Below are 72,089 nucleotides of genomic sequence, written 5' to 3' on the forward strand. Positions count from 1 at the left end.
ATAATTAAATAAATAAAAAGTCCAAAAATCTATCCCCTAGTTTGTAAACGCTATAACTTTTGCGCAAACCAATTAAAATACACTTTTTGGGATTTTTTTTACCAAAAACAGGTAGCAGAATACAAATTGGCCTAAACTGATAAAAAACTAATTTAATTAAAAAAAAAAAAATATTGGGAATGTTTTATAGCAGAAAGTAAAAAAATATGGCGTTTTTTTCAAAATTGTCGTTCTTTTTTTGTTTATAGCGCAAAATCTAAAAACCACACAGGTGATCAAATACCACCAAAAGAAAGTTCTATTTGTGAGAAAAAAGGACAACAATTGTATTTGGGTACAGCGTTGCACGACCATGCAATTTTCGAATGCCGAATCGCAAAAAATGGCATGGTCATTAAGGGGGCAAATCCTTCCAGTCCAGAAGTGGTTAAATAGGTGAAGATGCAATTTCTAAAATAACCTTATATTGGCTCCTTTACACTACGCCGATGGGTTACCGTGTGAACTTTGGCCTCTTAGAGATCAAGATTCTATTGGTATCTTAACCGTTTCCCTAATGTACTAAATATAAGCGTATTAATAAAAAACTAAAATAAAAAAAAACATTTCATAGCCTAATGAATAAAATGCAAGTGCAAACAATAAACCAGCGAAAGTGTAAGATAATTACAATGTTCAAAAAACAAAAGAAAGTCCACTTAAAATTGTGCTCTGGTAATGATTCTTCTCATTAATTGTACAAAACTAAAGACTCGATTCAAAAAGGTGCTTCACAGATAAACACATGGAGTTACGCCTCTTCACAGCCTGTGCTTAATTTACCAGGTGAAGTGCATGCTCACTTTCATCCTAGACCCACAAAGGGTCAATAGTGCATAGAGAGAGGTCAATATCATGAACCAGATAATGATGCTCAGGTCCCTTTAAGAGTGATATGGTTCCCTCTACGCGTTACTCCACTAACACATGTGGCTTTTCTCCAGATGAAGCCACGTGCATTAGTGGTGTAATGCGTAGAGGTTGAGCCTGGCGGCGGGAGTCTTTTATTGGAACACGTGAGACCTTGCTGGATTTTTTACATGCCTACATTTTACTAAATAAATCTGAGTGCATTTTATGAAGCTGGATTTGTACAGCTTGTTTGGTTTGATTAACCCGGGTACTGCACTATTGGAAGCTGTTTTCTGTTTATATGTTGCCTATTATTTGCTTATGCACCGTATGGAGCCACTCTAGAAGGGGAACCATCTTGCTCTTAAAGGGACCTGAACATCATTATCTGGTTCATGTAAGGAAAAAATTGGGAAGTGATATGTGTGCTGTCATGTGGGTATCCAAGTGGGAGGATAACCTCTAATATACAGTAATGTTGCTTGATCAAATCCTCTCCCCCATGCAGCCAACTCTAGTATTTATCATTAAAATACCAATACCAATATTAATTTCACGATGAGTAGGCGTGAGTGGGAAAAATCTCAGAAAGGGGCTCAGACTGAGTTACCAATAAATACCAAAGGAGGCTCCTAGGATGAGATGTAGCTGGAATAATCATACAATATATACTGCTGGTGAAATAAGGCAAGTAAATACTCAATCAAAAAATAGAAGGTATATGAAGATCAGCAGACTTATGCCCTGTACACACCATCAGATTATCTGAAGACTTTTGTCTTCAGATTTACCTTTTCTATGTAGTGCAAGGGCCTGCCGGATTGCATACAAATTGAAAGTGTTTAGGTTTGACCTCATATTATATGGTTTTGGTAAGTCTGCAGACAAAAGTCTTCAGATAATCTGATAGTGTGTACAGGGCATTAAACACAAAATCGTATAGAATCCTAAAAAACAATCCGATTCCTAAAACAATATGCAAAACTGTCTTCAATATATATATATTGCAATAATGGGTCCAATGTATCTAACTAGTAGCAACTCCACCTACATGACCAATAAAAATTATATGCCGACTATGGCAGGAATCGTATATGGTGCGAATCCTAAAATTTGGACAAATTCCTAACACCAATTTATATATAAATCTTCAATATATGTTCTAAAATAACTGTTCCAGGTAAGTATTCAAAATAGGTCTCTGACCGAAGTCCACTGTAAAATCACAGAAATGGCTAAATAGTCTCACCAAGCGACTAAAATCGCAAGGAAAAATAAATAAACAATGGATGAGCTAATAGACCAATATTCACAGTTGTCTAAAATAGAGCAATAATAGCAGATATGATGATCCTTAAAAACTAATAAAAGGTGGTGTAAATAAATCGGTCAGTGCATGTATTTCTTAAATATCCATAAAAAGGTGACAGGATATTAAAGGTGAAATAAAATCAATAAATATTCCATATGCATTCTAAATAACCAACATGTAGAAAAATAGTATAAGTGAATAAATACATAAATATTTCGTAAGCATGAATAATAGCAATCAAGTGCGGTGATCAATTATTAATTAACTTAAAAGTATGAGCAGCACCATTAGGCAAGAACAGCCAATCTATGCACATTTAAATGTATGCATAACCAAATGAATACATTCTACAGCCATGTAGGTAAGTATGACATTCTACACTGCAATGTCCTACCTCAAATATAAATTGCATAACTGTTCAGTAAATGGAGTCTTTGTTCACAGGAGAAGTTGTCTGTGCCATTTACTGGGGAAGAGGAGATCAATGTGTTCAATCATGTGTAGTAATGGTGTATCACAAATACCTGGGAGCTGGGATTAAAGCTACATTTACCTTCTGGGCTATGAAGGAGAGTGAATTAGACAGTAACAAGTGTAAACTAGTCAAATTTTAAGATTATGTACTAATGTGGGTGTAAAGAATACAAGAAGGAGAAGTAGCCACCTGAAGGAAGAATGGTGACGTGGCAGGTAACAGAGATTTGCGATAGTGAGGGAACAGTTAGCGCTTAATGTTCCCCACTTAGCAGCAGGGTCTCCATATTTGAGCCAGCTGTGGTACAGGACCTGCCCAAGGACCGAGCCTGAGATCATGATGTGCAAGGCCTTGCAAAGGCGTGGCTTGCGTGGCTTTCTCTTTGCCCAAGGATGAAGTAGCAGAGTGAAGTTGTGAGACAAGCTGATGGAGTTAGGTACTTGCTTATCGATACTTTCTTGAAATGCTTTAGAGTCAGATGTCAGGACAGTAAGAACAGTCACCGACTGGGAGAAGGAAGAAGAAGACACGGTCCTTCAGTAAGGGTGTGATGATGTAAGTGCATTGTGGCCTTTGTCCGTAAAGTGTTAATGTCACCTGAAGTATGTCGGATGCGAGTTAACATGGTTTGAAGTTCTCCTGAGGTGCCCCTAGGGGGTGACATAACAAACAAAACACCCCTCCCAACATATGTATAGTGTGTAAGATAAGAGTCCATGTGGAATATGTGTAGGTAAAGCTCACCTTCTGATAGAGTGTTGGAAAGGTTTTAAGGAGATGTGTGTAAGTATGTCCCACCCTTTATATAGTGTGTTGGTAATCCCTACATCAATAGAGTGTTGGTAAGGTCCACCTCACCAGATATAAGGGGATTTGTGTAGGTAACTCCCCCTTCAGATAATGTGTTTGCAATGATAACCCCACAGGATATGTGTAGGTAAGCCCTCACTTCAATAATGTGTTGGTAAGGCCCCTTGTAGATATGTGGGAATGTGTGTAGGTATTTTGTTGGGTAGTGTGTAGGTAAAACCCCCCTTCAGATAATGTGTGTATGTAAGATCCATGGGATATATAAGGATATGTGCAGGTAAGTTCACCATATGGATAGTATGTAAGTAAGAACCTATTGGGGACATGTTTACATAATGATATCTAGATGTGAGTCCAGGGGCACACCTCCATTTCTAAAGCAGGTAATCATTCAATGGACAATTACATGCTAACAGCTGCAGAAAGTTACAGACAGTGTCAGCCCGTCATTGATTTGCACAATGTGCGTGGCTTACTAGAAAGACCTTGTTGTACCCGCCGCAGAAACATGTTGACCTGTGTGGTGTATAGTCAGTGCTGTATTTTGGCCTAGGCCAACAAGGCCCAGGCCTAGGGCGGCACTTTGCAGGGGGGCAGCAAAAGAGTCGCCCCCCTCCACCTGAGACTCTTTTGGCCACTGGTTGCTAGAGCCGCCTCTCCCACCTCTCTCTCTCCTTCACCCCTCCCCTCTCCTCTCTCTCCCTCTCTCTCCCCTCCTCTCTCTCTCTCGCCCCTCATTTCTCTCTCACCCCTCCGTTCTCCCACCTCTCTCACACCCCTCTCTCTCTCACACCCCCCTCTCTCTCTCACCCCCCTCTCTCTCTCACCCCCCTCACCCCCTCTCTTTCTCTCTCTCTCTCCCCCCTCTCATCCTCCTTCTCTCTCCCTCCCTCACGCAAACCCCCCTCTCTCTCTCATCCTCCCCATCTCTCTCCCTCCCTCACCCACCCCCCCCCCTCTCTCTCTCTCTCCCACCCTCTCTTACCCCCCCCCCCCCCCCCTCTTGTGAGATCTCAGGGGTTCATGCTGGGACTTGGAGTCCTTCAATTTTGGAGGGAGTCACATCCGTTAAAAAAGGAATGAGTGGGGCAAAATTACATAGGAGTCGGAAGGGGGGGCGTCCAATTTTAGTCTTGCCTAGGGCAGCACAAAACCAAAATACACCACTGTGTATAGTCCTAGTCAGCTGTGGACATGAACCCTTCATTTTAATTGTTAATTGTGTTATGTTATACATGGTAACATGCGTTACTTTGTGCTTTTACTGTGTTTTGCATTAAGGAAGCTTATTCAATTTAAGTGCCCTGCTAATGCACCTTAAGGCAGTCAAACCTGACTCTTTTTTAGGAGCACACTACATGGTAGTAAACTGGTGTGTTGCATTGTCAAGTCCTTGTTTTTGTTCTTCAATAAACTTTATTGCACAATTAACAATATAGAAAAAACCCCATTTGCCAGACCAAACTCTCCCTTCTCTAATGCATTTCACCCCAGGAGGGGCTTAATCAGGGAGGTGCATTGCTTTAATGTCTTGGGGTGGCATTCAAAATGTACACCGTTGCAACATGATAAATTTAAAATATTCAGGTGTAGCTGTAATGTGACTTTAAATTGTGATGTGACAACATAAATCAGCCTTTGGGGGAAACTTCATTTTTTTTTTTGAATAATGGAAATATTATACACATGGAATGAAGAGAACATCAGAGAGATCTAGAAGTCAGATACAACAAACTAAGATGTATAACCACTGGCTTGTTTGAAATATCTGTGGCCATTCCATGAATATTTCCCACATTTGAGCTGACAAAGGCATCAGAACTTGTATAATGTACATCAGATTTGCTGCACAGTTACATATGTAACAAGATTTAATCAGTATATCCGCAGGAAGTGGTCTCGAGAACCATAAGCAGAGTGTAGGTCACAGCTTGGGGAATCTATGGATTGTCTGACTCAGCAAGTTCAACCATGGCTTTGAATATCTCAGCTATGTCTATAACAGCTAAAGAAAAAGTCAGGAGAAGAGAACTGACTCAGCAGATCTGAATAGTGAAAAGTGCACAGACCTTATTTCTTTGTGTTAGGAGTTCACAATGATTATTTTGTGGTTTCGTAAAAATTATTAACATATGACTCATATTAACTTATTAGTTTAAAAGTGAACTGATGGGGATAAATTAATGGGAGAAGCCAAATGCTATCCTGTTTTTAAAGGATAAGACTTATCTTTAACTTTCACCACCTAATCCAACTCCAGCTGTAGAAATATAGTCATTTTACAGAATTGACTTATATACTTTTGTGTGGTCTGTAGGTAGCAGTGCACTGTAGCTTGCCAAGCTGTTACTCTTCTGTAAAGGGGACCTAAGCACAGGGTGTCGTTGCATCTATTAGTTGCTGTTAAGAATGCTTCATCAATCTGTGCTGAAGGAGTTACCAGTCTGTGCAATGAATGTTTAACAACCCAGCCAACCACTAGGAGTCTGGGCTTTAATGAACATGTGATTGTACATATGTGTCGATAGGTGGCAAAGCTTTCTTTGCTGAGAGCATGCTCACTGCACACTCCCATTACAGTGACTGATCTGTCAAAGACTATTAGTCCATACTAATGTTAGGGAGTCAGCGGGACTGGTTCCTGATGATGCGACCACTGTGAGCGTCAATAACAGTGGTCATATGATTGGCCGATCCCTTCCCGGACCCCCCCCCCCCCCATCTTCCTTGGCGTACAGACCTTTTTAAAGGGACAATAGGGATGGGAGGGAAAGGGTTAAAGGATATGTCCAGGCAAAATCGGACCTATCGGACCTACGCTGGACCTGCTCTGTGCCATATTCTAACCCTAATCTATCTAACCCTGTAAAGCAAAAATTGTTGTACTTACCTTACTGACAGCTCAGCGTAAGACCGGACCGGATCAGCTGCAGAATAGATAAGTACAGTGATTTTTGCTTGACAGGGTTGGATAGATTAAGAAATCAAGTAGTTGCTCCCTGGTAGTAAAAGTATATGGTGGTTGCTATCACCAAATGTGTTCCCACATCCACAACAAAATAAAAAATGATAAATATGTGATAGCGCTGCCTAAATTAATTCAATAATGTACGAAATATAAAAAAGCGTATCAATAATTAACTAAAATAAAAACACATTTCATAGCATAATGGATAAAGTGCAAGTGCAAACAATAAAAGTTTTGCAAGATAATTAAATTGTGCAGAAAACAAACTGAAGTCCAGTTAAAAATGTGCTCTGGTAGTGATTCTTCTTATAAATTGTGCAAAACTAAAGTCTCTATTCCAGAGGTGTAACTAGATTTCTCAGGGCCCCGGTGCAAGAAATCATGAAGGCCCCCCCCCGGTGATGGTGGGGAGGGGGCTGGGATCAGTGGCGGCAATGGTGGGGAGGGGGGTGGGATCAGTGGCGGCAATGGTGGGGAGGGGGGTGGGATCAGTGGCCGCGGTGGTGGGGAGGGGGGTGTGATCAGAGGTGGTGATGGTGGTGAAGGGGGTGAGATTAGTGGCGGCGATGGTGAGGGGGGTGGGATCAGAGGCGGTGGTGAGGGGGGGTGGACGGTGGGGTGGGATCAATGGCGGTGGTGAGGGGGGGGTGATGGTTGGGAGGGGGGTGGGATCAATGGTGGTGGTGAGGGGGGGGTGATGGTTGGGAGGGGGGTGGGATCAATGGTGGTGGTGAAGGGGTGGGGATGGTTGGGAGGGGGGTGGGATCAATGGCGGAGGTGAAGGGGCGATGGTGGAGAGGGATCAGTGGGGGCGATAGTGGGGAGGGGGGGTGGAGGAGGGGTGGGATGTGGTGTCATCCTCCCCCACCACCACCTCTGTCTTACTGATCCCATCCCCCCACCACCGCAGATCTCATCCCTACACCCCCCAACACCTCTGTTGTAGATAGGGATGAGATCTGTTCTGTGCCAGGCATGGGATCATTAAGAGGCAGAAAGCCAGCAAGGGTGGAGTTTGGGATCAAATTTCTTCAAGGAAAGTTTACTTACATAGCAGTGGAGTCGGTCAGAGTCAGACGATTCTCCCTCACTCAGCAACTCCACTCCAGCCAGGCATGCACGCTTCTAGCAGGAAGTGTGTGGTTTCTTCGCAGAGGGGAAAACTCCTCCTCCCCTGCACTCTATTGGTGTCAGCTGGTCAGCTGACTTTCTTTCAGTGTCCACCCCTGCCTCACTGCATCAGCCTCCTGAGTGTTTATTGGAGGATCGGCAGGGCTGAGGGCGTTGCAGGCTGCAGAAGATTGCTTTACAGAAAACTGCCCAGCCAGCCTCCACGACCTCTTAGCAACCGGCGGACGCTGTAGACACCCCCCCCCCGAGCACAACGATCGTGGAGGGCGGACTCGTACGTAGTAGCCACTAGCCAGCCCAGAACACTCAGGCGGATAGATGGGCCCCCTCACGCCGCGGCCGCGGTAAGAGAACGGGGGCTGGCGGGCCCCCCCTCAGGTGGCGGAACTCCAGGGCCCGGTCGCAAGCGCGACCGCTGCGACCCTGATAGTTCCGCTACTGCTCAATTCCATAAGGTGCTCCAAAAATAAACACACAGTGTTACACCACTTCACAGCCTGTGCTCCATTAACCATGGAAGTTCTTGCCCATCTTCATCTTATATCCACAAAGGGTCAATAATGCATAGAGAGAGGTCAATCTCATGAACCAGATAATATTAATTTCACAATGAGTCGGCGCGAGTGGGAAAAATCTCAGAAAGGGACTCAGACTGAGCTACCAATAAATACCAAAGGAGGCTCCTAAGATGGAATGTAGCGGGAATAATCATACAATATATACCGCTAATGAAATAAATAAATACTCAATAAATACTCAATCAAAAAATAGAAGGTATATCAAGATCAGCAGACTGAAACACAAAATCTTATAGAATCCTAAAAAACAATCCGATTCCTAAAACAATATGTAAAACTGTCTTCAATATATATATATTGCAATAATGGGTCCAATGTATCTAACTAGTAGCAACTCCACCTACAAGACCAATAAAAAATATATGCCGACTATGGCAGGAATCGTATATGGTGCAAATCTTAAAATTCGGACAAATTCCTAACCCCAATTTATATATAAATCTTCAATATATGTTCTAAAATAACTGTTCCAGGTAAGTATTTAAAATAGGTCTCTGACCGAAGTCCACTGTAAAATCACACAGAGAAATGGCTAAATAGTCGCACCAAGCGACTAAAATCGCAAGGAAAAATAAATAAACAATGGATGAGCTAATAGACCAATATTCACAGTTGTCTAAAATAGAGTAATAATAGCAGATATGATGATCCTTAAAAACTAATAAAAGGTGGTGTAAATAAATCGGTCAGTGCATGTTTTTCTTAACCACCTTAGCGGTAACCCTGAGCGTGACTCGGGGTGGATTTTTTTATGCTAGGATCGGTATCCCCGAGTCACGCTCAAAGGTGGATGTGCAGAGCGCGCAGCGCTGTCTCTTACCTTTTCCTGGCGATCCAGCAATGATCTCCCATTGCTGTGATCGCCAGCCATCTGAGATCCCCACCGCTCGTCCTTCCTCCGTCGGTGTGATGACTTCCTAGTTCCTAGCAATGCTGCATGGGAGCGGAACTAGGGAGGGAAATTCAAACGTTGAACGTTGCACAAAACACAAACACACACATAACATTTATATATATATATATATATTTGTATGTATGTATATATATATATATATATATATATATATATATATATATATATATATATATATACACACACACACACACACATATATATATATATATATATATATACACACACACGTATATATATATATATATATATATATATATATATATATATATATATATAATATAATGCATGAATTATAATCTAATCAATAATATAATTTTATTATATAATATTATATATATATATATATATATATATATATATATATATATATATATATATATATATATATATTATTATAGATTATATAATAAAATTATATTATTGATTAGATTATAATTCATGCGTTTGTGTTTCAAATTTATCACATCTGGGATGTCTACTAGAGTCTTGTTTTGGTCAGGTTTAAGTCAGTAATTTCTCAATTTTCACAAATTGCTCGTCATTGTCGCTTCACATCCCTTATAGGTCGGTTGTGGCCTGTATTGCCATTATTGGTGTTTTTTATGCCTTCCAATGCTTATTGGATTTGGAGAAGAATGCGATTTACTTTCTTATCTTATATTTTTTAATTATACTCACAATTATTTGTAATTACCAATCAATTTATGTATGTAATGTATACTACTCATTTGTATATTATTCATTTTATGCCTACATTAGCCTAAATTCACAATTAGGATCTAGTTTAATGTGTTCTTATTTTTGTTTCCTATGATGCTATGAGAATTACACAATAGAATCCATTACCGGAACTTCTCATATTTAGCGGATCCTATATTTAGGCTAACTATTTTATTGCCTCATTTATTTTATTCTTCTCATTGTGGTTTTGCACATTGACCATAAGGGCTGTGATCCCGGCCCATTTGGTTTTGTGGTCTGACTGTACGATATGTGTTTACATATTGTGGTAGCTAGTGCAAATTCAGGGTTAATCCCCCTATGGGATTTACCATGGCTACTGTTATTGTTTTTCTTTACATCCTCTTCCGGTCCATGCCGAATGTTCCGGTTCCGGGTTACCATAGTTAAGATGGCGGCAAGGGAACTTCCGGTCATCGATTGTGTTGCTATTTAAAGGTGGCGTCAGCACGCCGCCCGTACCTTTGAGAATATCATCTCTGATGAAACGCGTCAGGACGCGGCGTGCTGATGTCATCCCCACGTATCTACCTACGAAGGACGGGCGAGCGGAGCCGTCCGGCCGGCGGCTTGTACATCCCTCTCCATTCATGCACATATCTTCTGACGTTTTGTAAGTGTTCTTCTTTTTTGTACAATAAATTTATTTGGGGTTTTACGCTATGGCTCTCTCCTCTGTGTTCCCCGGTTAACCTTTGATCTACAACTTGAGCCCTTTGGAGAAGTCCTGAGTGGAGGTTTCAGCTATTGGATTCCCTACCTATCTATTTGTTGAGCTGGTTGAGTCCCCATTGGAAGCTCTAGCTGAGTCAGTTGCACCCCTGCCCTTTTATACATACCATCGTTCACCCGGTCTGCATGTTCGGTGTCTCCTTCCCTTTTCTACGCTCTATTCCATATCCATCTGGTAAGCAGCCATCTTCACTGGATAGTTATCCTGCACACTTTTTTGCCTGCCTTTCTTCATACAGCATTTGGTAAGGGGTACCTACGGAGTCTGCCTGGTGGTTGGTGTCTCACTCATTTATCTGCATTGACTCTCCTCCTTATGAGACCTGCTGTGTGCACATCACTTGGGTGTTGTTTGCTTTTGTCATTTTTTGTTTTGTGGTTTTACGCTATGGCGTTTGCCTTGTTTTATCTTCTATAATCCAACCTACATGCTGCTGGAGATCCACACCGTTACCACGAGGTCCCCTGATCCCCAACTTCTGAGGCGGGTCCGGAGTTACCCTTTATTGTCTGGCCATTTTTTTGTTGGAACTCTGGTAAGCGGTACCTGAACAAGGCTCGATTCAATATATCTGGTGTTATTCCCATTTAATTTTTGGATTTACACTATGGTTTCTGTTTTTCTTTTATTTTTAATGTCCTATTGATGAGATGCACATTGGTATTGGGAGAAACATTGTGTCACAACCGTGAGGACAAGTGGAAATATTCATCATTAGTCTTCCCTTAATCAGCTTTTTGGTAAGCGGTATCTGCACAAGTCTCCACATTCACATTTTGTTATTGGACATTTATGGACTATTTCAGTTGATGGTTCAACTCACAGCGCAGCTTATTTTTATAATTAAGTCAGTAATTACTAAGAATTGTAGGCCTATAATACATAACGCCAAATTTCCATGAAAAAAATTGTACCGTTTTTGGTACAGAATTCCTGACATAATCATACCGCCAGGGAGGTTAAATATCCATAAAAAGGTGACAGGATATTAAAGGTGAAATAAAATCAATAAATATTCCATATGCATTCTAAATAACCAACATGTAGAAAAATAGTATAAGTGAATAAATACATAAATATTTCGTAAGCATAAATAATAGCAATCAAGTGTGGTGATCAATAAATGAATAAATAAATTCTTGTGCAATTAACAGTCCATGTGCATAAATATATAAATCTAGTGCAATAAGCAGTCCATATGTAATAAATGAGGTAAGTGCGGTGATAAAGTGAAGTTCATTCGTGCACATATATTTAAGTGCCAATTAGCCGCTCACCTCACTGCACCTTTTAAGGCGCTTTTAAGCTGGTCTCTGACCCTGGGGGTGGGATGCTGGGCTACTCCAACAGCTTAAGATACTCCAACCTCCACTCTCTCATCCACCGATATCAATCCCGGATTAGTTCCAACGGTACCAGTGTTATCCCAAAATAAAACAGCATGATGCCCAATCGTGAAGCATGTAAACACTCGCTTTATTATTAAAATCAGGGAAAGACACTCACATTTTAATAGCAATAAACAGGTAGAGACGATAAAGGTTGCCGCACTCCTGCGGTATGATTCCTGGGTACTTCCGGTTACGGCCGTCAACCGGAAGTCAATGTCACTCAATGCCTCCCGACGCGTTGCGTCACAGATCACGTGACTTTCTCAAGGGATCCCTTGAGAAAGTCTATGCAAAAATGTCCATACACATAGATGTCCTAAGAAACAGATCCCATAGGAGGGGAATGCAGCCAGAAAAGCAGATCACATACACTGGTCCTCACTATGCAACTCCCACACCGGACTCCTCACCCCAAGGTAAGTTCCTCTGTATATATGTCCAAAAAATGGGAGGTGACACACATGCAGGGGAAAGTGTGTGACATAATACATTTACCCCCTACATGCATCTGCCAAAACCCTAATGTACACAACAGTGATAAAACTTATAGGAAAAACACAATATTAAGGGGGTTTTAAAGTCAGAAAGTTATTCATCTTAATGCTTTCTATGCATTAAAATAAGAAGCCTTCTCTGTGCAGCAACCCCCCTCAGCCCCTCCCCCCTAATACTTACCTGGCTCCCGCTGCTGTCATTCAAACTCTCTTAGCTAATCAGGAGAGAGAAGGGGCCGGGACGAATGGCAGCTCCGTGTTTGAATGGATAGAGGGAGCTGCAGCTCAGCTCGGGTGCCCCCATAGCAAGCTGTTGCTGTGGGGGCACTCAACATGAGGGAGGGGCCAAAAGCACTGAAGAGGGACCCGAGAAGAGGAGGATTCGGGTTGCTCTGTGCAAAACCAACTGCACAGTGGAGGTAAGTATAACAAGCTATTTTTATAGGAAAAAAAGAATTTTTTTTGTGCCCCTCCGCTAGGTATGCCTCACCTGAAAAGTAATTGGGTAGTTATTTATTTATTTTTTTTGTTTACTTACCTTGCAATTGAAGATCGAAGATACTCACCTCAGAGTACTTCCTCCCTCGGAGCCGCGGCTCACCCCGTCACTTCCTGCCTCGCTATGATTCCTGGGAGATGAACGTCACAGCTCCCAGGAATCAATGCGACGGCACCGGCCCCGCTCGTCATTTCCGGGCGACACCGCATTCCCCTGCTAAACAGCTTCTGGGCATGCCCAGAAGCTGGGGAGGAATGCGGCGTCGCGCCGGAAGTGACGAGAGGGGACGGTGTGGCGCATTCTGGGACAAGAAGACGCGGAAGAAGACACAGAAGAGGACCGCGCCGGCTTCAGCTGCCCACAACAGAGATGGAAACGCTGTGGAAGAAATTTTATAAGTAAGTATTTCTTCTAAAAGGTACGTGTGAACCGGGACAGATCAGAGGCTAGCCATTGTGGAATGTGCTAGCCCTGACTGTCCCGGGGGTATGTTCATTAAAAAATGACATCTGTGTCCGGAACTCCGCTTTAAGTAGACGCCTGCCTACCGTAGGAAAAGGGAGTATTATCTACATATACAAACACAGCAACATACTGAGGAGGGGGAGAAATTGCTAGTACTATTTAATTAACCACTTCAGCCCTGGAAGGTCTTATCCCCTTAATGACCAGGCCATTTTTTGTGATACGGCACTGCATTACTTTAACAGACAATTTCGCGGTCGTGCAGTGCTGTACCCAAATAAAATTGATGTCCTTTTTTTCCCATAAATAGAGATTTCTTTTGGTGGTATTTTATCAGCTCTGCAGTTTTTATTTTTTGCGCTATAAACAAAAAAAGGCCGACAATTTTGAAAAACAAATACAATATTTTTCACTTTCTGCTATAAAACATATCCAATAAAAAAAATGTAAAAATCGAATTTCTTCATCAAGTTAGACCAATTTGTATTCTGCTACATATTTTTGTTAAAAAAAAATCTCAATAAGTATATATTTATTGGTTTGCGCAAAAGTTATCGTGTCTACAAACTATGGGATATTTTTATGGACTTTTTATTGATTTATTTATGATTTATTACTAGTAATAGCGGTGATCAGCAATTTTTAGCGGGACTGCGACATTGTGGTGGACAAATTGGACACTAACTGACACTTTTGAGACTTTTTTTGGGACCAGTGACATTATTACAGTCCTCAGTGCTAAAAATATGCACTGTCACTGTACTACTGGCACTGGCAAGGAAGGGGTTAACATCAGGGGTGATCAAAGGGTTAAATGTGTCCTTAGGGGGTGCTTTCTAACTGTGTGTGGGGGTTTTCTCTGACTGGGGAAGACAGAGATCCGTGTTCCTGCTTAGCAGGAACACAAGATCTCTATCTTCTCCCCTGTCAGAATGGCGATCTGCCTTGTTTACATAGGAAGACTGCCATTCTGCCTCTCTAGGGAAGGATCATAGGTGGCTGGCAGACATTGGGTACACCAGACCCGCTGATTGGCTCCCCCTCTTTCCAATTAGTGTGCAATTTCCCCCTAGTGGCTATTGCACAAAATGACGTACAGGTACATGATTTTGGCCAATAGAACCATTAGTCGGTCGGCAAGTGGTTAAGCCTTAAACCAGAAGATACAGCCACTTAAAAACCCAACTTTAGGCCCCAGGCCCTTTCCTCCTGGAGGCCTCCTGCATGTATGCTATGCTGTATTCTTTTTTCTGCATACTTATCCTTTCTCAGTAATGCATCATTACATTGTGAGTGCAGGTCAAGTAGTGACTAAAACTTTGGGGCAAGTCAATGAGGTCCTGCACTCACAGTACATCTCTTTTTTTTTTTTGATTGACTGATACTGGGTGGCATTTAACCGAAAAGACTTAAGCCTCGTACACACGATCAGATTATCGAACGATCTGTCGTCCGTTTTTTTGTTGCATGCTAGTCTCATGAGGAAAGTGCAGAGGTTACTTTCATATGAAAATTCCCGTACGACAGAATTCAACTTCAGAAGTGATGTCATGTGTTGGATTGTTTTGTGTGTGTTCTTTCATTTCTGAGCATGCCTAGTCTTGCTCTTACGATTTTTTACGGACGAAAACTGTACTAATTAAATGAAAATCGGACATTGTGTTGACGTACGATAAAAATTTTATAGCCTGCACATCCAGTTTTTGTTGTCCGAAAATCCGTAATCGGCTGTCGAAAGCACTATACTAACGATCCGAAAATCGGTAGATCGTTCGTCAGACAAAATTTTCCTTCTGATTTTCGTATCGTGTGTACGGGCCTTAAAGCGGAGTTCCGGGCACAGAAAACATTTTTCAGTAAACATACCCCCGGGACAGTCAGGGCTAGTACATTCCACAATGGCTAGCCTCTGATCTGTCCCGGTTTGCACTTACCTTTTAGAAGAAATACTCACTTATAAAATTTCTTCAAGAGCATTGCCATCTCTCTTGTGGGCAGCTGAAGCCGGCGGGATCGTCTTCGGCGTCCTCTTCCGTGTCTTCTTCTCCCAGAATGCGCCTGCACCGGCCCCTCTCTGCGCCGCATTCCTCCACAGCTTCTGGGCATGCCCAGAAGCTGTTTAGAAGGGAATGCGGCATCACCCGGAAGTGACGAGTGGGGCCGGTGCCGTCGCATTGATTCCTGGGAGCGATGACGTTCAGCTCCCAGGAATCATCGCAAGACAGGAAGTGACGGCGGAGCCGCGGCGCTGAGGGAGGAAGTGAAGGATATGTGAGTATATTTGATCTCCAATTACAAGGTAAGTATAAAAAAAAAAAAAAAAAAAAAAAAAATACCTAACTATCCAATTCCTTTTCAGGTTAAGGAGACAAAGCGGACGGGCACAAAAAAAAAAGGTCGATTTTGTGCCCGGAACTCCGCTTTAAGACTAGTGGCAAAGCACTAAAAAGGAGTCTGAGCTGCAGTTTTTTTGCGATTTTTTGGGGGGATTTTTTACAAAATTTTTTTCCAAGAATTGAGCATTAAAATTTCGGTGTGAAGTATTTCTATAGCTGTGTTTGTGTGTGAGTTAGCAGTGGAGTGCTGAATCAAAGAGCAGTCACGGGGAACCCTAAATAAAAAACAAGTTGGAACTGGCATTGTTTTTTGGCAAAATTCACACTTACTGCATTTTTTATCTTTTTAATCAATGTAATCTAATTTTCTTTAGTCCAATCATATGATATCAAGGCTGCTCTTCCTCTGACGGGCATGAATGCTGCTGAACTGTGTCACAAATTCCATGCATTGTCTGTAGCATTCTTCTCTGAGTCCAGGGTGGCGTGTTGAACGTTGATGTAATTCCTGGGGATGGGTCCCTGGTGCCTGAACCTTACAGTATTTGTTTCATAATTGTGGCTGTCAGTCACCCCAGAGAAGGACCAGTGCTGGATGTCAGAGCAGTAAGTACTGTACTCAAAGATGTTTTTTTTTTCTCTTTTAACCCCTGTAGGACAACTATTTAATAAAAAAAAAAAAAAAACACATAAACCAGATTTGGTCTTTAAATAAAGTTAGTGTAAGGCTCCGTTCACATACTGACATCTTGGATGGTGGGCAGAATTGCAGCAATTCTGCCTGCAATCCCGAATCATTGCAAATTGCAGGACACCCGTGTGATTCCCGTGACTTTCAATGGCACCCCAAACGCAGTGTGATTTTGCTGTGATTGTCGCCTGACAAATCGCAGTAAAATCGTGGAAACAGAATTGCAGGACGTCTGTAGCCCAATAAAAGTACAAGAACTTTTTTTTGGGCGACAGGCGTCTCGCGATTCTGTTTGCGTGATTTTACCGCGATTCATCAGGCGAAAATCGCGGCAACATCATGCCGAGTTTGGGGTGCCATTGCAAGTCACGGAAATTGCACGGGTGTCCTGCGATTGGAAATAGTTTGAAATTGCAGGCAGAATCGCAGCGATTCTGCCCACGATCCGAGACGCCAATATGTGAAAGGAGCCTAAATGTCTGAAGCACAAGCACGTGCGCTCTGTGTTAATGTGCTTAAAGTGATATTCACGCCTTGCTTTTTTTTTTTTTTTAATAAACATGTTATACTTATCTGCTTTGTGCAATGGTTTTGCACAGAGTAGCCTGGATCCTTCTCTTCTCGGGTCCCACACCGACACTCCAGGCTCCTCCCTCCTGCCAATTCCCCCTACAGCAAGCAGCTTGCTGCTGGGGGCACCCAAGCAGATGATCTCCCTACCCACGGCTCTGTGTGTCTATTCACACAGGAAGCCCCGGCTCCGCCCTGCCCCCTCCATCTCCTGATTGGCTCAGTGGCATGTGATTGACAGAAGCCAATGGCTCAACCTGTTGCCAAAATCCAATTAGAAGTGCAAGCCCCCAGAGAGGCAAGGCTCTTGTGGACATCGCTGGATTGAAAGCGGGCTCAGGTAAGCTTTAGTGGGGCTGCTGCACATAGAAGAGAATGCACGAAGGTTAAAAAAACTTGTTCCTTTACAACCACTTTAATAGGTAACACAGGTAAAGGAGGAGATCGGTGGGGTGGTGGACTTCTGCTGGTCCTTGAGTATCCAATCAATGACTGGGGTATTGGCGTAACCTAACTTTGTTGATCAACTGCTGCAAAAAAAACTGAATTTTTGTAAAATCTTACCTGTAAAATTCCTTTCTCTGAGTCCTCCGACAGTCGCCGCCACTTCATATTCGTCACTATGGGGTTAATGATCTTTGCTCCGTAGGAGTAGCTAGGCAACAGAATATGTCAATATTAAAGCTTTTAACATATCCCACCCCCAGGGGGTGGTCCCCTCAGTCAATAACCTCCTACTTCCTCTATCCATACCTCAGTTTCAGTGGAATAGCAGTAGAGTATACAACCAAACCCCAAAAGAGGGGCGGGGGCGGCGACTGTCGGAGGACTCAGAGAAAGGAATTTTACAGGTAAGATTTTACAAAAATTCCGTTTTCTCTTACGTCCTCCGACAGTCGCCGCCACTTCATATTCGTCACTATGGGGACGTCCCAAAGCAGTGCAAACATGAGGGGTGGGAAACGCAGCCGCGCCTAAGGCAACGCCGTCTCCACATCAGAGAAAGGAACCTTACCAAAGGAAGGAAACCAGCTGGGTAGCATGAAAAAAACTTGCTCAACAGGAGCAACAACCCAGGAAAAAAGCAAATAACCTAGGGATAAAAATATATCCCAAACAGCCAAGGGCCCAAAACAAGGGACCCTAAAGAACTGCCGCACTAAGAACCTTGCGGCCAAAGGAAGCATCTGCCGATGCCTGAACATCCACCTTGTAGAACTTTTGACCAAGTCACCGTCTTACACACCTGGGCCACAGAAGCCCGATGGTGACAGGCCCAAGACGTACTCAGAGATCTGGTAGAGTGCGCCTTCACAGGCATAGGAGGAACTTTTCCCTTCAAAGCATATGCCTGTTCAATGGTCTGTCTGATCCATTTGGCAATGGTAGCAGCCGCCGCCGCCATGCCCTTCCGAGGACCCTCTGAAAGAACAAATAAGGAATCTGACTTGCGAAAAGATTCAGTCGATTTCAGGTAAACCCTGATCGCCCGAACAACATCCAGGGAGTGTAAATCCACCTCCTTCGGATGTTTGGGCTTCGCGCAGAGCGAAGGCAAGACAATGTCCTCATTGAGGTGAAATTCCGAAATCCTCTTCGGAAGAAAAGAAGGGTTAGGTCGCAAGACCACCTTATCCAAGTGAACGACCAGATACGGAGACCTGCAGGACAAAGCTGCCAGCTCCGACACCCTGCGAGCCGAAGTGATCGCCACCAAAAAGGCGACCTTTTTGGACAACAAAGCCAACGAGATCCTCCTGATCTGTTCAAAAGGAGCATGTTGTAACACGGACAGAACAAGATTCAAGTCCCAAGGAGGCAGAGGTTCCCTCCTAGGAGGGACCAGATGTCGCACCCCTTGAACAAAAGTGCTAACCAAGGAGTTAGACGCCACAGGACGTTGAAAAAGAACGGCCAATGCAGATACCTGACCCTTGATCGTAGCCAGCGCCAAACGCTGGTCAACACCCGTTTGAAGGAAGGACAACACCCTAGACACCGAGTACGTGCGAGGTGAATACCCCCTGGACTCACACCAGGCAAAATAGGCCTTCCAAGTACGGTAATAGACCTTCCCCGAGGAAGACTTCCTCGCGTTGATCAAGGTGTGAATGACCTCAGGGGAGAGGCCCCTATCCTTCAGGACCTTGGTTCCAACAGCCAGGCCGTCAAAGCCTGGAAAATCGGTCCTTGAGCCATGGAATATCGGTCCTTGAGACAGGAGATTCTCTCGAAGAGGCAGATGCCGCGGCGCGTCGATCGCCAGATTTACGAGGTCCAGCGAGGCCAGTCCGGTGCCACAAGAATCACCGCGTGCGGTTCCGAGTTTAACCTGCGAAGGAACCTGGACAGCAGTTGAATCGGTGGAAATGCGTACATCAGTCGGTACTGATGCCACGGAGCTACCAACGCGTCTGACGCGTCTGCCCGAGGATCGCGCGTCCTTGCCACGAACCTTCCCACCTTGTTGTTCAGACGAGACGCGAACAGGTCCACCTCCGGAAGACCCCACTTCGCACACAACATCTGGAAGACATCCGGGTGAAGGGACCATTCCCCCTGGTCCAGGGTCTGGCGACTCAGATAATCCGCCTGCCAGTTCTCCACCCCCGGAATGTGAACCGCTGTTATTGCCGGAACGTGCGTCTCGGCCCAAGACAGAATGTCGGCCACCTCCCGAGCCGCTCGGGCACTCCTGGTGCCCCATTGGTGGTTGATGTAGGCCACTGCTGTGGCATTGTCCGTCTGCACCCGAACCGGACGGCCCCGCAGCCTGTCCGTCCAACGTCGAAGGCAGAGATTTATCGCTCGCAATTCCAGAATGTTGATCGGGAGGGAGGATTCCTCCTCCGACCAAGTTCCCTGGGCGGACAGAACGCCCAGAACACCACCCCAGCCCCACAGGCTGGCATCCGTGGTGATCACCGTCCATGAGAGAGGACGAAAAGACTTGCCCCCCGACACCGTCGGGGACTGGAGCCACCACAGAAGATCCCTTCTGGTGCGATGACTCAATGAAATCTGGAGTTCCAGAGATTGCGGTCGCCCGTCCCACCTGGACAGGATCTCCGCTTGGAGACCCCGCGTGTGAAACTGGGCGAAGGGAATCGCCTCGAAGGCCGAGACCATCAATCCCAGGCTCCGCATGCACGTCCGGAGGGACGAGCACGGAACGTCCCGGAGGACCCTGACTTCCTCCTGAAAAGTCCTGAGTTTGTCGTCCGGTAGGAAGACCTTCGCCTGGACCGAGTCCAGGATCATTCCCAGGTAGGGAAGACGAACCGACGGACACAGCATCGATTTTGGAAAATTTATCGTCCAACCAAACTCCTGAAGAGTCTGCGTCGTGACGGACAGGTCCTTCACCAGACCCTGGCTGGTCGCAGACCGAACCAGAATGTCATCCAGATACCCCAGGACAGAGATGCCCTGGGCTCTCAACAAAGCCAGAACCGGTGCAAGCACCTTGGTGAATACCCGTGGAGCCAAAGCGCGACCAAAAGGTAACGCCACGAATTGGTAGTGATCCTCCGCAATGGCGAATCGAAGGTACCTCTGGTGACCCTCGAAAATCGAGATGTGAAGGTACGCATCCTTCAAGTCGATGGAGGCCATGAACTCCCCCGGAACCAGGGCAGCCACCACCGACCGCAGGGATTCCATGCGGAACTTGCGAACCCGCACAAAGCGGTTCAGAGCTTTCAAGTCCAGAATTGGACGTACCTTGCCCTCCTTCCTGGGCACGGTGAACAGATTGGAATAGAACCCCCGAAATCTGTCCCGATAAGGCACCGGAACCACCACTCCCTGAGCCCGCAGGTCCCGCACCGCCAGGTGCAGATCCCGCAAACGCTCCGGAGACAGTCGAAGATTTGAGGGAAAAAATCTGCTCTCCGGCCGAGAGAGAAACTCGATCTTGTAGCCAGACCAAACGATTTCCTGAACCCACCTGTCCCGAACACGGGCCAGCCAAGGTTGAAGAAAACCGAGCAAGCGTCCCCCCACCCCAGAACTGGGTGAGGGCGCCCCTTCAGGCCGCATTGTTATGGGCAGCGGATCCGGACTGGCCAGACTTCTGCTTACCTGTCCACGGCTTCTTTTGGGAGCCTTGACCTTTGAATGGCTTGCCCTTATAGTGCGACCGAAAGGCACGAAAGGACCCCTGAGAGGGCCGAAAAGAGGCATGCTTCTTACCTTGAGCGCCCTTAGCCTTGTGGGATTGGGGCAAGAGCGTGCTCTTACCACCCGTGATCCCCTTTATCAGTGTATCCAAGGACTCGCCAAAAAGGCGAGATCCATCATAGGGCAGATTGGATAAGGTCTTGCGCGAAGATTGGTCCACAGACCAACACTTCAACCAAACCAGGCGGCGAGACAACACCGCCACACTGTGCACACGTGCAGCCACCGGTACTATATCCAAGTCTGCATCACACAAATACATGACACCCTGATGGATTTGATCCACCATGGCCAACGTCGCCGGTGGGGCAGAATCAGCCACCAGGACGCGTCTAAGCACCTGCGTCCAATTCGCGACAGCCTGGGCTGCCATAAGTGAAGCAAAAAGAGCTTTTAGCATAGAGCCAGTAATAGAATAAGTATGACGAGCAAGAGACTCCAGTCTCCTGTCTGTGGCATCCCGGAACACCGGGGTATCCTCTGCAGGAACCACAGTGGACTTATTCAAAACCGCTATCGCGTGATCCACGGGAGGTGGCACACACCAACGCTCATCAGTAGCGGGCGTGAAAGGATAACGCAGCTTGAACATACTCGGCACCGCAAAAGGCTTGCGTATATTGCGCCATTGTTCCTTAACAGCGCGCTGAAAATCATCAGTGCAGGGAAAAACCTGCGATGTCTTGCGCCTTTTCTGCGTCCCATAAGCGGCCAGGGCAGCAGGAGGACATGGTTCATCCTGTAAGCGCAGTGTCTGTTTGATAGAAGCAACCAATTCATCCATGAGTGCAAGCTCTTCAGACGAGCCAGGGGGAGAATTATCAACCCCTTCAAACTCTGCCTCCCCTACAGACCCCACAAGATCCAGGGAGGAACGGGACCCCGATAAGGAGACCCCAGCCATGGCAGCCCCATCACCCTCACCCTCTGAATCAGAGGAAATTGAAACTCTGGGCCTTTTAGTGGATTGAGCAGCCACAAGCATTTGCACCTGAGCAGCAAGGTTAGCCACAACCGTAGCCAAATCACCCCCTGGGGGGGACACAGCAGTCCCTTGGCCTCCCACCAAGGTGGCAGGAAATTTGCTTTCCTGAGAATCCAGGCCCCCAAGTATGTGGAAGAATAAAGGGTTAACTGCCCCTTTAAAAAGCGCGGCGAGCGCAGCCCACCGCACACACACACCAGCACAAGCCGACCCCCACAGGGAAAAAGTACAACTCAGGCAAGGATACAGGGATAGAGAGGTAAAAACCTGGAGAGACCGCTGCTGCTGCTGCCTCGATCGGTGCGCCCAGGGAAGAGGAAGTGATGTCACGTAGGGCGCTCTATTAAAGCCTATGGAAGGCTACAAAAAATGGCCGCCTGCAGTGCTAACATGCGGCCAGAGCGAGCGCCGCCAAAATGGCGGCGTTTGGCGCCGAAACGCCGCTCCTCCACACACAGTGAAACCGCCAAAAACACATGCAGTAAAGTAAAATAATGGCGGACCGCCGCAGCGGTCGCCGCAAATGTGCATAACACGATACAATCATGCCCCGAAGCACACAGCCTGTCACACAGTAAAACACAGCACATAATCTGACACAGAACAGTGCAGCATAGCCCCCCTCCTTGCAGCCCACAGAATGCAGCCAAGCAGACAGGGAGACCAAACAGTGTGAACAGAGGCAGGGTTTCACAGTCCCAGACTGACACCCCCCAAACAGACAGTTCCCCACACAGATACACTTACCTTCTAAATGGCGTGGGGAACCCGCACAAGCGAACAAGCCACTGTACATGGGACAGGGAGAGTCGCAGTCAGGACGCAGGAGAATTGCGGTGCGAAACCGCATGGCGTCCAGTGAGGTAGCCACCTCACCATAGCACCCCTGCATCGAACAGGGATGGGTCGTTCAGAGTGCCAGGAAAAGTACCTGACTGAACGCTCGATGGCAGGCAGGGAAGCCACTGACCCACAACCTGTGAGCAGGGGAATCAGCCCGAGACCCAGCCCGCACGATCCTCTTCATCAGAAGACCTAACTAACGCTGACAAAAGTAACAGCTAAGTAAAGAGAGAGAAAAAAACTCAAATAAAATCAAAAAAAGAAGAGAAAGGCTGAGACAAAATGCCCCAGCATAGAGACATCCAGCTACTCCTGACAAGCTAGACATTGAAACTGAGGTATGGATACAGGAAGTAGGAGGTTATTGACTGAGGGGACCACACCCTGGGGGTGGGATATGTTAAAAGCTTTAATATTGACATATTCTGTTGCCTAGCTACGCCTACGGAGCAAAGGTCATTAACCCCATAGTGACGAATATGAAGTGGCGGCGACTGTCAGAGGACGTAAGAGAAAATGGTCACAGTGGTGGCGGTAAAGTCTTGCAAAGCTGTGTAAATCTCAGGGTGGGGTGGACATAAATACAAATCCTTAGACTAGTAAAAAAACTCCTATATATATATATATATATATATATATATATATATATATATATATATATATATATATATATATGTAGCACCCTCCTAGGTAGGTGCTAAGAAGAAGTATATGGGTGGCCCTGTCTGCATATCAGGGGGGCCTGATCATTCAGTTTGGCTGTCACATGCTTCCAGGTGGGATCTGTTGTGCCTGGGGAGTCTCCCACTGTATCCAATGAGGGCTTGTATTGGACAGTGGAGGAAACCTAGCCAATAGCACACCAGGGCTTGTGGCTATCTCAGTTGGCAGAGTTTACCCCAATGCATCCTGGGATGGGCTATAAGTCTGAGGAGAGCATGTGACAGGGGGTCTTTGGTGGGAAGCAGAGTCCCAGGAAGAGGGTGACAGCTGTCTCTCCTCCTGTCAGTCCTCCAAGCAGTAGTGAAGGTGTCCTGGGCAGTCGGCCTAGAGGACGAAGGTTGAGCTGAGCTGCAGAGAGAGGGATACAGAGTGCTATGGACCTAATGGAGCTGCTGGGCAGAAGGGGAAAAACAGTGTCATGAGTACTCAAAACCGCCCAGGGGTCTGTCTAGGAGAGGGGACCACTCCAGAAGGTCAGAGGGATCCGGGAGCCAGCTAACCTGTGGAGCAGGCTTAGCGAAAGGGGGTGCCAGTGTCTAAACCCTAAAGATAAGTGAGAGAAAGAGGGTGCCGGTGTGGGCCCTGAAGTGTTTAGCAGTGCAGCAGTAGTACAAGTAGCTACCTCAGCAAGGTGTGCTTAAAGCGGAGTTCCACCCTGGGAATACTTTTTTTAATAAAAATACCCCCGGGACAGTTAGGGCTAGTACATTCCGGGTTGCACTTACCTTTTAGAAGAAATACTTACCTTGAAAAAGTATTGTCCAGTGATGCCATCTCAGGTGTGGGCAGCTTGAAGCCAGGGCTATCCTCTTCTGCATCCTCTTCCGTCTTCTTCGCTCCCACGATGCACTGCACCGGCCCCGCCGTCACGTCCGGTGCCGCAGCGTCATCCCTACACAGCTTCTGGGCATGCCCAGAAGCTGTTTAGCAAGGTATGACGGCGCCTGCACTGGAACAGACGTCGGGGCCGGTGCAGGCGCATTGATTCCTGGGAGCGATGACGTTCAGCTCCCAGGAATCATTGCAAAGTAAGAAAGTGATGAATCGCCGTGGCCGCCGAGGAGAGGAAGAGGAAGTAAGGTGAGTATATTTTCTTCTAAACCAGGTAAGTAAAAAAAAAAAAAAATTGCGATTATCCATTTGTTTTTCAGGTGACCCCGGGAATGAAGATGGAGGTAAGTTTTATTTTAGGTTGGAACTCCGCTTTAAGGGGGCTCAAGAGGACTTCTTTATGTAAGGAAAGCAGTCAAGAATCAGTTTCGAGTTAATAGGCAACAAGGCAGCGTTAACTAGCATCAACCGGCATTGACCGGCATTTAGCCAGCGTCAAGTCAGCGCCAAACGGCATTTACAGTTGTCCCCAGCAAATTGTGCATAGTTGAGCCAAAGGAGTACCCCACTCATTCCCTTGTCCCATCCAAGCTCTCAAATAAACCTAAAAACCCAAAGATACTGGATTGGTCATTGTCTCAGTGCTCACACTTGGAGAAACATATATATATTCTGTATATCTTTAAACCATGTATTTAGCTGTTTGCCAGTTCAGCTTTAAAAAACATACACTTTTGTATATATACTTTATTCTCTGTATATAAAACAGTACAGGACCGAAGGGGGGTCATAGAACAAAACTAAGTTCACTTCTGTTTAGTTTAAAAGTTGAGATCTTTTATATTGATGACAGCTCCTTAAAACAGTACTTTAAAAGGGGACAAAAGGTCCCCTGTTGTGAGGTGAGGTAGCGGGTGGCATGAAAACATCCTGCAGGGGGTCGATGCTTCTGGTTTCCAACAAGATGATGCTGTCAGTAAAGAGGGTAGGAGAGGTGTGCTGGGAGCCAGAGTGTCCTAAAAATGTCCAAAAATAGACTATATGCTGCAGAGCCAAACTGTACACTGACCAGCTGCTACTCATAAGAAAGTCCTGATGTTCATGGTAAAGATACGTACCAGCCAAATAAGAAGATTGTGTATTAATAAGAGATACATCCTGTCCAGTGTGTCATTTGAAATTTCATCCTGGCAGTCATCTTGAATGAAATAAGCTAAATGACTAAGGTTTCTGGCATCAATATCGTCTAAATGGTCAAACCAGTTTTTTAAATATTCAATAATGGAAAGGTCATTTACTGCTTCCAATATTGTGTAAATAGACAATGAACTAGTTATTTTATTGAAAAAAAAAAAAAATATATATATATACACAGTGCCTTGCGAAAGTATTCGGCCCCCTTCAACTATGCGAACTTTTGCCACATTTCAGGCTTCAAACATAAAGATATAAAACTGTAATTTTTTGTGAAGAATCAACAACAAGTGGGACACAATCATGAAGTGGAACGAAATTTATTGGATATTTCAAACTTTTTAACAAATAAAAAAAACTGAAAAATTGGGCGTGCAAAATTATTCAGCCCCCTTAAGTTAATACTTTGTAGCGCCACCTTTTGCTGCGATTACAGCTGTAAGTCACTTGGGGTAGGTCTCTTTCAGTTTTGCACATCGAGAGACTGAAATGTTTGCCCATTCCTCCTTGCAAAACAGCTCGAGTTCAGTGAGGTTGGATGGAGAGTGTTTGTGAACAGCAGTTTTCAGTTCTTTGCACACAGAGTGGAGAGGGAGCTGTCACCTGCCTGCTCGGATCGATCCCCCACTGAGCAGCACGGAGTCTGCCGACGGAGGCGAACCGTGTGAAAGGAGCCTTACCCATTAAATATGTAGACAACCAAATTAAAGGTTACAGCACACTTCAAAATTTGCATTCAAAAGTATTCAGCATTCCCCACTTCTTCCATGTTCTCTCAGTCAGTGTTAGTTTTTCAGAGACAGGGCTTAGGAAGGTCATTGTCTTGTTACACTTCAAAAGACTAACAAACATCCTCTGTACTGCAATTGTTCAAAGTAAAGTCAGCACTTGACCAAACTGTCCAGGCAGACTGGGTGTATGGAGGTATGTCTATGTATAAAGAGACGTTTGAAACAGAATAATATTTCTTGCTTGGGAAGCCTACCCCCGATTGAGTCAATGGCATTCCTCCATTTAGATCATTCACAGCCAGGCACACCGCATTTTCTTCACTTTTCCACTGGCTCAAAGGAACAGTTTAGGGGTTTATTTTTTATTATTGGATAATAGAACTCGGATGGGGATGAAGGAAGCATAGGATACCCCAAAATTAAAGAACTGGAACACTTAAGGACTCTAGCTATCTTGCTGAAATGTGAAAAGGGAGTGTCCCACAGAATCTCGGTGCTGATGGTGACTAGTACTCTTTCCAGACATAAAAGCTAGACACAGTCACTGACTTCCCATCCCTGGGGTCATTTACCTCACACATGATCATAGGTTGCCTCCTGCCAATACCCACCAGGCTCTTCTCAGTGAGGGAGATGCAGACTCACACCACCATAGGACAGACCGTCTCTTTCCAACCAACTTTCTCCTGGCTCTCTCCAGTGAACTCCTCCAGACCTTACTTGATTCTAGGAATTCTAGGAGCTTGAGAATAGGCCCTCCCAGCTAAGCCTAGTTGGGACCTTAATGTATTTTTAATGACTCCTTTTTAGTGTTCTGCTCCAGGGGAGAAGCGCCCAGCACAGGGGTCTCCTCCAGCAGGTCTGGACCCAGGAACTCTCTCCTGTTGCCTCAGGCCTCTGACTATTTAACCACGTACCCACTTGGCACTTAAACCCCCTTCCTAACCAGGCCAATTTTCCGCTTTCAGTGCTCTCACATTTTGAATGATAGTTACTCAGTCATGCAACACTGTACCCATTTGAAATTGTCATCCTTTTTTTCACATAAATAGAGCTTTCTTTTGGTCGTATTTAATGATCATTGGATTTTTTATTTTTTTCTATATAAATAAAAAAAGATCGCAAATTGTGTAAAAAGCGCATTTTTCTTCATTTCAGTTTTAAAATTTTGCTAATTTAGTAATTTTTCTTTATACATTTTGGCCAAAAGTTATACTGCTGCTCTTTGGTAATAAATAACCAAAATAGGTATATATTATTTGGTCTCAATCATTGAAAATTGATCACACCTGAGGTACTAACGGCCTAGCTCATTTCCATAGACCCTAACAAGCCAGTAAATACAAATATCCCCCAAATGACCCCTTTTTGTAAAGCAGACATTCCAAGGTATGTAGTAAAATGCATGGTGAGTTTTTTGAAGTTGTAATTTTTTCCACAATTCTTTGCAAAATTAAGATTTTTTTTTTCACAAAATGGTCATATTACTAAGTTATTTCTCACACACTGTATAGGCATACTTGCAACTACACCCCAAAATACATTCTGCTACTCCTCCTGAGTATGGTGATACCACATGTGTGACACTTTTACACAGCCTGGCCACATACAGAGGCCTAACATCCAAGTAGCACCGTCAGGCGTTCTCGGAGCAAAAATTACTCATATAATTTTCTGACAACCTATGACACTTTTGAAGGTCCTGGAGCACCAGGACAATGGAAACGCCCACAAAATGACCCCATTTTGGAAAGCAAACACCCTAACACATAATCTAGGAGGCATAATGCGTCTTTTGAACATGTCATTTTTTTCCACAAGTTTTTGAACGCATTTTATTTTTACACAAAGTTGTCCACTTATAAGATATTTCTAACAGATAGCATGTACATAGCAAAAATGACACCCCAAAATACATTCTGCTACTCCTCCTGAGTATGGTGACACCACATGTGTGACACTTTTCCACAGCTTGGCCACATACAGAGGCCCAACATGCAGGGAGCACCGTCATTTCCTGACATCCTATTACAATTTTGTGAGGAACTGTAGGGCACTGATAAGCACTGTAGTGGCACGGATGAGCACTGATGTGGCATGGATGTGGCACAGAAGAGCAATGATGTGGCATGGATGAGCACTAATGTGGCACGAATGTGGCACGGATGAGCCCTGACGTGGAATGGATGTGGCATGGATGAGCACTGATGTGGCACGGATAAGAACTGACAAGGCATGGATGTGGCACGGATGAGCACTGACGTGGCATGGATGTGGCATGGATGAACACTGACGTGGCATGGATGAGGCATGGATGAGCACTGACATATTATGAATGTGGCACGGATGAATACTAACGTGGCATGGATGTGGCACGGATGAGCACTGATGTTGCACGGATGAGCACTGACGTGGCATGGATGAGCACTGACATGGCATGGATGTGGCATGGATGTGGCATGGATGAGGTATGGATGTGGCATGGATGAGGCATGGGTGTGGCATGGATGAGGCATGAATGTTGCACGGATGAGCACTGATGTGGCATGGATGAACACTGATATGGCATGGATGAGCACTGACGTGGCATGGATGTGGCATGGATGAGCACTGACATGGCATGGATGAGGCACGGATTACCACTGATGTGGCATGGATGTGGCACGGATGACCACTGACTTGGCATGGATGTGGCACGGATGAGCACTGACATGGCATGGATGTGGCATGGATGAGCACTGACTTGGCATGGATGAGCACTGATGTTGCATGGATGAGGCACGGATGAGAACTGACGTGGCATGGATGTGGCACAGAAGAGCACTGGCATGGCATGGATGAACACTAATGTGGCATGGATTTGGCAAGGATGAGCACTGATGTGGCATGGATGTGGCACGTATGAGCACAGATGTGGCACGGATGAGCACTGAGGTGCCATGGATGCGGCACGGATGAGCACGGATGTGGTATGGATGAGCTCTAAGGTGGCATAGATGGGCATGGATAAGGCACAGATGGGCATGGATGAGGCATGGATGTGGCACAGATGAGCATGAATGAGGCATGGATGTTGCATGGATGGGCATGGATGTGGCATGGATGTGGCACGCATGAGGCATGGATGTGGCATGGATGTGTCAAGCATGAGGCATGGATGTGGCATGCATGAGGCATGGATGTGGCACGGATGAGGCATGGATGTGGCACAGATGGGCATAACTGAGGCATGGAGGAGGCAGGGGATGAGTGCAGCTGCAGTCTCTCTCCTCGCACGCCCTACAGATCACTGTGTACAGTGTGCGAGGAGAAAACTGAACCGGACATGCGTCGGTTTGTTGACAATTGATTGCTCCGTCATTGGATGGAACGATCACGTGGTAAAGGGCTTCTGTCGGGACTCGGTGAGCACGGACACTTTCATGTGAACGCCCCAGGGGGCGCGCAGGAAGCGCGATTCTGGGAGGATGTAATTTTATGCCCTCCCAGAATAAGCCAACTGCGCTGTAGCCTTCATTTGGCTATGGCCCGGTCGGCAAGTGGTTAAAGGCTCTCCATTTCACTCACTGGGCACACCTCCTCAGGGATTGGCTGGAGTTCCATAAATATTTAAGTTGCCAACTCTGTTCTCCCTCCCATTATAAGTCTAGAATTCTCTAGAATACAGGGGAAAGTAATCTGAGCAGCAGCCTGGGAGACGCTGAGCAGCCCTAAATAATCAACCCCAGTTCCACTGATTAGAGTTACTAAAGTTACCTAACAGCCTAAACTACACTAGGAGGGTGGTACATGTGCTATATGCAGTGTAACTATTTTTTGATGTTGCTTTTTAAAGCCTTCTTTTTTTGCTGATGTTGGCACCTGTAAATGCCTTCAAATAGGAAGGCTGACCGCAGATCAGCCTGAATTTGTAGGAGGAGTCTCGCTCCATAAATACCTGCACTCAACCCTCTCATTTAGTCCACGTTACCTTTCATGTTGCCGGTTTTACTTCCGGGTTCCCGACATGGCCACGAGGTTTCCTACACAGGTTTCCTACACCGCAGTAATCCGCATGACTCTTCAAATTTTCCCCGAATTGGGCACTGGTTTTGCCACAATTTCTTGCAGGTTATTACTATCGGGTTGCTTCATTCCTGATACACTTGCTTTCACTGGTTTCATTTCAGCATCGGCATGTTACAAAAACATTGTGCTTTTAGCAAAAGGATTTCTTCTCATCCGCCTTTTCATGCTATCCATTCATACGATTCTAATGTTCTACACAGTATTGTTTAGCCTAACAGAATCACCGTTACTTCCTTTACTTTTTAGCTTCAACCTTACTGAACTCTTTACTAAACGTTTATCAAAATAAGAATAAGTCAATATTTTCATACAATAAATTTTTCGTTACTTATGATGTTCATACACCATATTTACGCATTTCACTTATCTCTTACTTTTTGGTTATATCCATAGCCTGTTGCGCTATTGGTTACATTTTTATATGTTCCTCAGTACATACAATTTACACCTTGTGACGTGTTTCATGTTTAACATACTGTATTTAAGGTACTGTTTGTTAAATATCTAGTGGCAGTTACAATACTCTCGCTTAAACTGTATATTGGTCATACTGCACATATATTGTCTGGTTGATTAGACACTTGCACTGTGGGTTGATCTTGTTACTTAACCTGGGGCCCAGGTAACATATTGACCAGGCGGTGTTTTTTTTTTTTTTGTTTCTTATTTCTCATAGTTCTTGTTTCTACATAACCACAGGACTTACAAGTCCGACTTTTGGTGCAGTCAATACAGGTGGGTATTTCCTCAACCCTTATAGTCACACATTATAAAATATTCAAAACTTTAGCTTCTTATAACATACACGTCAATTTTGTTGTACATACATAATATATAATGTCTCTTACGGCGTTACACCACTACAGTTGTTACCCGTCACACTTATGGGAACGTACGGATTAAGATATTTGTTCTTTAATTGACTTGTTTGGTGGCAAGTCTCCTAATCCGTTAACACATCCGTCATACATTTATGACATATCGCAACACATACCCCTTACCTGACTATTTTTCAGGTAACTAAGGCCTCTATCAACTAGTAACTAAGTACGTTGTTAATTTGCCTGGTACGCCTCAGGTAACTCGGCCTCTATCACACTCAAGGACTGACACACTTTCAGTCCTGTGAAACTTGAGTTTTCGTTTGCTAACTGACCCTCTATCACCATAGTGTGTCCCCTCGTTGCACCACATAACTCACACTTGTACACTTTGGGGGGAAAAAAGGGATTTTTAAATATATATATATATATATATATATATATATATATATATATATATATACTGTATATATATATTTACAATAGATTTGTTCTTAGTTATATTGCCTAGGGAACACAACATGGTAGCACGCCCTCTCTGAGATCCTGGACCATCCCTAAGCTCATGACCGAGCTGAGAGCAGGGGTATCTCGTACCCAGCTTCGGCTCATAAAGCTGAACTTTTCAGACTATTATTCCCCAGTATACCTGGCACCAATGCTGAGCAAGTTACCTTACCCACAGCTGCCACTTCCCTCTCACAAATTCACACTCCCCCTGGCTCATTGGCAACCTCCTTGCTTGAGTTATGAGCCAGGGTGGATACATTAGAAAGCCGCCCAACCCCGACCCCAGAGGCACCCTCCATTTCTGGGACACCAGCAGCTCCCAAGTCCCCCACTGTCTCAGCCCCCGTGCCATTAGCCTCAGGTAAGGGCGCTAGTACCCTCTCTGTCACCCCGGCTCATTTCATACCAGTAAATATAAAGAAGGATATTCTAGACGGTAAAGATGTCAATTTGGCCTCCCTTTTAATAGCTGCCCATGATATAGCCGACAACAACTCTCTGTGTTGGTTAAGACCAGGGACCGCAGGCTAAACCATAACCTCTCCGACCCAGACTCTGTCCTTGCGTTTAGTGTATTCAGGGATGTAATCTGCACTATAAACACACTTAGGAGGGAGGATCTTGACCTCTACCTTTACGTGATAGTGGAGTTGGATCAGAAATATGGCAGGTCGGCCTTTTATGACTACCATCGCTCCTTTTCCAGCAAGGCTGCTGCTATTCTGGCCCAGCACCAGGTAGTTACAGACTGGAACAACATAGACACAGAGTTATTTTGCTGGCATTTTGCAATTTGCGCAATTTGCCAGTCATCCACATACACTATTTTCTGGAGCACCAATGCGGAACCCCCCATCCTACCAGGCACATCCAGAGCATCCACAGGTTTACTCCTGGCCCCAGCTCATACAGCACAACTAGATAAGCTAGGGCGCCCAATTCAGTTTTCAGGTAAAGCACAGATTTGCAACAATTTAAATCAGGCCATGTGCAATTATAGTCAGTGCCGCCTCCTGCATGTCTGTGCTATTTAAACAACAAACAAACACAGGGGCACACCAGCCTAGTGCATTATCATTTGGATGGTTTATTTAAAAGTAAGGATTAAAAATACTCACAAACGAGTTCTTGTTAAAAGCATATCACATAAGGAATGCAATCCTCAGTAAAGGGATCCGAGGGTGAGTTGTCCCTTGAATTTGTGAAGGCTAACACGTTTCGAGGCTTAGCCTCTTCAATCAGGCCACGTGCAATTATAGTCAGTGCCGTCTCCTGCATGTCTGTGCTATTTGTTATAGTGCTCATCCCAAGTCTGCATGCACGCCGAGACAAGCCAAGACCACATGACTAAGCAGCATCAACATTCCATACTTGCAGGCCCGTTTGGCTACTCACCCTTCCCCCACTTTAAGTCAGTTTTTGGTAGATGGTTTCACACAGAGGTTCCACACGGGTTTCATTTCATTACCACAATCCATAATTGAGTGTAAAAATCTACTGTCGACAGCCACAGATATGAAGGCAGGAGATTGTTTACTCCAAGCCAAACTAGAGAAGGGTTTTATCGTAGGGCCTTTCATGACACCGCCATTCCACAACTGGAGAGATAACCCGGTTGGTCTGATTAGGGATACATTTTCCAATAACTTACGTTTAATTTATCAGCACCTCATTATTCTCAAGTGCCTAATCTTAATTGCTTGATCCCATCTGAGAAATTTTCACTCAAATATACGTCAGTTGATCAGGCTATCCAGTACATTATCAGTATGGGTAAGTACACATGGCTGTCTAAAACCGACATTTCTGATGCTTTCAAGCTTCTCCCTATATTGCCTTCCCTCTGGCAGTGACATGGTATCGAGTGGAGAGGTCTGTATTATTTTGCTACTAAACTTATATTCGGGTAGAAATGTAGCCCCTGGCTGTTTGATACCATTGCGCAGGCACTAAATTGGATACTCGTGCATGAAGTACACTGTCAGAGGGTTATTCACTATCTAGATGATTACCTTCTTATTACTCCTACTGATCTACAGAAGCTCATGACACTTTTTTCTGCACTTAACGTCCCAGTGGCAGCTAAGAAAGTTGAGGGCCGGCTAATGCACTCACCATTCTGGGGATTATGTTAGACACCCAGTCCATGCAGGCTAGTCTGCCTGCAGACAAATTAGCTAGAATTAGAGACCATATCCATGCGTTTATGCTCTACCAAGCCTGTACCAGGAAGGAACTGCAATCACTGCTAGGTATGCTAACTTTTGTTATGAGAATTATTCATCAAGGTAGGTCCTTCATTTCTAGGTTTCTGGCATTGTTACCCACAGCCCCCGACTGTAAATCTCGGATAAAACTAGATCCCGCAGCCTTATCCCATTTACACATGTGGGACGAGTTCCTTCAACATTGGAACGGCATTACCATGTTCACTCCTGCAGTGTCAGTGTCATCTCCTCGAGTTATTACCGATGCTGCAGCTACCAAAGGCTATGCAGCAATTTTTTGGACTTACTGGTTAGCAGGGCTGTGGCCAGATGAAAGTCTGGCAATTTCCAGGTTTGCACAAACGTCATAAATTTTGAAATTTACCCTATAGTTTCCGAAGCACAGGTGTGGGGTCACCAATGGACAGGAAACACAGTAGTTTTCTCCACAATCAGGCCATCTCTGAAATCATTAACAAAGGTAGGTCCAGTTCATTACTTATCATGTACTTGGTACGCAGGTTTATTTGGATGTCCATCCAATACACATTCCCTTTTCACTGCAAATTCATCAACGGTGTATATACACTGAACAAAATTATAAAGGCAACACTTTTGTTTCTGCCCCCATTTTTCATGAGCTGAACTCAAAGATCTAAGACTTTTTCTATGTACACAAAAGGCCTATTTCTCTCTAATATTGTTCACAAATCTGTCTATATCTGTGTTAGTGAGCACTTCTTCTTTGCCGAGATAATCCATCCACCTCACAGGTGTGGCATATCAAAATGTTGATTAGACAGCATGATTATTGCACAGGTGTGCCTTAGGCTGGCCACAATAAAAGGCCACTCTAAAATGTGCAGTTTTATCACACAGCACAATGCCACACATGTCACAAGTTTTGAGGGAGCATGCAATTGGCATGGTGACTGCAGGAATGTCCACCAGAGCTGTTGCCCGTGAATTGAATGCCCATTTCTCTACCATAAGCCATCTCCAAAAGCGTTTCAGAGAATTTGGCAGTAAATCCAACCGGCCTCACAACTGCAGACCACATGTAACCACACTACCTCCACATCCAGCATCTTCACCTCCAAGATTGTCTGAGACCAGCCACCCGGAAAGCTGCTGCAACAATGGATTTGCATAACCAAAGAATTTCTGCACAAACTGTCAGAAACAGTCTCAGGAAAGCTCATCTGCATGCTCGTTGTCCTCTTTGGGGTCTCCACCTGACTGCAGTTCGTCGTCATAACCAGGGCCGGAGTGGGACTCATTTTCAGCCCTGGAGTTTCAGGCCTTAGACCGGCCCACTTTAGTTCACGACTGACTATATTAAAATAATGTAATTAAAACCTCAGAATATAAGTTTGCAATGGCGCACTGTTCTCTACAGCCTTGTAATTCATTGTATTTTTCAAAAAATACCATCATTTACAATTCAGTGCAAATACAGTAGCCTTCCCCGCCATGGATTCCCCCAGATCCTCCCCCCCCCAGTATGTATGATGCATGCATATTCTTAGCCCCCAAGTGCATAACTTTACATTTATCAACATTAAACCTCACATAGTTTTTTTTAAATGTACGAACATATCGGCCAATATCGGCAAAAGCCGATATTCAATGGCCAAAATATTGGTATCGGCAATAAAAAAAACTATATCGGTCAATCACTAATTCATAGTGCTGCCAAAGCAGCCTATTCCATGTTTTAGCTTAGTATTAAAAATGAGATTAAACATTGCAGTGATATAAAGTGGGGAACTTTTGTAATCTGTTCTCCGGCTATAGCTCACATAAAACCTCTACCCTGTACCAATTTCTAGAGAAATACACAGACATGCAATGATGTAGAATCCACAGATCACATTCTGTTTGGTGAAAGGTGACGGTTACATTCGGTCATGTATGGTCTATGTGCATTTGATCAAGGACCTCAAAAGCCCCTAAATTGCGTCCATTGGAGGCTTTTTTCCAATTTTGCTTCAGTAAACTACCAAACCCTGCAACTGTGCTGCAGTCAGAAATTAATTTACTTCACCTTAATCTGAATTTTATGTATTTCTAAGAATTATGCAAAAATCTAAGATTCATGCAAGCTCCCACATGGAACGCCTGCTTCTTGTTCTTGTACTGTGCAGTTGTCTCAGGGACACCTAAATGAATGATGGCAACAAGAGGACCTTGCAACTCAGGGGCAATATTTCCTTATTCAAGGCCATCCTTCACCTCACCCTCCATAAAATGCTAGTTAAAACTGCAAAAATAAAAAAAAAAATATCCCCTAAATACCTGTAGGGGGGGGGGGGGGAATGAGCCTCCTCCAGAGGTAGCTAACCAAGGAGGACATCATCTCCTCCTATTGAGATCCTGGGGAATATTGAGTAATGCAAAGCTCATGAGAAGACAATCCTACACTGTGGCAAAGGCAGTGATTTTTAGCAGCAAGAAGAGAAGAGCCAGAGCGAGGACAACATGAACAATCCTCTTACCTGCAGCGAGGAGGAGGTGGGTGGAGCTACTTTCTTGGCGCGGAGGAGGAGGAATTTAAACCCTCTTCTGCTATGAATGCTGGGCTTCTGCCTGTGTGTGCCTGATGTCACTGGAATCACCAGTTCAGGAATCACACAGTGTGCGTTTCATTTTGGGACACTGCTTTGTCCTGGAATAAAACTGCCTTCACTGTCATGTTACACGAAACCCCCTCAGATGTTGCGCCCGGTGCGGCTGGACCCCCTGCACCCAGTGCCGAGACAAGGTCATTCAGTGCCCAGGGCAAACATGGCAAGCTGTGCCCCCCCACTCCATAAGGCTAATAATGGTAGAAGGTTTGTTTCAGGCAGTAGGGAGGCGATACAACGGCTCCTTACCTCCTGTCAAATGCTCTCTGAAGAGCAATCTGCATGATGGTTGCTTTTCAGAGACCAAAACACGTGTGAACAAGCCCTTGATTGTTTATTTTTTACAAATGTTTTACATTATTTATATTGTGTTGAGAATTTATATGTACAGTGTATATATATACTTTTTACATTTTTAACTGCCCTGTTGGGGGGCTTTGATGAAATATCAGGGCTCTAAACAGACCCCAGATGTTTCACTTTTGAGATACCATGTGGTTTGGTGCATGTGATAGCAGATGTGTGGGGTGCCATTACCAATAAATGGCACTGTCGCACGTCTACTAATGGATGATTTGTTTGTGTGTGTGTCAGGAAAGCCACAATCTTGTGACTGACATTCAAAGGTGTGAAGTTTGCCTTATAGTGGGGTCACACCGGTGCACTGCGGTTTGGTCACAGTGTGATTGTGTGTGCGTTTTACCTGGATTTTAGGTGCACTTCTATTGAATTCCATTACACAGTGCGTTTTCTGAAACCGCATCAAAGATGCGACATGCAGGACTTTGATGTACTTTCATGAAAACACACTTTGTAATAGAAATTAAAATAGAAGTGCACCTAAAATCCAGGTAAAACGCACACACAATCACACTGTGACCAAACCGCAGCGCACAGGTTATTAGGGATAGGTATAGGTATGGGGGGGTAGGTATGGGGGGGATAGGGATAGGGGGGATAGGGGGAGGAATAGGTATAGGGGGGATAGGTATAGGTGGGTGGGTAGGTATGGGGGGGGGATAAGGATAGGGGGGGATAGGGATAGGGGGGGAATAGGTATAGGGGGGATAGGTATAGGGGGGGATAGGGATGGGGGGGGGGCAGGTCTGGGTAATAAGAATATGTGTTAATGAAGAGCAGAGTGAAGGACTGTAAAGAAAGTGCTAATGCTGCATTTTAGGACAGGACAGGGTCAGCTAAATGGCTGCTTGGATAGCCCAGAGTTGGGACCAGAGGCTTCAGGACATACAGTGCAGATTTATGGAGTGGACAGCTGAAAGAAGAAGGTGAAGGGTTAATGTGAACAGGAGAGAGGAGCAGAAGACTCGGTGCTGACTTACTATTGTTCAGGGAAGGTAAAGAGATGACATGCTGCGGACAAAGTGAAAGTGACCAACAAGGAAGACTCAAGTGACCTGGCTGGGAACGGGGAAGTAGAAGAAGCTGACAGGGGGGAGGGGAGCTTGTAAAGAGAAGAGTGATAAACAGCTGAAGGAGAGATAAGGCAGAGGTGAAGTGGATGGAATGAACAAGTCTGAGGATCATACATTGTTGTACAGTGACAGGAGGGAGAATGATATTCACCCCTGTCAGGCAGGAGAAGGCAAAAGCTCCCAGTGCCCCCCCCCCCATTCATCACAGATATGGACATGTCTAGGGCAGATGATACTTGTAACTTTCGGCATTACACCGGCCCTGCCTGCACCCCAAATGCACCAGCCCACCTGGAATTCTCCAGATGCTCCCGATTAGCCAATCCGGGCCTGGTCATAACTGACTTGAGTGGGCAAATGCTCACATTTGTTCAGAAGCGTAGTTCCCCTGCTTTGGCCAGCAGGCTCCCCGTTTACCGGGCATATATTCCACAACATGTCCGATATGCTTTCCAGATCTGGTCCTCAAGGTAGCTGTATATCTGACCTTCTATGTGTTCTTAAGACCAGGTGAATTTACATGTAAAAGTACTAAGTCCTGTAGTCTCCTGAATAAACAGTTAATCAGACACCCCAACCTTTTCCGGTTTTGAGACCCATACTGCTTGGTGCCCAGTAGCAGTCCTAGACCAACTCATGGCGCAGTTGGCAGGCAAAGCCTAGGATAGCCTGCTCCTACCATTCCCAAGTACACCACTTACTACAACACAATTCATTAAACATTGCCGCATCCTCCTAGTGAACTTAGCCTAGACCCTAAGTTATACTCTGGCCATTTCTTCAGAATCTGAGCTGCTTTGACAGCCTCTCGCCAAGGAGTTCCCATTCACATCATTAAGAAGTTAGGTAGGTAAAATGCATCCTGCTATATATCCCAGATGCACACGTTGAGATGTCCCAAGCATTTTCACACTTGGCTGACTAGTTTGTTATGCAAATTGTTCAATAAACCCCTTTTCTCTTTCATCCTACTGTCTTTATTTTTGCCCCCTTTTAGACATACTATCCACGTGACCAAGAGACTCCAAGTACAAATAGGAAGGCTGATCACAGGTCAGCCTGAATTTGTTGGAGGAGTCTTAAATACCTGCACTCAACCCTCTCATTTCGTTGATGTTACCTTTAATGTTACCCCACCCACACATCACTTTAACCCTTCTTTTTTATGATTACTAATTACTTCTTGAGTATGCCCCCTTTTAGGCATACTGTCCACATGACCACGGCACAACCCAGGTCATTATTACTCTCTCCAACCCTTACCTTTCCTCAGTGCCATCTTAAGAGCATTAAAGGGCCCCGGGCAATGCAGTGCACTGGGGCCCTGCCTACACAATCACCCACGAGAATAAAAATGCAAATTATCGATAAGGCGATATTTATTGGCACAGCAGTTCAATTTCAAGGGTAATGACAGTTTCCAAGTTTGGCGGCTGGGTCTGGTGAACACACACACATGGACGGGAGTCAGACTCGACTGTCCTGTGTGCGCCTGTTCCTGTGGAGACAGTTGTGGGCTCCCCCTCCAGGGCCCAAGTGGCCTGACAGCAGCGCAGGGCCGATAGGCGCTTGCCACCTGCTAAGTTCGGTGGCGGGATGCACACGGGAATTGGGACTATTGCTTGGCTGGGGCTGGGTTGCTGGGCAGGTGGGGCCCCAGGGCCAGTGGGGCCCCCGGGCAACTTCCCAGCGTGCCCATTCAGTAAGATGGCCCTGCCTTTCCTGGACTATTTCTAAGAGGCTCCAAGTACAAATGCAATAAAACATGTATTTTTCACATGATGTATTATTGTTCTGTTTGTTTGTTTTTTTTGCATTCTAAAATAATAGAGGCATGAGTTATGATGGTTCTTCCTGCCTGTTGTAAATTGTGTTCTTTCATTAGACACAGTGCAGCATGTCCTGGTGAATTTATTCACCAGTATTAAGCAAACTTAATTACCAAATTGACCAACAAAAATAAAAATAATGCCAACTAAAGTGTTTTCTGAAGAAGTGGAAATGGTGTGACTTGTACTAATCATTGTTACTTGTTGGTCTTTAGGACTACAAGTCCCAGTCTAGCTGGAATTTAATCAATATATGTACTGTTGCAGCTGACTGTATATTATTCCTTTTGGAATAGTTTTGAGGGAAGCTGCACATGTTTCCATAATCCACATTTCCTGTTAATTCTCAAAGAAAGGCAATACTGCCATCTGCTGGCTTATATTTTCCTTTAATTAAAATCATTTTTTTGAAATAAACTAAAATTAGCAAAAATAAATAGATGAAACAAACATTGTTAACTATTTTACAAGAGGATGCTTACTAAATTATATTTAATTAAAAATTGGAAATTATAGGGTCAATAGGTTCTGGCAGAATATTTTTATTTTCTAAAATAAAATAAAATTTTAAGTGTAGAAAAGTGCCATTGTATAATATGCTGGTATTGTGTCCATTGTGTATTGTTATAGAATAGATGCGCCTGCACCTGTACTGACAACTTGAAAAATGACATAACTCCTAGTAAAAAAAAAAAAGACAACCGATATTTAAACATTATAAAGACAATATGGAAACACTGACAATACCTATAGCCAGGGCCGTCTTTAATATTGATTGGACCCTGGTCAAATATTTTCTTGGGCCCTCCCAAAACCACTTATTAAATATTTGCAGGCAGTGTGGGCTCAAGGAGCAGCTGCTTTGGGCCCCACAACAATGACTGGACCCAGGGCAGCTGCCCCTTTTGCCCTGTGTTAAAGACGGCCCTGCCTATAGCAAGTCATTTTCTGGTTTACATTTAAAAAAAGCAGCACAGCATGACACATTATTGGCCCCTGATATTTACAGACAATTGTAAAGATCACTGAGTTTTACAAACTATCTGTAAATATAATGATGGTTGACAACCCTGACCTGTACCATAAAAATCATCAATGGCATGAAAAATCAGAACATCATACCCTTGGCATTGGTTCATTTTCATTGTGCAACTTACTGCCCATTTTATGCACCAGGCCGCAGATAGGGAATAGCCAAAGAGAACAATGAGTCTGTCCCTGCCTCTACCAACCATCCTGTGTCAAGTGATCTGATATTATTTATTCCTTGTCTTCAGATGCTCAATGTGAAAACACAATCGTGCAAAATAACTAAGCAGAGCATCACTTAAAAGGGAAAGTTCCACTTTGAGTCCTCCCTCCGTTCCCCCCCCCCCCCTTCTGCCACATTTGGCAGGTCATTTTTTTCTGGGGGAGCAAGTACCTAGTTTCGACAAGTACCTGCTTCCACTTTCGCCAAGGCAATCTGATCGGAAGTTCGCCTCTCCCCCTTTAACCCTTTGAATGCCTCTAGATGTTAACCCCTTCCCATCCAGTGCCATTTGTACAGTGACAGTGTGTAATATCACCACTAATCATTGTAATAATGTCACCGGTGATGTCAGTGGCAGTTAGTCAGTTCTCTACATTGCCAGTTAGTGTCAGATTGTCTGCCGCACTATTCCAGTTCTGTTATAAGTCGCTGATCGCCACAATTAGTAGTATAAAAAAAATTTAAAAAAAATCCCAGTATATATATATCATAGTTCGTAGGCATTATAACTTTCATGCAAATCAATCAATAAAGAAGTATTCTTTTTTTTTTTTTTTTTTTTTAGACAGGTGGCAGAATACATTTTGGCCAAACTGTCAGTCTTTTTATATTTATATCGCAAAAAAAAAAAAAAACTCAGTTGTAATCAAATACCACCAAAAGAAAGCACCGTTTGTGTAAAAAAAAATATATCAATTTTATTTGGGTTCAACGTTGCATGATGGTGCAATTACCAATTGAAGTAGTGCAGTGCGGTACAGCAAAATATGGCCAGGTCATCAAGGGAGTAAATTCTTCCAGAGCTGAAGTGGTTAATGGACAAAGTTATCCAGCAAAGGCGGTAATTAGAGAGTTGAGACAAAGCATTTGCGCCTGACAGGGGTGTTTACAGTGGTGTAAAATGCATCCCAAAAGAGAAAAAAAACTATTGCTGTAACTGCTTTACAAAGTGTTAGTAGGATTTCAGCATTAACCACTTCTAGAAGGTTTTCCCCCTTAATGACCAGGCCATTTTTTTGCGATTCGGCACTGCCTTATTTTAACAGACAATTGCGTGATCGTGTGACGCTGTACCCAAATAAAATTGATGTCCTTTTTTCCCCACAAATAGAGATTTCTTTTGGTGGCATTTGACCACCTGTGCGATTTTTATTTTTTGCGCTATAAACAAAATAAAGTGCGACAATTCTGAAAAAAATATTTTTCACTTTCTGCTATATAACATTCCCCCCAAAAAAATTAAAAAATCAATTTTTTTCCTAATCTTAGGCCGATTTGTATTCTGCTACATATTTTTGGTAAAAAAAAAATCCCAATAAGCGTATTTTGATTGGTTTGCGCAAACGTATCTTGTCTACAAACTAGGGGAAAGATTTATGTGAATTTTATTTATTTTTTACTAGTAATGACGGCGATCAACGATTTTTAGCGAGACTGCGACATTGCGGCGGACCCCTAACTGACATTTTTGACACTTTTGGGGGGACCAGTGACATTACTACAGTAATCAGTGCTAAAAATATGCACTATTACTGTAATAATGAAGCAGGGAAGGAGTTAACACAGGGGCAATCAAAGGGTTAAGTGTGAGCCTAGGGGGTGTTTTTTAACAGTGGGGGGATGGACTGGTAATATTGACACAGAGACCTGTGTTCCTAAATAGGAGGAACACAGGGGCTCTGTGTTGATAGCAGAGAGAACAACAATCTGCTCTGTTTACAACAGCAGACCGCCGTTCTCTCTTCATGGGGAGTGATCAGGGGTGCCCGGCTTCCCCGCTGGCGAGTGGGTGCAGGCAAGCGCCTCCGGTGGAGCCCACATGATCGATGCCGCGAACCGCTACAGCGATTCGCAGGAACCTGCCACCGTAACTGCGGCAGCTGGTCAGCAAGTGGTTAATTTGTTACTCAAATCTATCTAAATCTACAAGTCTAAAGATGGCTACACATTATACATTTTTTTTTTTGATCAATTTCCTTTAGATTTACCTTCTACTATGTAGTGCAATGACCTGCCTGATTGAATTCAAAATGAAAGTGTTTAGGTTTGACCTCATATTATATGGTTTTGGTAAATCTAAAGGAACATTGTACAAGACAATTGTATATTGTGTAGTGTGTAATGTGTCATCATCCAGCCCCACTAAAGAGAGGGATACCTACCGGACAGTTTATGTAAGCAAGAAGGAATTGCTCTTCAGAAGAGGCATTTAGAACAGAAAGGGCTCTTTCACACGGGCGTTTCCGATCAGATCCACCTGTCAGTTTTTTAGGCGGATCTGATGCCCCATTCAGCCCTATGGAGCAGCAGATTTCAGCGGTGACGTGTCCGCTGACACCCGATGCCATCCGCATCTGATCTTGTCCATGAAATCCGGACGGATGGAAACCCTATTTTCGATCTGTCCAGGGGATCGGATCGGATGGAATCGGATGAGAGCGGACAAGCGGTCCGCTCTCATCTGATTCCCCATAGAGAGCAGCGGGGCTCTGACACCTCCCTCTCCGCACTGTGTCAAAGCTCTATTTTTGAGGGAAACATGTATTTAAAGAGAGGGGGGAAGAATTTGGGACTTTGAATGAGGACATGACATGGTAGGGTCATAATACCTCCATCCCTATCAATTGATTAAAAACAAAAAGTCCTGACCCCCTTTTTGTTTTTAATGTACGGTATTTAGATTTTTTACAATAGCTTTTAGGTGCACGATCCCTTCTTTACATGCGGTGTTTTTTGGTGGGGAGGGGTTTTTGATCAGTTTGTTTGATCTCTCAGATTAGTGGCTAGTAGTGAGTAGCATATTCCAGCATATGACCGATTTTGTGTCCAGAAAGAATGGGAGTAATAGGATGAGTTCCAGGAGCATTTAAGCAGGAAAGAAACATTTTAGTGATATAGAACCCTGATGTCTCTTTGATGCACTCTCTTTATTTGCTGCAATATAGACAGAGCCACTATTGAGAGTAGAGATCAAATATAGTTTGAAAGGAATGTCTTGATCGTACCCCTTCCTATAAGTGAATTACAACAAATCAATTTAATAAAGTCCTAACATTCTTAGGCACCGTCCCTAGGTTTTTGTTGCATGGGCATGCGCACCCTGTTAGAGTTGATAGAACTTTCACAGAGAAGCATTCAGTTGATAAAGAAAACAGTCTCTGTACAGTCAATTCTTCTTCACTCTATCTCCCTTTCCTATACAGGTTGTCCTATACAGTAGGGGTAAATTTCATTGCCACTGACCACCAATGCAGTGGAGGGATAGGGGGTTAACTTTCACCTACTAATGACCACCAATGTGTGTTAATGTTAATAGTACTAACACCATCGCTCGGGGTTATTATTTCATCCACTGACACCAATACTGGGGGTTGATGTACTTACACTTCTTCAGTGCGTATTGTGATATACAGCAAAAATGTAGCAGGACCAAAATATTTGGGCGTTGAGGTAAAATGAGCTGCTATTGTGTGGCCCTCTGGAAGTGTTGGGGGCCATATTTAAGCCGCTCTAAGTTGTTCCAGTTGACCACCACCACTGGACTAGGGAATATTTTTTTCCATTTGTGTGTCATTGAGTAAATCTTTCCAAAGCGGGGGAAATCCCTCATAGACAGTTGTCATTGGAACAGGTGTACCCTTTGTAAACTTTTTGCTCCATTACTGTTCAAAATTTTAAATATTCCTTTATTTTCTAGTCCCAGTGACATGACAAATAGAAAAGGCGAATATGCTGACAGCATAAAAACTTGACAGTTGCCCCCCCCCCCCCCCAACCCCCTATCCAAAACTAAAAAATGTTATAACTTAAGGTACACTTGGACTATCTTGGAATCTACTGTGGGACTCATAATGCACTTAGCAGGTGTGCTTCATTGCAGAATGCTTGGACCATGACTGGAGAAGTATTTAGAATGATGAACCCTTATAACACTAAAACTGTAATCAAACTATTCTAATTTTCAGCAACAAAAACACCATCAGCTGTTCTAAACACGGTGATTACAGAACTAAAATCAAGGTCTGGGCCGAATTGTGCAGAGACATTGTCAGGTTTTATATTTCTCCCGTGAAGAAATAGGTCACAGCTATTTCTGCCAAAAGAGTGAGACCCTGTGGAGGCGTATGCGTGGCAGCTCCCCGGATGGACATCTGTCCTGTAAGCTCCGCTCCGGCCAGTTAACCTCCGCCACAGCATTTAGATGACTCAGCCCCGGAAAGCCTTACCGACTATCGATCCAAGAGGATCAGAGGGACCCTCTGATGGCGGGAGGATCAGTTAGAATGGATCTTTCCCATCAATTAGATTCCAGGCGTGTACCAGCGATCACCCCCAAAATGGTGCCCACTGCTACCACACGAGGCCCAGAGACTGAGTCAGAGAAATTTATTGCAGATAAGGATGACACAGACAGCCTTCCTATTATGGCTAACAGCTCCACAGTGAGTAATCTGCTCCCAACCATACTATGCCCTGCTTCCAATGAATTGTTACTAGAAAGGACCCTGGGTGAGCTTATCCTAACCCCTATGGAGGACATTGCTGCTAGATCAGAGGTGATAAGGGACTGTAATCAAGGTCTCCTCTCCACCCCAGGTGATTTATCATCCATGATGACCACTTTCTCAAAAATGCTCTCCAAAGGCCTAGCCAAAACTGCGGCCCAAATTACCTCCACCATCCAGGCTAATATTCAACACCTGGGAGCTAGGATTGAAGTCATTGAAAAGAAAGATGACCAAACAATAGCTAGAACCAATCATAACACAGCCAGAATACAAGTACTATATGATCAATTGGACACTACTCTTTCCAAGATAGACGATTAAGAAAATCAATCAAGATTCTATAACTTCCGAAATTAGGGTTCTCCCTGAATCAATCAAGGAAGTGCATGCAGCAGTACGCTCATTCATAAAGAATCTTATCCCAGATTTACCTGACCACCATCTTGAAATGGACCTGGCTACCCGAAGATGTCATGGTTAAACCCCATTTCTACAAAGTAAAAGAAGAAGTTATACAATGTTTTTTGAGTTAAGATACACCTCTAGCTGGTATTACCTCTACCCCATTCTAGAGGGAAATCCCTCTTTAATATATTGAGTAGTAAGGGGGCTCGGACTTATAATCTATCTTCAGCTATAGTTGGACGAGGAGGCTAGAGTGGATGTCCTGCTCCTCTGGCTGTTTCCGAATGGGGAATTAATTTCATTCAGAGTTAGTTAGTTGTCCCCAAATTCAGGGGATGGTTTCTGGGATAAGACTAGTGACAAGAATGGACTGGTCCATTCTTGTCACTTTGGGGATAAAGGTTTGCTCTATTTTGGTTATTGTTACTCACCTGTTTTGTTTCTCTTTAGATTACCTCTTTCTTCTTCTTCTTCTCTCCTCACCTCTCTCCCTTCTTCGGTCACCCAGAATCTATCATCTTCTCAGGGCCTTGGATCCAGACAAACAAGCAAACCTAGACTCGGGAGTGGGGAATGGAACCCTTCAACTCAGGGTAGGTTCCTACTCTATGATGCGTATACTTCCTCCTCTGATCCATGCCCACTAACAGCTCAATTTTTACCCCACTATACATCACCACACACAAAGTGCAAGGTCTAAATTCACCTGTTAAAAGGCAGAAATAGTTTAAGCTCTATCACTCCCAAAAGATGGAAGATTTTATGCTCCAGGACACCCATTTCCCCAAATCATACAACCACTCTTTTTTTACATCAACATTACCCGCAGTTTACCTAGCCAATGCTGTCAATAAGACAAAAGATGTGTCCATTTGTTTTTCCAAAAACTTGAACTCTTCCAAAATGGAGGTCCTCAGTGACCCTATAGGTAGATATATCCTGGTGAAGGGGGACAATAGATCAACCTACAATTTCATCTCCTACTATACCCCAAATAGTGTCCAGGCTTCCTTTTTCTCTTCCATGCTGACATCCTTAGACCACATTTTGAGGGTGTGGTAGCTCTCAGTGGGGACTCGAATTTGGCATTCGACCAATCACTAGATAAATCTGGGAAAGGTCTCCCCCACACTAAATGGCCTTCAAAACAAAGTCTGAAATTAGCTAAAATTCTTAACATTGCAGGCCTGGTTGACATCTGGTGGAAACTCAATCCTCACATCAAAGACTATACCCACTTTTCAGCTCCTCACCACACCTATGCCAGGATAGATCATATCTTTCTTCAAACCTCCCATATTCCTTGGGCTACTAAAGCGGTCATCAGAGACACTGTCCTTTCTGATCACTCCATGGTACTTCTATTTCTACAATGCTCCCAGAAACATTTTGGGATGCCCATAAAGCGGTATCTAGGGAAAGGATCATATAATTGACCTCCCCACTAAAACAGGAACGCTGTGCTGAAATAGATAAGCTAACTAAGGAATTCCACTCTATGTGTATATCTTATAAACGGAAACCCTCCAAGGATTCTATGGATCGCTTGGAGGCAGCTCGGTTAGCCCTAAACTTGGCCTTAACTACAGAGGCTGAAAAGTATCTCAGATGGTCAGGGGCTCAGTTTTATTCCCAAAAAGACAAGATAGGCTCCCAATTAGCAGCTAAGCTGTCTCTTAAGCGTTGTTCCCTAGTTTTTCCTAAAATTCGCACTAATTCTGGAACATTATCTCAGAATCCTCAGCCCATTATGGAATACTTCCATATGTTTTACACTAACTTATACAAGGACAATAATCTGTGTTGGAATCTACAGCTGGAAGACTTCCTCAATAAGGTATCCCTTCCCAAACTGTCTGAAAAACATGCCGCCTTACTTGAAAAACCTGTCTCTGACCTTGAGGTCCTAGACGTCATTAAATATCTTAAGCCAGGTCCAGATGGCTTCTCTGTTTGCTACTATAAAAAGTAGTCCTCCATCCTCTCTCCTTACCTGGCTCGGTTCTTCAGCTCTCTCAAACCAGGTTCATAAATTTAGCCTATTTTTCAGTCCTGCCAAAACCAGGTAAAGTCTTAAGGGAAGTAACTACCGTCCAATTTCTATGATCAATAATGATCCCAAAATCCTAACAAAAATTTTAGCTAACAGATTGTCTAACTTCATAGCTCAGTATATACATAAAGATCAAGCAGGCTTTATTCCGGGGAGACAGGGACCAGACTAGATAAGGAGAGCCATTGATATAATTTCCCTTCTTAAATCACAATGGGATAGGCAACCCTCAGGAAGGGTATTTACTTTCCAGCGATCTCCAAAAAGCCTTTGATACAGTAACATGGCCAAATATTTTTAAGGTGCTGGAAAGATGGGGATTTGGCCCAAACTTTTTGAGCATTCTTCATTCTCTCTACTCTAACCCTAGCGCCCAGGTCCAACTTCAAGGTCGATATTCTGATCCCCTTAACATTGAGAAGGGCACCAGACAGGGATGCCCACTCTGACCCCTTATTTTTGCCATTGCCATAGAAATTCTTGCTATAGCCATTAGGAGTCACCCCGATATTAGGGGAGTTCTTTGTGGTCCCCAAGAACATAGAAACATAGAATGTGTCGGCAGATAAGAACCATTTGGCCCATCTAGTCTGCCCAATATATCTGAATCCTATGAATAGTCCCTGGCCCTATCTTATATGAAGGATAGCCTTATGCCTATCCCATGCATGCTTAAACTCCTTCACTGTATTTACAGCTACCACTTCTGCATAAATGTGCGTTATTTGTGGACGACCTCCTTCTCTTTGTCACTTCCCCCCTTATTTCGACCCCCAATATTTTTAAATTACTATGGGAATTTGGATTAGCATCAGGCCTTCAAGTAAACATATCTAAATCAATAGCACTAAATATCTCAGTCCCCACCTCCCCCCCCCCCCCCCCTGCTTGAGCGATTATAGGAACATTTACCTTTTTCCTGGAGCTCTTTCTCCATTCCCTATCTAGGAATTAGTCTTACTCCCAGTCTTGATCTACTATATTCCGCCAACTATCCTCCTATATATAAAAATCTACTTGAGGATCTATCCTCTTGGTCCACACATGATCTTTCCTGGCTAGGCCGGAATAATTCTGTTAAAATGACTCTCATGCCTCATCTCCTGTACCTCTTTAGATCATTATCTATCCCAATCAAAAAAACACAACTTCTTCAGTTTCAGTCTGAAATAATCCAATTTGTTTGGGCCTCCAAAGGACACCGCTGTTCTAAAGATATTATTTTTCGATTCAAAACGCAAGGAGGCCTAGCACTTCCTAATATGTGGTGGTATTATCAGGCAGCTCAGCTAGCTCAGATTTCTATTGTTTATTCTTGTGACCCTAAACCCGACTGGCTCCAAATGGAAAGACAGGCAGTCCCACATCACACAATAGACTACTCTGGAGTTCGCCCAGACTTAGACCCCCAATACTAGCTCCCACCCTATTCCATTCCCTTGTTTTATGGGATCTCCTACACAAGCACTCCTCATTGATCTCCGATTTTAGGCCCCAAGCACACCTGTTCCATAACCCATCATTATCCCCAGGCATGGACATTCATGCCTTAAAATGGTGCCTTAACAAGGGTTTATTTAGAATAGGCCAACTCAACGGGCCCCCTCTCAACTGGGTTCTGCGTGAAAAAACTGGAAATGCCCTCCTTGAAGCCATACAGACTAACCCAAATTTCCCATTTTTTGCAATCAGTTTGGTCCAATAATTTGAACCCCCTAGGCTAATGGCTTACGAACAGTGGTGCTCGAATGTTATGGATCAGAAGGGGGCTATATCCATTATTTACCTTGGCCAGTACCTTGACTAAACTGGTTTATACTCGGCTCGGAGGTGGACCTGGAGGAAGAGTGGGACTTGGAAAAGTGGTATCATTGCTTTCAGCGCTCCTTTAAGGGAGTGATGAACATCTCTTTGATGAAACGTCAACATTTTCACGCAATGGTACCGTGTACCTACCTATCTCGCAAACATTTTTCCAGATTCCTCCCCAATGTGCTTCAAGGGCTGCAATACCTTGAGTTCCCTATTGCACATGTGGAGGTCCTGCCCTAGAATTAGAAGTTTCTGGAACAGATTCTTCTCCCTGCTGCACAATGTTAAAGGCTCGGCCATCCCCTTGAATCCCAAAATAGCGCTTCTTATTAACAAGGTAGAGAAGCTTCTCAAATATACTCAGTCATTGCTCTTTTATATGCTTTTAGGGGCTAAAATTACCATTGCAAAATCTTGGAAAAAGTCTTCAGTCTCACTCTCCGCTGCATAACGGAAAATTTCCTGGATCATGGCCCAAGAGAAAATGGTTAGTATACTCCAAGATAGAGTCTGGATCTTTGAAATGATATGGGAACCTTGGGCTGTATACACCCAAACACCCCTATATTCTGGATCTCTCACCTCATAAAATCCTTCACTCTAGGTGAACCCCCCAACTTCTTTCTCTCAAACCTTTCCCTCCTTTACTGTGCTCTCTGGGACAATCTGTTCCCATTATACTCACCTTTATCCTGATGTTATCCCTCTCGTGGGAATAACTCGTCGTGGCATGTTAAGGGCTGTGATAGGGGATTCTTATTAATCACGCATTTCTCCCATTGACCAAACGCTTTTATCTTTTCGCTATTGACTCCTTTAATTTTAACATTCTAGATCTCCATGTGTTGTTGGTATGTTTCCTCACTGGTGCTCCCATGGGAAAAAAATGTTATCCTTAGCTCAACTCAATATAAAGATTGAAAGAAAAAGCATTGGTTGGACGTGGTGCCCCCCACCCTGGGACACAGTGTGCTCCCAATGGGGTGTCCAAGTGTAGCGGTCATTACTCTTACCGATAGGCGAGCATTAATAATAATACACCTTCATCTACGCAAGTATAATCAAGAATTCTGCTTGTGCCATTTGACTCCTTTACTAGCTTTCCATGTGATGCTCACTTGTACATCAGACTTGTTTAGCTCTACTACTTTCTTGTTCTTTGTATTTTATTTTACACTTTAAAAATCTTCAATAAATTTATTGAAATGAAGAGTGAGACCCCACACACAGAGAACGTTGATCTTAATGAGAACAATGACTGCTCCGTTGTATGTCGACTAATTACCACCAGATGTACCCGACCCCTACTCACACAAATAGATTTGCTGGAATGACTGTAACTTAATGATACACTATAGGCATTCAGAATGTAGTGGTTCACTGTTTAAAGGGGAGGAGAGGCTGGGCCCATATTGCACTTACAAGGAAATGTTTTCTTATATGTGTTATTGTATAAGCCGGAAATAGTATGGGGCAGTTTTGGAACACCTAATACCTGCCATGGTTTATTTTCATAGAAAACTTTGGTTGAAGCTACTGTATATTATTCTACATGGATGTGATAGATGTAATGTTTCTATTGCAGTATTTCAAAGAATGTAAATTATAATGCCATGTGTAGTGCTAGTACAGGGGTCAGTGAGCATGATGGGTAGAAAAAGCAAGCTACCAGTCTAAAATGATACAGACCAGCATGAGAAGTCACATGACAGTCCACAGCATAACGGATAACTTCAATAAATATTGTTCAGACAAGGAAGTAGGGCTATGATGGGAATAGAAATACCCATTACTAATAGACAAAAATTCTGCCTATCATTATTCTTGCTCAACATCTGAATGTTTCAGAATCTCAAAAGCCTGACATTATACAAAATTCTGCTTTTCTTTGGAAAGTAGGTGTAAAAAACATGGTTACAATTATAGGTTGGTAGTCGGTTCCTTTTTGTGATTTTGTAGTAAACTGTATTCAGATTATTTGCACCTAAACAGGTGTGATCTCTAAGCATGGAGTGTGTTTTCTCTGCCACTTGCTGTAGAGATTTTGCCAGGGAGATATAATTTTATGTTATGGATTTTTAACGACCCAAAAAATTTGAAGGCTGGGGGGGGGCACGTGATGCATGCTGGGTGAGCTGTTACATGTCTGGGACATTTCCTGTTCTGTCTTTGCCCTCATGTACATTTGCCCGGTTGTCATCATAAGAAGATCTGTCTCTTTCATCCCAGGCCTTAGGGCCTAAGAGTCAAAAAGATGCACTTGCTGTTGAGCAACTCAGAAGGCTAGGGTGGCCTAGTGATGCATGTTGGGAGAACCACATGTCTGGGACATTTCCTGTTCTGTCTTTGTCATCATGGGCATTTTCCCTCTAAGTTTGTCAACATAAGAAGATCTGTCTCTCATCCCAGGCCTTGGGGCCTAGGGGTCAAAAGAATGCAGGGATCTCCGCCCATGGTAAGGATTCCTGAAGATGCTATTTGCTGAAGTCAAGAGTGTCTGGACTTGAGAAAACAAGCTGGGACTGCCCCCCAAAAATGGAAATGTGGTGAGTGACTGCTTAACATAACCACTACCTTGCAACAAAAAGATTGAGATATATTACTAATATCCAGTGTTTAGGGTAAAAACATATACCCCAATCCATTACATAAATGTGCTCTACCTGCAGCTGGAATATATTTGTCCCCCTTTACAGTTCAAACTCAATATTTACAAAACTAGCTCTAGAGAAAAATGTGCAATTCCCCTAAAAACCAATTGTTGCACAACCTTAGTGAGAAAGAGAAATAAATCTCCTACGAAACACATTAAGGAAGTGACATCACAAGCTGCTCTGGAAGTGTATCTGCCATCTTTGTTGTACCTAACTGCCTATGCTTTTACTTTTGCCTTCTCTATACTACCCCCTGTGGAGTGTTTTAGAAGGTTGATGCTGTCTGGAACATTGGAGGTGGAGAATTAAGAGGGGAATATACTGTGATCATGATATGTTGTTAACACCTGGCATGACTCTACAGCATTGAAGGGTCACTAATTTTGTTGAGAGTCCAATTTATACGCCACATTCATGGTGGTGGATTGGAGGAATGGGGAGTAGACTGCACTTTTATTTTGTTTCACTGATGAGTGTTTTGGACATTACCATATTCATGTAAGCATCATTTATAACAATTATTATCCTTTATAAATTCCTACGCTATGGTTGTGGTTTTCCCTTTAATACTTGGAGGATTCATGACATGGATAAACATCTGGAAAAGGATGTGGAGCGACATCTGGAGGCTGTTCTTGTTGTTGCATCATGCTTGCTCTGACCCATATTATGAAGAAAAAGGATCTTATCAGATGGTGAGTTTAATTTAGCTTAGCTGGGTGAGTGTATGAAGGACTGCTGGAGGACGCACAAGCACTGAGTTATGAACTTTAGATTTATTATTTCTTGGACACTAAGATTGTTTAACAATTGTTTTTAAGGGGAATTGCCCATTTTTCTCTAGTGCTGTTTTTTTATACATAGAGATTGAGAAACCACTTCGATTGCCAAGGAAGCAAAGCTTTGCAAGAGTCTAGCCAGTATAGTCAGTGTTTAGAAGGAACTAAAGGAGACTTTTTTACAATTTAGGAAGAGATTAGAACCTAGTCTAATGTTTGAGACCATCCTTATTTTTGGGTTTATCCTGATCCACACCTCACCCTTCTTCCTATATAGCATTTTGCAATACATCTGTTAATTTCTTAGGGTTCCTAAAATGACCGGTGCCCTATTTTAAATACATCAGTAGAGAAGAACCACTCCTGAGAATAAATGTGCCTGGGAACTTACTGTAATGAGTGCTTAAGACATTTGTATTGTAGTAGCCAATGATCAATATTAATTGTTATTTATTGAAAGCCATCAGCAGCAGCATTACACAATTAAAGAGGACCCATAACTTTATAAGTCTGTTTGAATAAATTCAGTTAGCCACAATATACAGCAAACGTCCTTGGTAACAAGAGCATTTTGGTCTCAAGCCATGTGGCTGTTAAGGCTGCAAGGTGCAAAGCGGGAGAATGATGTCAGCAGTCCATGCAGGCAGAAGGAAGCATTTTTCCTCTCCCTCGTCCTTTACTCACTGGGGCTGATGTAATATTCTAACTTTGTGACAAGTCACAGAGTAAAAGCTTGCAGCAGGAAGTTGATCTGTACGAGGCATCTGTGTGAGATACAGCCAAGAATATCTCAGTGCACCACACAGCCATAAGCAGCCCATACCATTCACCACTAACTCTACTGGAAGCTCTTTCAGACTAGCAAATACAGACTAATTCTACAAATGAATAATTTAATCATTGTATCACAGTATATAAAATGCAATTAAAATCAAGGTGTTGGATCACGGGCACTTCTGTTTATACCAATTATACTTTGGAGTCCAGCATAGTTCACCCTTATCAACTCTCAGGGATACTACATAGTAAATTTAAATCCCTCCCAAAGAACCTGCAACATCATATCCTGATCAGGGACACGATAATTGCATGGAGGGAGAAAAAAAATTAAAATTTACCATGTCAAATCTCACTTCCTATGCATAGCAAACCAATGTTCCCGCAGGCTCTCAAACACCAAGCTTTTGTAGTATGGAAGGATCTGGGACTAACCAAAATGTCATTGATTTTCCAAGAAGGCTATAGGGCAATAAAACCTTTCAACCAACTAGCTACGGAATACCACCTTCCCCACTCTCACATGTTCTATCACCAACAGATCACCTCCTACATATCCTGTACAATTATCTTGAAAAGTCTCCAACCATCATTGCTTGACCGAATGATTGCCCAAAAATCATACTCCATCTTAGCCTTCAAAACTCCCTCCAACAGGCAATCAACAACATCACTCCTGAAACTCTCTTTGGAAAATGGCAAAAAGAATTCCCTACTGATGATCTTGGTAATAAAATACTGCAAGGATACCTGACAGTTCAAAGGATCAATATTAACGAGACATGGAGAGAGACGCAATTCAAACTGATACAGTACATGCAGCCTATTCCCTTTTTCTACAAAAGACCTAGCCACCCAACCTTTATCATGCCCAAAATGTGGCAAACACAAGCCCACACTACCCCACAGATTCTGGCATTGCCCAACGATATCATCTTTTTGGGACCAAGCGAGTAATCTGATACAATTTGTAACGGGACTGTCAATCCAGAAATGGCCTCACACAATGCTGTTCAACATTTGCAAGTTGGGTCAACTAACACCCAACCACCAGAAAGCCACCATCCACATGTACACACATGTGTGCACATATGTCTACTGGCAGCAAGAAAATCAATCCTAAAAACATGGACCACTTCATCATCACCAACAATCGCGGCAATACATAAGGATCTCCCGACACTTCTCTACAGAGAAAAGTTAATCACGGAAATTCAGAACTTTACCACTACAAAAAAATTCTTCCTGATGTGGCGGGCATACATTGAATTTGCTTTCTCTTCAACAGAAACAACGTCATTAATTTCTTCTTTCAAATATACTGAATGGTATCTTAAGGCATCTCTGGTGCCCATGCTTGTATGTTTTGTCATAATGACGTCCACCCTTCTTGACCCTCAGGACGACCTACTCTTTGACCCGGATAACTTGCAACATCTAAGATCCTCAGAGTGGTACACCCTAGATCACGTGGCAAAATACATTGCCGATCATATTAGGAAACCACTTGATGTAGTGGCACGGAACAAGCTCCGGGCAAAATGCCTGTGCCCCACAATTCCTGATATGGCTTGCTACCCCTGATGTGGATCCAAAAATTGCCCAGCTTTTGGGCAAATCAGGGTGGAAGGCCAAGAAAGACCTCGATTTTTCGTTGGGGAACTGCCAGGATAAAATCCTAGATGTCCTTGGACCGAGTACAAAGATATTCGACATGGTCGAAACAGCATTGGCAGGAGGTACACCTGCAGATTTGTTAGCCAATAAGGGGGTGGATACTGTGTTTAGTATGTTTGCTTGGCAATGCCAACACTGCATTAGCCACTGAAAGACAGAAGGCAGTTCTAATAAAAATAGAGCCTAAGCTGGTAAACCTAGCTATCTCAAAGCCTGGGCCACAGGCAAAAAGCCTCCTGTTTGGAGATAACTTTGTAACAGAGTTGGGAACATATGTAGGTACCTTTATGGCACACAATAAGGTACAAGTCAGCATGAAACGAGTGTTCTCACAGAGAGTTTTGATCTTTAAGGATAGTCTACAGACGGGTATGGTGCCAGCTGATTGGAAAAAAGCCAACGTGGTACCAATATTTAAAAAAGGGCCGAGATATATCCCATGTAACTATAGGCTGGTCAGCCTAACATCAGTAGTCTGCAAGATTTTGGAGGGGATGTTAAGGGACCATATACAAGACTTTAGTAATGAAAATGGTATTATTAGTAGTAATCAGCATGGATTCATGAAAAATCGTTCTTGCCAAACCAATCTATTAACCTTCTACGATGAAGTGAGCTGCCACCTAGATAAAGGTAAGCCTGTGGATGTGGTGTATCTGGACTTTGCAAAGGCCTTTGACACCGTTCGCCACAAACGCTTACTGTACAAACTAAGGAATGTAGGTATGGACCATAGGGTGAGTACCTGGATAGAGAACTTGCTCCAGGGGAGAGTCCAGAGGGTGGTGATAAATGGGGAGTACTCGGATTGGGCGGGTGTGGAAAGTGGGGTCCCCCAAGGTTCTGTCCTGGGACCAATCTTGTTTAATTTATTCATAAATGATCTAGAGGAGGGGATATCTAGCACAATCTCAGTATTTGCGGATGATACTAAACTAAGCATGCCAATATCTTCTATGCAGGATGTGGAAATCTTACAAGCGGACCTGAACAAAATAATGGGGTGGGCAACTACATGGCAGATGAGGTTTAATGTTGAAAAATGTAAAGTAATGCACTTGGGCATCAGAAACACGAAAGCAAGCTACTCACTAGGGGGGAAACCTCTGGGTGAATCTAAGATGTAAAAGGACCTGGGGGTCCTAGTGGACAACAGGCTTGGCAGTGGCATGCAATGCCAAGCCGCTGCAAGCAAAGCCAACAGAATACTGGCATGTATAAAAAAGGGGATTCACTCCAGAAATAAAGAGATTATTCTCCCACTCTACAAAACTCTGGTCCGGCCACATCTGGAGTATGCTATCCAGTTCTGGGCACTGGTCCTCAGGAAGGATGTGCTGGAACTGGAGAGTGTCCAGAGAAGGGCAACAAAAATAATTAGGGGAATGGAGGGCATCGGCTATGAGGAAAGAATACAAGCATTGAACTTATTCTCTCTGGAGAAGAGACGCTTGAGGGGGGATATGATATCAATGTACAAATACTGTACTGGTGATGACCCTAGCATAAGGAACAAACTTTTTAGAGAAAGGGAATACAATAAGACACGTGGCCACTCACTAAAACTAGAGTAAAAACGGTTTAACCTTAAAATATGTAAAGGGTTCTTCACTGTTAGAGCAGTAAGGATGTGGAATTCGCTTCCACAAGCGGTCGTATCAGCAGGGAGCATTGATAGTTTCAAAAAACTATTAGATGGGCACCTTAAAGACCACAACATACAGGGGTATACAATGTACTAAAACACACACACATCAAAGGTTGAACTGGATGGACTGATGTCTTTTTTCAACCTCCCAAACTATGTAACTATGTAACTATGTAATTTCCTCAAACTGTTAGCAGGCTCATTTGCCCTACGGAGCCTCTTTAGGTTTTTTCGACCAACTGCTCCATCCTGTTACGCATGGACAAGGTATCAGCGGTTCGTTACATCAACCATCTCGGGGGCACAAAGTCAACAGATCTAGCAAAGGAATTCTGGCAATTCTGCCTGGATCGCAATATTTCCGTACCGACTGAGTACATTCCGGGGATGACCAATGTAGTGGCGGATTGGATTCTAGACATCTATGAGATACCAGTGATTGGCGACTGAACACTTCCATCTTCAGCCATTTACAGTCAGTTTGGGGCCCCTTAGATATCGACTTGTTCGCATCAAGTTTGAACTCCCAACTACTGAGGTTTTTCAACTGGAGACCAGAACCAGAAGCTCTAGCGACAGATGTGAATGGTATCTAGCGACAGATGCTTTTCTTCAACCGTGGCTGAATACTTGCCATTATGCCTTTCCCCCTTTCTCTCTCATTGCTCGGACTCTATTACATCTCAGGCGTTACCGGATCTCCTTGATCCTCATATCTCCTTTCTGGAGGACTCAACCATGGTTCCCTACACTCATGGAAATGACCATAGACTTCCCGAGGTTACTACCAGTATTCTCCGACCTCTTACTGGACCCCAGTGGGAACTCATACCCCCTTATATTCCAGGGACATCTCAAGCTATTGGCATGGCTCCTCTCCGTGGCACCATCAAGAAAGAGGAGTGGCTTAAGGTCACATGGGGCTTTATTGTACTAGGAACACTCTTATTGGATAACATGTTATATGTGGTTAACCCTTTTGGGTACATGCTGTTTTTTTTTTCTTAGAATATCTACAATATCCTTTCTTTGCTGCCAAGGAATAAAGAAAGAGATTAAGCATAATACTCGCCTCAGTGTCATTAATAAAATCATGACTTTACGTCATGAAATTAGTAAAATCTGGTAATTTTTATAGACAGCCTAAAACAACCTCCATCCCACACCAAACCTTCAGTGCAGAAAGACTCATGTTTCTTGGAACATGTGATTGGATAATGAAGGAGCAACAACACACTGATGGTGTTATCTCCCTGCTCTCTGTTAATATCTGTTAATATTTTTCCTTGTCAGTACGTGCTTATATAGCACAATCTGACAAGCTTCAACTGCTGCCCTCCCTCTCCTAGTATGAGGTGTTGTTTTACATGGAATTACAAGAGGCTGAAATCAAGTCAAATTCAGGTATTCACAATAGTAACGGTAGTCATTTTTTTATAAAATCTTCTTGTAGTCCAGTTTTATTAAGTAATGTTTATAATAAGGCCTAGACTTGAAGTATGGCGATTGACGTTTTCCAGAAAGACAAGTATGTTTGAGAGTATTTGTAGACATTTGGTTAGGTCTGAGTTCTGGGCTGCACAGTCTTGCCAAAAAACATCATGCAAACAACTGCCCAAAAGTAAACAGTTGAAATATATACAGTTGTATTCAAAATTATTCAACCCCCCAATGCTGTAAAGGGTTTTAGGGAATTTAGTGTACATTTGTAATTGTATTCAGAATGAAATCCTACAAGGACTTCTTAACCACTTGCCGACTGCCTAACGCCGATCTACGTCGGCAGTCAGCCCCTCACAGGCAAAGTGACGTAGGGCTACGTCACTAGCTTGTGAGGGTCTAGGGAGCGAGCGCGCGCCCCCGGAGGCGCGCTCCCGCTCCCGCGTGGTCACGGACCCCCCCGCGCGTGTGACCGGCGGACCCGATGTCCGCCGGTCACTCGGCGATCGGCGGGGGAGAGGGAGAATGTCAGGCAGCCTGTGTAAACAAGCTGCCTGTCATTCTCCTTGCTGTTAGGATACTGATCACTCGGATCTAGTATGTAGATCCGTTGATCAGTGTCCATACAGCTCAAGCCCCAGCCAATCACAGTAGAAAGCACGCCCCTAGGGATACACACAGCCCCTCCCTCCCAAATAAAGTTAACCCCTTCACTACCAGTGTATTTTTACAGTAACAGTGCATATATATAGCACTGATTACTGTAGAAATGTCACTGGTAACCCCAAAAGTGTCAAAAATGTCAGTCAAGGGTCCGATCTGTCCGCCCCAATGTCGCAGTACCGCAAAAAAAATCGCAGATCGCCGCCATTACACGTTAAAAAAAAAAAACAACAAAAATGACAGAAATCTTTCCCTTTGTTAGTAAACGCGATAACTTTTGCGCAAACCAATCAAAATACGCTTTTTGCGATTTTTTTTACCAAACATAGGTAGCATAAAACAAATTGGCCGAAAAAGTAAAAAAATTTTGATTTTTAAATTTTTTTTTGGGGAATTTCATATAAAAAAATGTGAAAAATATTGCTATTTTTGCAAAATTGACGCTCTTTTTTTGTTTATAGCGCGTGATCAAAAAATCGCACAGGTGATCAAATACCACCAAAAGAAAGCTCTGTTTGTGGGAAAAAAAGGACGCCAAATTCGTTTAGGTACAGCGTCGCACGACCGCGCAATTGTCCGTTAAAGTCACGCAGTGCCGAATCGCAAAATACCCCCTGGTCGGAATGGGGGTAAAATCTTCCGGGGCTTAAGTGGTTAAAGAACCATATGCAACTACGCAAATGACATCAATTGGTTTTGTAATACAGTAGTAAATGTTTCTTTTGTGAATTCTTCATTGACACAATTATTCAACCCCTTAAAGACTACCACTCTGAAGAACAGAGGTTCATTGAAGTGTTTTCAATCAGGTATTGAAAACACTTGTGGATGTCAGGGAGCAGCAATAAAGCCTAATAAGCACCAATTAGGCAGCTTTAAAATGACTGTGATACTCAGCTCCTTCTAGACATTTACTGGTGTGGTTACAAACATGGTGAAGTCAAGAGAATGGTCCAGGAAGACAAGAGAAGAGGTGATTACTCTTCACAGGAAGGGCAATGGCTATAAGAAGATTGCAAAGATGTTAAACATACCAAGAGACACCATAGGAAGCATCATTCGCAAATTCAAGGCAAAGGGCACTGTTGAAACGCTACCTGGTCGTGGCAGAAAGAAGATGCTGACTTCAACTTCTGTGCGCTACCTGAAGCGTAGAGTGGAGAAAAGTCCCCGTGTGACTGCTGAGGAACTGAGAAAAGATTTGTCAGATGTGGGTACTGAAGTTTCTGCTCAGACAATACGGCGCACACTGCGTAATGAAGGCCTCCATGCCAGAACTCCCAGGCGCACCCCCTTGCTGTCTCCAAAGAATAAGAAGAGTCGACTACAGTATGCCAAAAGTCATGTTGACAAACCACAGAAGTTTTGGGATAGTGTTCTGTGGACTGATGAAACAAAATTAGAACTGTTTGGGCCCATGGATCAACACTATGTTTGGAGGAGGAAGAACAAGGCCTATGAAGAAAAGAACACCTTGCCTACTGTGAAGCATGGCGGGGGGTCAATCATGCTTTGGGGCTGTTTTGCTTCTGCAGGTACAGGGAAGCTTCAGTGTGTGCAAGGTACCATGAATTCTCTTCAGTACCAGGAGATATTGGATGACAATGTGATGCAGTCCGTCACAAACCTGAGGCTTGGGAGACGTTGGACCTTTCAACAGGACAATGATCCCAAGCATACCTCCAAGTCCACTAGAGCATGGTTGCAGATTAAAGGCTGGAACATTTTGGAGTGGCCATCACAGTCACCAGACTTAAATCCGATTGAGAACCTCTGGTGGGACTTAAAGAAAGCAGTTGCAGTGCACAAGCCTAAGAATGTGACTGAACTGGAGGCTTTTGCCCATGACGAATGGGCGAAGATACCCGTAGATCGCTGCAAGACACTTGTGTCAAGCTATGCTTCACGTTTAAAAGCTGTTATAACTGTAAAAGGATGTTGTACTAAGTACTAAGATTGAATGTCACTTGGGGGTTGAATAAAACTGATAATGATGTGAGCACAGAAAAGACATTTGTGGTTATTTCATTATAAATGTTATGTTATATTTGTCTGACCTACACGTGCCTCTTTGATTTAATTGTAAGCAGGATGACTGAATGATCAAAATCAATGTCAAACTGGCCAAAACAATCAATTACAGTGGGGGTTGAATAATTTTGAATACAACTGTAAGAACTTCCAAAAGATTTGTAAAGAAATAGACATATTTCTGCTTTGTTATAAGCCTGCAAGAGAAGGAAGGGAGGGGGGGGGGGTAGTGGGGGTACACAAAACTTTCCAGTACTGCACATTTTATATTTCTGTCCCACTTATTGCATGATCTTTAGATTACTACAAGTAATGAATAACTGTGCATAACGGTACATTAATAACAATTCATAAACATGCTCAATCCATATGGTAAAGAGCCAGATTTATGCTTACTGCTCCTCTAGACTAACTGTCTTGGGCAGCTATTTGCCTATATTCTAGTCAACTTTCTGGCATTACGATGTCATTGTCAATGTCAAGGTATGATGAGGCTGGGGATGGAAAAGCTGAAAGAAGTAGCTGGCCCCCTCTGCATCAGTACACCTGGAACTGAAAACTAGAAGATCTCCTAGGACCAACTAGAAAGCATTCTACTTTAGTACTCTACTCTATTAAAAATATTTGTAATATCCCACAAAATCTAAGACTACTAATTCTACCATCAGTTCAGGTCTAGGTGTAGGAACTAGTACACAGTACACTACCCACCAGCAAAAATGCACACACTGTTCAGGTTAGGAACTGTTCTGTAGTATTTTATTATGCACATGAATGCTTAAGGATCCTTGAGTTCTATACTTGAGTCATTCTTTACTTAATGTTTTGCAATTAGCAGACCAACAATGTATAGCAAATGTGAAATTATTAAGTTTGGTACAATTAACAGAATATTTGCGGGTATAGAATGTGAATAAAAAAGAGTGACAGCAGCTTGTAACCTGATTAAGGCCTATGATCACAGGTAAGAAGTAAGAAAAAGGGAAGGAGAATGACAGGCTGGGTGTAGACTACTCATTTCTGCCCTTGGTGCCACATCCCCAGAATAGAACACAAATGTCTAGAAATGCTTTACAGATTATTCACAAACTTTAATACACTGGTCTCTAAAAGGAAGAGTTCCTTAAAGATATTGGCAAGATGGTACCAAATGTCCTTTTAATTCAATGTTGTAGCAGCAAGTGTACAGTGTCTCCTTAAATAGACTCTAACAAGAGAAGCAAAGTAAATTTGTCTCCTATGAGGATTTGATTAAGGAGAAGAAAAGTAAAGGTGCCTGCATGCATTGTCTCTTGGGGTACAAATAGGGTGGGCTTCTGCCCGCTCACCAATCCAAATGACACCAGGTTTGTAGGACTGGTGGGAAGGTCCTGAAGCAGGCTCCTGCGGATGCTGTGATCGACTGCACATCCTGCACACAGTGACCAGATCCATGTTGCTGATCGGAACTGCTAATGGCAGATGCGGTTCCACACTCTTGCCAGAGGCTCCCCTTGCTGCCTAGGCTGTAGCACTGACTCGCATCCCTCCGACCAGTCGGTCACTGCTTCCAGAAGAAGGCTGGGGTCCCAAGCAAGCTATCCCATCCCTGCACCAGCTTTATCTTACCTTTCCCAGCATTCTGTTCTCCATCTAAAGATGGCTGGTACTTTAATGTAAAACCTGGTTCTTTGGACTACATATCCTAAGGTTATTTGCTCTACTCAAGTATTATTCACTCTGTATTCAGGATGTGACAACATAGAGTCCAGGCTGCTCATTAGAGGGAATAGCCACGCTGTAGCAAGTGCTGCAGAGCGTCTCCTAATAACGCAGGCAATTTTAGCCAGCTCCTGGATACATCTCTGACAATGTTTTGCCAAAAATACATATAAACTAGTGATCTTTTAAAAGGATCTGAAGCCTGGAAGCTCAAATAAAGGCAGACAGAGGGCAAAGAACTAGCCATCAATATTGCATGTGGTCTCCCTACAGATGATCTTCTCCCAAATGATTACAATACCTTGTTCTGCACTGTGTCTTTATTGAGGCAGCCATGTATGTGGAGGTGGGCATTTTCTTCCTCATGCCAGAGTCCCTAGCAAATAAGTATCACAATAGTGACCAAATCTAATTTGAAATCTCCTGCAACAAGCCATCAGAAGCAGCAGTGTCTTGGATCTCACAGCGCAGGTATACAGCTATGAGGTTGTAGGCATGTGAGCGCCTAAGAACATTCACACACCAAGAACTAAAACGCTATTCAGGAGTAATTCAAGGCAAAGGGTACATTTTCTGAGTACTGCTTAAGCACACGTGACATTTCTAGATCTATAGCATAGCAAATCCTTACTGAATGAGTTTAGGTCCACTTTTATTGACTGAGGTGATTTGAAAGCAGAACTAAACACATTAAATTAACTCTTTCCCAAAACAGTTATATTTAGGGCATGCTGTAATCAGTAACTGTTACAGCTGTTTCTGCTCCCAATCAAACTGTCAAGCCATCAAATGGCTAGTGTCATAAGTAATCAGGTGCAGCACAATAGCAACTGTAAATCAAGCAGAGGATAAGATGTCAGCTTACTTGGCTGTAAAATATAGGAGTGTTTAGTTCCCTTTTAAAGTGGACCTTAGCCCATGAAAAGTATTTCCTCTAATCTACCTTCTAGCTTTCCTTCCTTTTACATAATTGCATTTTTTTTAACCCTACATACCTTTTATTCAACCTTGCAGAGTTCCACTTCCTGAATCTTCACCTAGGCAAGGATGGCATAGACCCATTCACTCATTGCCCACTAGGATGTCTACATCATATCCAGGAGGCAGTATTTGAGAGTTTCAGCACAAGATTCTGTGTTTGCACAGCCATGACCCTCATCATCTCATTTCAAGATGGCAGCAGAAAAACAGGTGGAGAACTTTGGCTTCAAGGAAGATAAAGCTGGACTCCATGGACTAGTGTGTAGGTTTTATTTTTTTCATATAGGGACAGATATTATGGATTTGAAATAAAATTTAGCTTAGCAGGGTAAGTTTCTTCTTTAAGTCCTAGCCTTTTTTTGGAAAGCAACATCAGTTTTCTATTTGACAGAAGTTTCATTTGTCTGTATTACAACTGCAAAATATTGACAGCTAAACATTCCATCCAACAAATGCTTATACCAGGCATTTATTATATAATGTAATGTACTAGATAAGGTGGTCTTGTTTAAGTATAGTATGCTTAGATATAAAACAGATGCATTTTTTAAAATCCTTAAATCAAGATCCATATCTCAACAGCTTTCAACTATAATCAAAATTACTTTTCCTTGTACTATCAGCCATCTATGCAAAGCAAAGTATGGATTGTTGGATACGGTCAGATACAAAATGATATTACTCAAAACAATATTTCTGGGAATTTATTTAAGCTTTTTGAAAAGACCTACGACAAATGCAAAGAATTGGGTTTTGCCTGGAAATGTCTAGACTGGTTTCATTATAGAATAACTGATTTTTCATTATTTGCTCATCTTTATAGAATGTATACAATTTTTACACAATGCTGTAGATAGGTTTTTATAGGCCGAACTTCCCATGTGTGAATTTAATGCTGTTCTGGAAACCCTAGGGAAAAGTAATGTTGGTGCAACATAGATCGTAATAAAAGAAATATTGTACCTAAGAAAGTGGACATGCCATTTTGGGGTCTCAGGTCATCTGTACAAAGAAGAAAAAAATGAAAGGTGCTGCTCATAATAAGCAGATTCCATTCTGATAGGACTGTGTCATGCATTGTAAATGTGAATTTAACACTGTTCTGAAAACCCAAGAAAAAAGGGATATGGTGCAAAATAGAGCATAACAAAATAATTATTGTATCTGACAATTTTGGCATGCCATTTACGGTCTCAATATTGGGTCATGTGTATAAAAGAACAAAAAAATTGAAGGTGCTGGCCATAATAAGTGACCATAATACAACTATTCTGTTAGGGTTGTATTGTGCAGTATAAATGGGAATACAATGTAAATGCACGACAAGCATTCTAAACAAATCAAAAATGTAATCTAAATTGTCTTACAATTTCCCCAGAAAGCATGCTTTCTCATGGCTGCATTTTTATTTATTTATTTTTTTCAAAACAATTCATTGAAAATTTAGCAAAGTATACATCAATCATTAGAAGTTCAATTAACACAAAGTGTACATACAAATAATGCAACAGAAAAATAAAACTCAAGAGAAAAAAAAAACAGTTGGAAAAAGATAAGGCATCGTGGAAACACAGATAAGAAATGTATCGTATACGTAAGGTCACAAAAGTAGAAGTATCCCAGCTGTCATTAAAATCTGGGTTTTTGGAGCAGGGTGAGTATTGCGGTGAGGCATTCTGGACCCCGACACCCCCAAAGGGTGCCGTGCCGGGGAGCAGAAAGCGAACACCATATAAAAGGCAATTTCCAGGCGGTAAGTGGGTCACAGTGGGGATACTCGTAGATGTGATCAGGGAGAAGCGATGACCTTTGTAGGTTAGCAGAGGTGTCTGGGGGGTAGGGGATAGGGGGAAGGAGGGAGAGAGAGGGAAGGCATGGGGGTGGGATAAGAGGGGAGAAGGGAAGGAAAGGGGAAGGGGAAAGGAACAGAGGTCAGCCCAGCTGGCGCTGGTATAGTGTAAGATCAATTATGGTGAAGTGGACAGGCATGTAGTGAATTAGGGTCAGATGAGAAAACCAGGAGATTAAGTGCTTAATGTCTGAAAGTCAGGTAAAGACGGTTGGAGTCCTTGGCCTGGGCTATAAGGTCTTCCATCTCAGCAACCCGCCGCACCCTCCAGGACCACTCTGCAATGTTGGGAGGGGTGGTGGACAACCAGTGGCACGGAACGCACATTTTGGCCACGTTAATGAGATGCAGAGTAAGAGATTTTTTTATAGTTGGGAAAAAATAAGGATGTGTGATGCAGTAAATATTGGGCTGGAGTAAAATCAGGTGTGAACGTGGTGATGGGAGTGATGAGGAAATGGACCTCCCGCCAAAATGGCTGGATGCGAGGGCAATCCCACCATATGTGTAACAGTGAACCACGATGTAGGAAACATCTCCAGCAATTGGGAGAATTAGTCGCAGAGAATTTATGCAATAAGTCAGGAGTTCTGTACCATTTAGTATACAACTTAAAGGCTGGTTTCCTGAGCAAACACATTCAATGATCCTTTGTGAACATGATAGTAAATGTGGGACCAGTCATCCTCCAAGAAGTCCAGACCTAACTCCCCCTCCCATCGTAAACGGAGTGCATTGGTTGGTGAGTGTGCCGACGGGAAGAGCATGGAATACAGCAGCGATATCAGATGGCGGTGGGGACCCCGGGGTGTCACAGATCCTTTCAAAGTGTGTAAGGGTCCTAGACCAGTCTGCCAAGGCCTGTGTGTGAGTCAGGAAATGTCTGATTTGTAGAAAATTGAAGAAGGATATTTTAGCGGTTGGGTATTTGAGAAGAAGGTCATGATAAGATAGCATGCGAGATCCGGTAAAGAAATGAATGGCCCAGAAGGGCATACCCGGGTAGGGACCATCGGGGGGTAAGTATGGGAGACCCAGGGGAAAAATCAGGATTGGAGCACAAGGGTGATAGAGGACTACATTTCGGGGAGAGGTCCAGCTTCCTGCAAACTGTACGAAATATCCGCAGTGTAGCCCCAGTCAATGGGTGTAAGAGGCTTAGCTTCGGCGTGGAGGACGGTGTCATCCAGGGCAAATGGTGTGTTGGGAACGGAGTACTGGCACTTTCAAGGTTCACCCAGTCCTTAGATCTGGCATGGGCGTGTCAGTCCACAATTCTGGATAGATGGCATGCCCAATAGTATTTTAGCAAGTGGGGCAGGCCCAGGCCTCCCTCCATCTTGGGGCGAGTGAGAGTGTCCCAATTAAGCTTATGGCTGCATTTGACTTGTTATTGAAACTGAAGTAGCACCCTCCTAGTTAGATGGCTAGGTAAATTTTGTTTTTGGCTCTTTCTAAAATCAAGGGAGCAGTGATGGTTTGACCTTTTTAGGGTTTCATAGGCAGGGAGTTTTATTTCCTCCCCCTGCCTTTGGAACATGCTTCCAGAGCTAAGGGAAGAAGTATTCAAAAACCTAGCCTGAATATAGATCAGTGCCTAACCAATGCCTGGGGAGGTGTACCCAGATGGTGGCTGGGCAGCTGATAAATAGTCAGAACTGCGCATGCGCGGTGCGCAGTTCCGGAGATCCCTGAGTTCTCTTGGACGCAGACTGCCAGACTCGCACTATTTGTCGGACGAGTGCCACGGTGACGGCCCGCCTGCGCCTGCCCCTGCCTCCACCCCGCCGTCATTTAAGTTTTCCCGCCGCCGCCAGCGCCAGGTGCAAGTGACAATGTGGAGTCACTGGACTAGAACTAGAAGATGCTGGACGCCCCGGGTGTCCCTCTGTGGACTAGAACTAGAAGATGCTGGATGCCCAGATGGTGGAGTGGACAGAGCAGACTGTGACAGCACTGCAGAGTCAGAGCACAAGAGCAGAGGACTGGTGAGTGGGGCTCCGAGCCTCCGAAAGCCAGCAGTAGCAGCGCAGACTGGAGTAGTGTAGAGAGATGAGTCAGGGGGCAGAGGACATCAGTGTCCTGCTCCTGTGCCCCCTTCACCTCTCCACAGGCAGTGTCACAGCTTCACTCTGCAGTAATGTCACTAATATGGCTATGGAGAGGTGAAAGGGACTTAGGAGGAGGACACTGATGTGGAGAGCTAATATGAAGGGGGACATAGGAAGAAACTACTGTGAGGGGGTGAGGAGGGCACTTCCATGTCCACGCAGGCTCTGACCATCTCCTGTATTATGTACACAGTCTCTGACCACCCCACTATACCATGTCCGCAGTCTCTGACCAGTGACCACCCCCTTTACCATGTCCGCAGTCTCTGCCACCCCCTTTACCATGTCCGCAGTCTCTGACCACCCCCTTTACCATGTGTGCAGTCTCTGACCACCCCCTTTACCATGTCCGCAGTCTCTGACCACCCCCTGTACCATGTCCGCAGTCTCTGACCACCTCCTGTACCATGTACGCAGTCTCTGACCACCTCCTGTACCATGTCCGCAGTCTCTGACCACCTCCTGTACCATGTCCGCAGTCTCTGACCACCTCCTGTACCATGTCCGCAGTCTCTAACCACCTCCTGTACCATGTCCGCAGTCTCTGACCACCTCCTGTACCATGTCCGCAGTCTCTGACAACCTCCTGTACCATGTCCGCAGTCTCTAACCACCTCCTGTACCATGTCCGCAGTCTCTGACCACCTCCTGTACCATATCCGCAGTCTCTAACCATCTCTTGTCTTTTATCATGTCTGCAGGGGAGTCTGGTCTCTGGAGAGGAGTCAGAGTGAGAGCGCCGCCAGGATGGGGGTCACGGGAGAAGTCAGATGTGTGGGGCCTGCGGAATGGAGACAGAGCCGTCTGACTGAGCCCTGCACAGTGCACCTGAGAGGAGGTCAGTGACAGCGCCGCCAGACCAGTCTGATGGGGGGGTCACTGATGTAAGGGGCACTGATATAAAGATCCCTCTATATTAGTAACCTCTCCCCCATATCTTAATGTATTCACTCTGTGGAAGGTGGTCTCTGGTCACCAGATTGCCCCCCACATCAGAGTTCCTGGCGTTCCCCTTTACATCAGAGTCTGCAGGATTCTCCCCTTACAGTGCAAAGGGGGAACTCTGCGGACCCTGATGTAAAAGGGAACTCTGATGTAAGGGGGAATGCAGTGGACTCTGATATAAGGCGGTTTCTGGTCACCAGAGCACCCACTTAAATCAGAGTTCCCCCTTAAATGGTTTTTGACTTTTGTTTAACCTAAACACATTGCTAATAGCACTATCTACATGTTTATAGTTTAAGTATTGATATTTGCACGGTTTAGCACTGAAAACAGCCTGTTTATGTACATTTTTGCAATGCAAGTAAAAAATTGGTGCCATGCGTAAATTTTGGACGTTCTGCCAGTAAATTTCCCTACCGGGGGTTGGCAACACTGTGTGGGAGTCATGCTGCATTGATAGCCACACACACCTAAAGCTGACTGAAGAAAATGTTGTATTTAATTTGGAAATCAAGGTCCCAGAGTCAGGAGGAAGCGTGGAGGGGCACAAAATCCAAGTTACATGGGGTCCTGTGTGAAGTTTCCACAGTTAGTGATGATTTGGGAAGCAATGTCATCTGCTGATGTTGGTCCACTGTTTTTTATCAAGTCCAAAGTCATCGCAACCCTCTACCAGGAAATTCTAGAGCACTTCATGCTTCTCTCTGATTACCAGCTTTATGGAGATGCTGATTTAATTTTTCATCAGGATTTGGCACCTGCCCACACTGCCAAAAGTATTTATACCTGGTTTAATAATCATAGTATCACTGTGCTTCATTGGCCTGCAAACTCGCCTGACCTAAACCCCATAGAGAATCTGTGGGGTATTGTCAAGACGAAGATAAGAGGAAGATAAGAGACACCAGACCCAACAATGCAGACGAGCTGAGGGCCACTTTCAAAGCAACCTGGGCTTACATAACACCTCAGCAGTGCCACAGGCTGATTGCCTCCATGTCATGCCGCATTGATGCAGTAATTCATGCAAAAGGAGACCCAACTAAGTAATGAGTGCATACTATACTGTACATGGACATACTTTTCAGTAAGTCAACATTTTTGTATTCAAAATCCTTTTTTTATTGGTCTTATGTAATATTCAAATTTTCTGAGATACTAAATTTTGGATTTTGACTAGCTATAAGCCTTATTCATCAAAATTAAAATAAAGAAATGCTTGAAATATATTACTCTGTGTGTAATGCATTTACAGTCAGGAAAATAATTATTTGATCCCCTGCAGATTTTGTAAATTTGCCCACTTACAAAGAAATGAAGGGTCTATAATTTTTTATCAAAGGTGTATTTTAAATGATAGAGACAGAATATCAACCAAAAATCCAGAAAAAAACCCTTAAAACAAAAGCTATAAATTAATTTGCAGTTCAGTAAAATAAGTATTTGATCCCCAAGCAAAACATGACTTCGTACTTGGTGGAGAAACCCTTGTTGGCTAGCACAGAGGTAAGACATTTCTTGCAATTGGTTACCAGGTTTGCACACATCTCAGGAGGAATTTTTGTCCACTTTTCTTTACAAATCTTCTCTAAATCCTTTAGGTTTCTTGGCTGTCTCTAGGCAGCTTGAAGTTTCAGCTCCCTCCATACATTTTCTATAGGATTAAGGTCTGTAGACTAACTTGGCTGCTCCATGACCTTAATGTGCTTCTTCTTGAGCCACTCCATTGTTGCCTTAGCGGCATGTTTTGGATCATTGTCATGCTGAAAGACCCATCCATGATTTAAACTAAATTACAGGAGCATTCAAAGCTTTGATCAGTCTTGATAGTGCTGAGGCTTGCTGCCCCTTCGTACCTCCTGCACATTACTATTGGCTATTAAAGAGGAAGTAAAGTCTTCATTTTTAATTGTACCTACAAGTAAGCCTATAATAAGGCTCACCTGCCTATAATAAGGCTCACCTGTAGGTACTGTGAATATCTCCTAAACTGGCCCCTTCCTACCTCCTGCACATTACTGGTAGCTTTTAACCTCCCTGGCGATATGATTATGTCAGGAATTATGTACCAAAAGCGGTACAATTTTTTTCATGGAAATTTGGCGTTATGTATTATAGGCCTACAATTCTTAGTAATTACTGACTTAAACCTGACCAAAACAAGAGTCTAGTAGACATTCCAGATGTGATAACTTTGAAACACAAACGCATGAATTATAATCGAATCAATAATATAATTTTATTATATAATATATAATATATATAATAAAATTATATTATTGATTAGATTATAATTCATGCGTTATATATTATATATATATAAATATATATATATATATTATATAACGCATGAATTATAATCGAATCAATAATATAATTGTATATATATATATATATGTGTGTGTGTGTGCATATATATTTATATATATAAAATGTGTTATGTGTTTGTGTTTTGTGCAACGTTTTTTTTTTTTTTCCCTCCCTAGTTCCGCTCCCATGCAGCATTGCTGCTGCAGGGAACGGAACTAGGAAGTCATCTGACCGACAGACGAGCGGCGGGACTCTCGGCTGACGGTCACAGCAATGAGAGATCATCGCTGGATCACCAGGAGAAGGTAAGAGACACCGCTGCGCTCTCTGCACATCCACCCCGAGCGTGACTCGGGGATACCGATCCTAACCTAAAAAATCCACCCCGAGTCACGCTCGGGATTACCGCCAGGGAGGTTAAAGAGTAAATAAAGTCTTCCTTTTTAATTGTACCTACAGGCAAGACTATAATAAGGCTTACCGCGCACATTCATGGGAATGACGTCAT

The sequence above is a fragment of the Pelophylax lessonae genome (genome assembly GCF_965119305.1).
Source record: "Pelophylax lessonae genome assembly, chromosome: 2".
NCBI lineage: Eukaryota > Metazoa > Chordata > Amphibia > Anura > Ranidae > Pelophylax > Pelophylax lessonae.